A 72,089-nucleotide genomic window follows, 5' to 3' on the forward strand; every position below is an offset into this window, starting at 1 on the left:
TCAAAGCAAAGCTTTATGGATGCAGGAAGGAGATAAAAACACGAAGTTTTTCCATAAATATGCTAATGCAAGGAGAGAAAATAATTTCATATGGAAAATAAAGGACGATAACGGTGGATATGCTGTCTCACAGGAGGATATTACAAAGCAGGCCATTGGTTTCTTCTCGAAACAATATTGCAGGAGTAATGATATTGCTTTCAACGACATCAGATGGAGCATTGACTTGGTGCCAGAAATGTTTGATCAAGAAAAGAATGATGCTCTGTTTAGACCAGTTTCTGAAAATGAACTTCTTGATGTTATGAAATCATTTAAGAAGGATAAATCCCCTGGTCCTGACGGATGGACAATAGATTTCCTAATCCATTTCTTCGACCTCTTCAAAATGGATTTGCTCAGCATGGTGGAAGCATCCATACTATCGGGCAGCATCCACAATCATACCTCGTCCACTCTCATTGCTCTTATTCCCAAGAAGGGAGAGCCTGAATCTTTTTTGGACTTCAGGCCCATCTCCCTATGCAACATAACTTTCAAGATTATTACAAAGATTATAGCAGAAAGAATTAAAGGGACTCTGGCATCCTGTCTCTCTCCTAATCAACATGCTTTTTTAAAGGTCCGTAATATTCTTGATGCCGTAGCCAGTACACAAGAATGCTTACATTCTATGTCTGTGCACAAAACTAATGCAGCTATCATGAAAATTGACCTTCAGAAAGCATATGATGTTTTGCACTGGGGATATATGCAATGTCTTCTCGCAAAAGTTGGTCTGCATTCGGGCCCTATTCAATGGATAATGGCTTGTATCGAAAATGTTAACTATGCTGTTTTGATTAATGGCCTTCCCTCTCCTTTCTTTCGAGCGGAAAGAGGGCTTTGACAGGGCTGTCCACTGTCGCCTCTCCTATTTATATTGGCCATAAATGCTTCGAGTTTGCACATCAATCGCGCAGTGGAGATAAAAGCTTATATTCCGGTCAAGATCTGTAAGCAAATACACATCTCTCATAATCTGTTTGTAGACGACGTATTGCTATTTGCTATGCTATCTAAAGCATCCTGGATGTGCATTAAGTCTATTCTTGACCGCTTTCAAAGGGCCTCTGGGCTTGCCATCAATAAGGCCAAATCGGTCCTGTATCATAATGAAACAGATGAGGTCACGACATCTTGGATCTCCCAGCTCTTTGGAATCGACTCTAGGCCATTGTCTGAAGGTATCAAGTACCTGGGCTTTCGCCTTAAAGCTAAGGCTTATTTAAAGGATGAATGGCGATGGCTTGTTGAAAGATTTTATAGTAAGATCGCGCTGTGGGAATACAGATCTTTATCCTTGGGTGGCAGAGTCGTCCTCGCCCAATCAGTCTTGATGCAGATGTCGGTCTATTGGGCTCACCTTTATTTTCTCCCGGCTAGTATTTTCAGGCCATGAACAGGATCTCTGCCAATTTTATCTGGGGGGCGAAAGCTGAAAGAGGTAAAATCCATCTTTCAAAATTGAATCACTTAACTTTGCCAAAAAAACTTGGAGGATGGGGTCTGATGGATTTAAGGATTTTTGGGAAAGCTCTTGTTTGCAAATCTTTATGGAGAGGCATCTTTGACTCAAATCCCTGGAGTGCAATTATCCACCAAAAGTATCAAAAAGGAAGAAGCTTGGAGTTCTGGTTCAGGTTTGGCTCCATTGGAAAAAAACAGGGGTCTGCTATATGGCTTAGCTTTAGGAGAATTGAGAAATACTTTCTTAACAATCTAAAATGGAGGATGTTCTCTGGTAGGAAGATCTTCATTGGCTTCGACTCTTTTGCTGGCTTCAGGGGTAATCTATAGGTTCCAGATCCTCTTCTTTTTTTCCTTCACAGATCTGGTATCTTTACTTGGAACAGGGTTATCAACGAGTGGAGGGGGCTCTCTCCTTCGCTCAAGAATGCAGCTGATCTTGGTATCCCACAGGCCTTGTCTCTTCTTTGGGATAACCTAAAGAACACACTCGATCAAGGTGGCTTGAAACGGGCTGGGAATGATGACCATGTGGTGTGGTCTTTATCTCTCTCTCACTCTCGAGCTACTGTAAAGGACATATACTCTGATCTCATTTCCAAAAAGATTATTCCTGCTAGACAGATTTTTCCAGCGTTCTGGTGGAAACTCGGCTGCCCCCTCAAAGTGATCATTTTCTCTTGGTTAGTCTTTTACAACAAGAATTTAACTTGGGAAAATTTGAGGAAGCGTTCTTGGCACGGTCCCAGCAGATGCGTGTTATGCAAAATGGAGGAGGAAACAAACTATCATATGTTCTTCAATTGCATGGCCTCCCATCAAATCTGGTATGATCTTGCTTCGTATTTTTCTTTTCCGTACCTTAATTTCTCTTCTATTGATGCAGCTTTTGCCTGGTGGGGAAGTCAAGAAGCTGACAAGCGCCCAATTCTTCCCATCACAATATGGTGCCTTTGGAAGTGGAGGAATTTAAAATTCTTTGAAGACTCAAATATTTCTTTCAAATATGTTCTGTTTTCAGTCTCAGCACTCTATCCTATCCGATGATAGGTCAATGGGTGCAGTATGTATGGCGCTTAAATCTCGGTTTTGTGCCCTTGATTGTTTCTGGGGGCTTTCATCTGGATGCTGTGGACTTCTTTTTTGTTTTTGTGCATATACCTGTAATGCATTATGACAATGTTGGCAATACTGGTGATTCCAATTCTTAATATGCTTCCTATGTGATGCTTCATGTTTTTCCTCTGATAGGCCTCTCAGCGATTTGTCTTCTTATATAGACTCTCTGATGTGGTCTTCTTTCATGAAATCCATCAGAATTATGATGTATATATTGCCTCAATATAATATATTTTGCTTTTCTTTCTGAAAAAAACATTGTGCATATGATCGACACGCCAAAAATAAACATATTAGCCTGCTACCAAGAAGTAGTAGATTGCTATGTATGAGATGACAAAAATATAAAGTTCCAAAATAGAGCACGAGATAAAGTCCGAATGACAAAAATATAAAGTCCTAAAAAAAAAGAAAATGAAAGGTCCTAATGTGAACAAAAATTCAACACCAGTTGATGATTGTAGATCTTATGTATAAACCTTCCTTAGAGACTAAGAATTTGATGTTCCTTGGGTGCATTGTCAAACCATCCTTAGATAATGTGCCAACTACTGAATTGAACTCCCTATGTAGATGATTGAAAGTACCCAGACATAAAGACTCCTTTAACATAAAGATCCATTCCATCCAATTGAACATAAGAGGAGGGGCCAAAGTAGTTCCCTTGTTAATCCAACCAATGGTCAATGGTCCACTGTGAATCCCCAAATATATGAATCACATCTAGCTTTAAAAGCTTTGCACAATAAAGAATACCCATAAAGATAGGATTTTTGCTCTATTGTTTGATCCTTGTCCACCATACCAGCTGAAAAAGTGTATAATAAGAATTATTTTGAACTTTACAAAATAGCTTTAATGGTAGAAGTTTAATTTTGTATGAGATTACTATTTTTGGTGAATTAAAATTTATTTTAATATATAAAAGATTCTACTTGATACCCATTTCGTATAGATTATACACCAAAGATTGAACTGACTACTAAAGTTGACGATAGTCGTTGCTGTGTGAAGTTGCATCCTCCTTGCCGACGAGGGAGGAAGGTCACCAACAACATAAATTATAATGATTTACAACTATGTGATTATTTTAAATATTTGATCCCATTGCCAAGCATTAAAATATACACGTATCGAGTATGATTGTATAACAATTACTGTAACAATACATTTAAAATTTATTTTTAGCTTAGGCTCAACATATATGAGTTCTAATTGGAGTCGTAGTGAGTGTGGGAGTTGCTTCATTTATTTTGAAAAACTATAATAATTTACACTAATTGGAAATTGAACAAATTTTTTATGACAATCATTATAGTATGTAATATAACATAATGAAGTCTTATTATATATAATTTTATCTAAAATTCTTATAATGAGAAAAAAAGACTCGTTAGCAAAGTGGCAATTTTCAAGAAACTAAACAATATCGCAGATCTTTGAGAAAGTAAACTGACACTGAAAGGAATGATGTGAGAGCATAACAATAATAACCATTTCTGTTCTTGATGTTGAACAACACTACATATTTACGACGGAAAGGTAATAAGAGGCTAATAACAAGGAGTTGTTGATTAGCAAACTAATGATTTGATGAACCACATTTATTTTGGGTTTGGTACTTATGTGAACTCTAAACAAATCCACATTGTTAGTGATTTTTCTACGATTGTCCTGAGCTCCAGAAGCTCACTTGGGCATGGGAATAAAGTTGTACAACGAAATGCCACCTCAGCAGTTGGATCAACTTCACATCCGTGGACTCCACTAATTAGGGCATTGCTTCTAGCTAGAATCTGCTAAAGTCATCCCTTGCTATTTGATTCGACACACATGATCCTATGGTTTACAATCGCTTGGGGGTCATGTGCGGAGCCTTCGAAGGTGATTAAAATAAGAGATTAATGCCAATTTACTAATTAAATAACTTGTTGGCCTTTTCCTCCCAAAAAACGAGTTGGTAACTTGCGGCTTTTGCTTTCTGGAAATTAGTATTATAAACTATGTTGAATTTATATAGTTATCAAAATTTTGGAATATTTTGGAATTCTATGCATAATAACAAGTTCAATTGTTACTTTTTGTTATTAGTAAGATTTCAAATTCTACAACTAAAAAATCCACCATATGTGGAGTGAGGAAGAGAAACTTTCCCCTCTATAAAGCTAATAACTCCAAAAAAAGCGCCAGTACAAAATCCAACTATGAATATGTAATAATTACACACTAAGAGTGTAGTCCATCAAAATTAAAATAATATTAAAAAATAATAAAATTTAATTTCTAATATTAAATTATAAACCATTTCTAATTTAATTTTTTTTTTTTAATTTTTAAGTTAATCATAAATAATAATAAATCAAACAAAAACTACAAACACTTAAATGCTTAATACCATACCTAATGACAAATATAATAATTAGAGGTCCTCTGTTATCCTTGGTAATGGTGTATCAATTATTATAATCCATAAAATCTTTATTGCAAAGTAATTACTCTTAAATTTTAATATATTTGGTTCAGAAAATGCCCTTTGAATGAACTTTTCCATTACATTACTTTTCCATATATATTCTTAATGGTCCAAGGAAAATAAAAACGTAATGACCACTTTGTTGTGGGAGAAATTTGTGAGCGTGCATACGTAAGCAACCACTTCGTTAGAAATTTGTGAGAGCGTGCTTACGAAATGTTGCGTCATACGTTTAAGAAAAGTGAATAATATTAAATAAGGTTTAATCAGAGTGGGAATATATTAAATTGTGTGGTTTCATTGCCTTGAAGTTATGAATGATTTAAGCTTCATTTTGTGCATTGTCGGTAGTCTCCTCGGATGCTTTTGCTTCTTTTGGTCATTTAACATTATCAATAGATTCTTTTGCTTCAATTAAATTAAATCCTTATGAGTTTTCTAAAATAAATTTTCGGTTTTTTTAAGTATATATTTATTTTAATTTTGAATTTATTAAGTGTGGATATATATATATATATATATATATATATAATTTTTTTAAAATATGATTTTTTATTTTTATTTATTTATTTATTTTTTGTAAAATTTGAGAAAAAGTTTCTATTTTAAAAGATTTGATTTCTCTTGTCATTTAAATTTTTTTTAATTAAGATGTATCTATGTTGGTTCTTAATAATATTATCATATTATATAAATTTCACATCTATATATAAAAGTATTCTTATTTTTAATTTGATTAAAACTTTGATTTAATTTCTATGACATATCCATGGAATATTTTTAGTAATAGTAAAGATATTGGGTTTAAATATATAGCCCCGATGGTTAGTTCAATTAGTCGAGTCCCTGTCGTGATAACACATCTACTAGTGAGATGTCACGGGTTCAATTCTCTTGATAGTCTTGAGGATGACTTCAATTCTCTCGACACTCTCGGGGTCAGGCTCAGTGGTTGAATTGATAAGAAATGCTCATTTTGGGTAGATTTTCCTGGCACAAATATTTCCGTGGATTTAGTGGTCACTGATCTCTCGGGACCATGAACCATGAACCACAAAAAAGAAAAAAAAGGAAGGTTTAGATATATCTCAAAAGTCATTATAACCTTTAGTCATGTCCAAGACTAACACCTTAATAGGGCAGAGAATTGAACCGATGATTTAAATTAAATTAAAATAAAATATTTTGATTGTGAAATGAGTTATGGTTTTTGGGCATGTGGTATTAATAAGCCATGGTATTGGCCCATAGTATTATAACAAAGCTTATTTACAAATTAATAATATCTATGGTTAAGAATCCTTTTATATTGCAAGTTTATTGTAATTATTAAGGTTTTATGCATTTATCAATTAAAATTAAATATGGTTACGTTATTATTATTATTATTATTATTTTTGTAACTGAGAGGAATTAACAACTGGGCCAGTCTCTACTTGCGTGACACGAGATAGATAACTGGGCTAGTCTCTACTTACGTGACACGAGATAGATTCAACTGGGCCAGTCTCTACTTGCGTGACATGAGATAGATTCTCACCGCTACCACTATACCTTGGGGGCCTACAACCTATCCTCCTCTTCATAGAGTGAGTCATGGCTCGGGGATTGAACCTTGGATTTCTTGGTTTGCACCACTTCACATTACTTTTATCACCAGTTAAGCTGTCCCCTTGGGACTATGTAATCATTATTTTAATTTATATGGTAAAATAAATCTTAATTTATAACTACTATTTATATGTTATATATTTTAATATGACATGTATATTATGGTTTTCTTTTATCTAAAAAGTTGTTGATAATTTTATCAATAAAAACAAAATTACAATATAACAAATTGAATTTTATTATTTTTATTACTTATTATTATTATTATTATTATTAATCTTTTTATTATTAATTTTATAATTATTATTATTAATTGAGTCAACATTTAAATGTTTACACTCATTTACAAACACTACAACATCTTTCCATATTTGGCTCTATGTTACCTTTAACCTTTTATTATTTTTTAATTGATTCGACATGTAAATGTTTAGAAACAAACATTTACACCACTACAACATATCCCCTATACTGGGTTGTAGAGCGCCTCTTGGCACAATGAATTTTAAATAATAGTACATTATAAAATTTATATAAAAACATAACCAACTAGTGAAGTCAAGCATCAACTATGTCAAATTTGGATAGCTAATTGACTGATATGGAAGGAATTGGAAAAAATATTGCATATTTTGATTCTATTAATTTTCTATTTAATTAAAGGTATTAGTAAAACAAAAAACATGTTATAAGAAGATAACCGTGAATACTTATAGTTATTTAAGGAACAATTTTCCACTCAACCATGAAAATAAACCATGGATTTCAACCCCAAGCTAGGCGATGATACTATCAAGGTGAAGGAAGCTTCTACAAAGCTCTAAATTCAATTAACCCAACCCAATACTCTCATTACATAGCTTATCTACTCAATTCAAAGTTCTCTAAGTCCTCATCCAACCATCAAACAACCTTAGTATTCGTTTACATTGCACTACACAACACAAGGAAGATATTCTCCTTCTATGTTCAAAAGTATCTTAGGGATCTTCTTCCCTTTTAGTCCTCTTCAGTACATGCAAAAAGAGTCCAACTACTAGTTGCTTTCTAAAAATACCATAAAACATAAAAGACGACTTTAAAATATTCATTGAGCAATAATAACAAGGTTATAAGTTTCAAGATGTTTGCTTTAACTAGTGTGGGCATTCCAAGCATGGTTTCTATCTCAAACAATCCCATTTCTCTCACATTTTCAACAATAAGTTTTCTCAACTTCTATGAACTTTTACCAACCACAATTACATGGGATTCTCTTAGCATTTGTGGTAACAATGACCATAACAACTATGTAGAGCATCCCCATAAGATGGGAAGGGGAAATTGATGTTAGAAGCATGTCTCCTTCCCATGCCCATGAATGGTTGACTAATAACATGATGAAAGGAAAAGACAATGAAAGGATTTTTTTTGATCTACTCTCTTCCCAAGGATATGACATGGTACACATAATCAAAGATTAATGGGACAACTTGTAAGGAAACATGGGCAAGAAATGGTAGTACTTCTAAAGGATAATAAGTAGGTCAAATCACCTAACAACCACCTTTCCTCTTTCCCTCTTGTGATATCATAGTTCCCTTGTTGTTCACTCAAGCCTATATATATGTATATATATAAGAGATCAATAAGAGAACTCTAATGCCAAAAGAGGATGAGAGGAAAGGGGTTTGTTAGTTGATTTGATCTAGTTATTGTCCTTTAGAGGCACTTCGCTTTCTTGCCCATGCTTCCTTACAAGTTGTCCCATCAGTCTTTGACCTTTTGTATCATACCAAGTACATGCATCATATCTTTGAGAAATTAGTAAATCTCATACAAGAAATAGACACACACATATAAAACTAACTTTTATTCATACTTTTACATAAAAATAACTATATCATAAACACTATATCAACTAGACCATAATGATAACCAACTATTAGAACTCATATGCATTCACTTGATGAGCCTTACTTTGAGATTACCATTATAAATATTTAAATACAAAATAAGGTCATTACAATCAAGCCAACTCAACCCACATGGCTTGACCTTTTTCACCTAACCCATATCATACCATTAATACATAATTTATTACATTATAGTTTAGGGTATATTACATTCCCTTTCCTTTTGAAGTGACATTGTCCTCAATGCACCTTTCTTTCCAACAATGAAATTATTTTTCTGATCTTTCACTACCTCCACCCTGATATCATTTTCATTGTAAATTTGTATTGGTCTACTATCTTGGACAATTAGTTCCAAAAATTCCTTCAATACTTAGTCCGTTTAATTATTTTTTAATAACTATGAAACTAAGATAGCAAGAATTTTAAAGAAAGTAGAAGTACTTACAAGTGAAGTTGTTATGTCTAATCAATTTCAAATGAGATTTCATTTATTTAATAATGATATATCCAAATAGATATAGCAACACATATTTCTAAGTTTGTGTTGATATAGAAATGATGATGAGGAATATGATAAGGAAACACCACAACTAAATGAATAATGATCCATCGTTAATACGCCAAAGAAAAAACTTATTAGGTGAAATTATTCCAAAAATCATGGATCCTAATTTAGACCTTTTCCATAACTTTGAAGATTATTTAAAACAAGTTTACAATTTTCCTACATTTTACTCTTTAAGAAAGACAAACATCATTTATGATATTCTTTATCCATCAAAAAGACCAAACTCCTAAACATCAACACGGTGAATTTAAAATAATGGGAAGACATTAAAGATAAGGATTTCAAACCTTCAACTAACCTAAACCAATCAAAGAGGGATTGACATCAATCATCTATGATGGCAAGTAAATGTTATTAGATTCATAAGTCATTTAAAAATGGTTATTTATTTGGAAGCACTTCTAAAAAAGAGGTGGATGTATGCATAGAAGCAATAAGAACATTTAAACTAAGATCACATAATAACAAAATTGTTTTATTCGCATAGAAGCAATAAGAACATTTAAACTAAGATCACATAATAACAAAATTGTTTTATTCTCACTAGGATCATTTTTAAAAAAAATTGAAAAGTGTACTTACCTAATTCTCATTAATTTCCTTAGATAATGAGGAGCATAATCCACTTGAAAACCATGTAATTGTAGAAGATGAAATAGATCTTTAATGATACTAATATCAAAATTTGGAAAGTGGATGGGCATCGTTTCATTTCACACCGCTTGCATTATACACTTTACAAAAGCATCTGAAGTAAAAACAAAAACCTCTTTCAATTACCATCACATTTGAAAAAGTATATACTAATCTTTTTGAGGTTGCTTTAAATATTAAATGATAGTCAAAATTATTGGACGATCTGAACGAGTAAAAATTAAGGTTTTTTTAAATAAGGGTTACATAGTAGTTAGTGTTGTGTTGGTTGTTTAGTTTAATTGTAACTAAATTAAAATTAAAATATTAAATTCAAATTAGCGTTAAAGTTTAGAATTAGATTAATTTAGATTCTATTGATTAGTAAATGTCCATAACAAGAAGCTTGACATAATTTTAATATTTATATGTTAAATAACAAACTACAGAAGTTATCAAGATTTAAAATATTAATAATACAATAATTGAATATATATGCACTAGCTACTATGTTGCTCTTGTTTGATTTCTAAAGTATTGGATGTCATTATTATTAGAGCTAAAACAATAATATTGTTTATTAATTTATATTCCTTTCACTAATTCCTGGTAACCGATCTTATAAAGAGAATGAAGAGAATAACACGATATTAGTGGCTATTAATTTAGTTACAATAAAGTCATGACAGAGAAATTCTTCTACTGATCAATTTATTCCATTGAACAATGAAGATTCAATATCTTCATACTCTCGAACCATTGCTTCCTGACGGAGAGGAACGAAATTAGGTATTGAGGGAGAGCTCTGAGGAACTAGGGTTTTGAACAGGGGGTGACAAACGCGAGCAGGTAACGATGGAAGGGCTTGGAGGAGGGAGCTCCACTCCCTCCTACAGTAATGTGGTTTCGAACAGAAGCAAAGAGGCGAGTCTGAACAATTTCCGGAATCCACCTGAGGCAGAAACAAAGACAACTGACACTCATAAGCCAGGAAGCAACATTTCCCAAGAAAAGGAAGGGACCCACAAGGAAGCTAGGCAGGAAAAGATTCCTGGTGACACCAGTCAGAGAACTGAGAAAATGTCTGCAACGGGACCATGTAAGCCCAAGGCTAACATTAAACCTCGGGTGGTCTTAAATGATCCAGCCCTACAGGTGCACAAAGAACATATGGCGACTTATGCGGTTATTTGCAAGTTCATGGGCATATGGCCGACAGAAAAAGCACTGTATACTTGGATAAGAAATAACTGGAACCGAAGGGAGAAATAAATCTACACCTTGGCTCCAAGGGTTTCTTCACAGTGGTTTCCACTAACCTAGAAGACAAAGACAGAGTTTTCGAAGGAGGACCCTACTTCTATGCTACTGCAGGACTTTACATGTGACCCTAGGTGATGAAATTTGTTCCGGAGTGAGAAACGTTTACTTCGGTCCCGATATGGATTAGATTATACTCCTTACCTTTAGACTACGGGCTGCCAAAATCTTTAAAAGCTATAGGTAACAAATTAGGGCATTTCATAAAGATATCAGAGGCGACTATGCGGAGGAAATATACCTCCTTTGCCCACATATGTGTTGATATGGACTTATCAGGAGCACTCCCAGATGAAGTCATCCTGGAAGTTTATGACGAGGAATGGATCCAGGTAGTCGACTATGAACACATCCCATTCAGATGCCGTAAATGTCATGAACATGGGCATCTCTTTAGAGACTGCCCACTCAACAAAAGGGAGGAATTCTTAAAAACCAACAAAGGAAAAGACCCTAAAGGCTTCACCAAAGTGGGAGGTAGAGGAAAAGGAGGGGGAAAAATGTCCCAAAAGAAATCTAGTGAAAGCAAGATACCAAGTTATAATAGTTTCGAAATCTTAGAAGAAGAAGGAGGAGAAAATGGAACGCACAAGAAAACTGAAGACTATCAAATAGAAAAGGAAACAGAGGATAACATGGAAATCATACAGGAGCATAATGGACAAAAGGAGGACATACGAAGCACAATGGAACCTGGAAAGGACCTTGGGATGACCCCAAGCGATAGTGGTACGGAGGACCAAGACATACAGGAGATCCTAGAGAGGGAGAACCTGGAACTAGAAAAGTTTCTGGAGCAGGGAATCAACACAGGAATAGACTCTCTACAACAAGAGGAGTTTGAAAGAGTACAAAAGCTATTCCTTCAATGGTCTCACACAAAGGCAGCAGGAGTTAAAAGGAATCACGATATCCAGGAGAACCAAGGGGTTAAATCAAAGGAGAAAATAACAGGACACTCCACCAAGAACCCAGGCAAGAAAAGAGGATGTAAGAGACAGATTGAACTACTGACAGAGTGTCGAAAACTCATGATTAATTTAGGTAATATGAAAGACCTCACCAGTTACTCTTTTACAAACCCATCATTATGAAGCTTACAACCTGGAACATTAGAGGACTAGGGATTAAAAGGAAACAAAGAAATCTCAGTAACAGAATAAAATATGAAAAACCAGATATGGTGTTTATTCAGGAAACAAAATGCTCAGTAGACAAAATAAGAGAACTGCACAGCAAATGGCTTATTAAGTACGATTATCTAGAAGTCAAAGAAAATAATTCAGTTGGAGGAATTATTACTCTATGGAATCCTCAGAAATTTTGAATCTTGGATGCTGAGGCATCAAGAAACCACCTTTCAATGGTTATCCAACCGTTGGGGGACAAGGATAGCTACTTGATCACAAATGTATATGGTCCTCAACTTCTGGAAGACAAACTCAGGCTCCTCACCTCTCTGGAACATATGAGAAAGAGACATCCAGTAGTGCCTGGATTCTGGGAGGGGACTTCAATATGATCAAATCTCTCACAGAGAAAAAAGGAGGAACCAAATCACTTGGTAGAGACTCAATAGCCTTCCAGAACTTCCTTAACAATATGATACTGGTGGATATGGACACAATAAATGGCATCTTCACATGCAACAACAAGAGAGGAGGAACTTCCCAAGTATCCTCGAGATTAGACAGATTCAAAATCTCGGAGGATTTCCTTCTCACCGGCCGTAGCATGACTGCTTTCATCCTCCCTTTCGGAGGTTTGGACCACTGGCCCATCCAGCTGGAAGCCTCCTTTATTGGAACCCCGAGGAACAAACCTTTCAGGTTCGAAAATGTCTGGCTTACTCACCCTGATTTCATCACTAACATTGGAAAGTGGTGGGCTGAAGAAATACCCACCCAAGGCACAAAAATGTTCCTCCTACATCAGAGACTCAAACACATCAAGAGAAAGCTCAAAGAATGGAATAACAATGAGTTTGGAAATATATTCAAAGCCAAGGGAGAAGTGGAAAGAAAACTGCAGGAAATTAATCAAATTCTCATCACAGAAGGCTTCACAGAGGAAAAGAAAATGCAAGCAGACTCACTTCAACAAGAATGGGACAAAAGATGCCAGCAGGAGGAAATCTTCTGGAGACAAAAATCCAGAGTGCAATGGATTAAGGAAGGGGAGAGAAACACCAGATTCTTTCACAAATCCACCATGGAACACAGAGCTCATAATAGAATCAAAAAACTTATAGATCCTTAGGGTACAGAGAAAAACACCCACAAGGAAATGGAAGCGGTTCTGGTCCAACATTTCCAAAGTATAGCAGAGGAGACCATGGAAGACAGATCTCTATTTACTAAAAGTTTTACTCAGCACATTCCAAAACTGGTAACCAGAGAAGACAATTATAATCTTAACAGGCCAGTAACGGAGGAAGAGGTCAATGAAGCAATCAAAGAGATGCACAATGGGAAAGCGCCAGGCCCTGATGGTTTCAATGTAGACTTCTTCAAAACTTGCTGGGAAATAGTAAAAAACGACATCTTGGAGGTGGTGGAGGACTTGAGAAAATCAAAATCAGTTCTGAGAGTGCTTAATGAATCCTTCATAGCCTTAATCCCCAAACAGGAAAAAGCCATGACTCCAGATAGATTCAGACCCATAACTTTATGCAATGTGGTGTACAAAATCATTTCCAAAGTAATTGCTAACAGACTCAAACCCCTTCTTCCAACACTTGTGTCAGAAGAGCAAACTGGTTATGTGGAAGGTAGAAAAATTCTTAATAACATCGTTCAAGCTCACGAAGTGGTGCATTCCCTCAGGACCAATAAGCAAGTAGGTATGATAATACATCTGGACATAGCGAAAGCTTATGATAAGCTAAGCTGGTCTTATATAAGGGAAGTTCTTAAAGCATATGGCTTCAACCACAACTGGATAAGATGGGTCATGGATCTCGTCACCACTGCCAGTTGCTCAATTCTTCTTAATGGCTCTCCTTCCAGAACCTTCAAGCCATCAAGAGGCCTCAGACAAGGAGATCCTCTCTCCCCCTTCCTCTTCATTCTCATGATGGAAGGATTGGGCAGAGCGATCATTTCAGCCAAGGAGGAAGGAAGAATCCAAGGACTTAGACTCACTCTGAATGGGGACACATTGACCCATCAACAATTTGTGGACGACACTATGCTGCAGGGCACACCAATAGTCAAGGAAGCCAAAGCTTTCAAACAAATCCTGCATGAGTTCACAATGGCCGCGGGTACTGAGGTAAGCCTCACAAAATCTAAAGTTTTCTTTTTCAATACAAAGAAATCTCTCCAGAATTCTAGGATTTCAAAGAGATCATCTTCCCTCGAAATATCTGGGAATTCCCCTCACTGATAAACCACTGAGCAAGGAAATCTGGGAGTCTGTAATCAATAAACTGAAGGATAAAGTTAGCAAATGGACAAACAGATCCTTGAATTTAGCTGGGAGGTTAGTTCTCACAAAAGCTGTGCTACAAACCATTCCAATCTTCATGTTATCAGCCCTTCCGGCACCAACAGGAGTATTACAACAAATCCGAGACATTCAAAGAGATTTTCTTTGGGGTAAAGGGGAAGAGAAAAGGAAATGGGCTATGGTAGCATGGGACAAGCTTTGTAAACCCAAAACCCATGGTGGTTTGGGTCTCCATGACCCAGACATTTTAAACAAAGTTTTGGGGGAAAAACTTTGGTGGAGATGGCTAAAGGAAATAAGAAACCCTTGGGCTAAACTCTGGAAACAAAAATATGCAAGGGATTGGCAAGAAACGGACCACATCAGAATGACAGGCCACATCAAAGGTTCCCACATTTGGAACAAGGCGTGGGAAAATAGAGCCTTAGTTCAGAAACACAGTTTTTGTGAGATCAAAAATGGGAAGCTTGCATGGTTTTCGGAGGAAAACTGGTTGCAGGAACATAACCTCAGTAGGGAAGGACTGGATATTATCAAAATCGATACCATTAACAAAGGACAGGGAAAAGTAAGTGACTACTAGGATCAGTCAAGGGACACTGGCAAATGGAGGTTTTGGAAGGTACTAGACTACAATGAAGAAAACCCCTTGAAGACCCAAGCTAAAGTGCTGAAAGATATTCTGGAGAAAAGAAAAATTTTGACCTCTACCTTGAATGATCTTCTAAGATGGGGTAAAAACAACGAGGGCATCTTCAACCTCAAAGAAGCCAAAAGAATAGCCATGGGGCTTAACTACCCAAGCCCTGATAAGACATGGAAAGACCTATGGAACAACCCACACTGGACGAAGATCAAACTATTCAGGTGGCTGGTCCAGCACAAAAAGATTTTAACTTGGGAAAATCTCAGAAAGAGAGGTTTTGCTGGGCCATCAAGATGCCAATTATGTGGACAACAGGAAGAAACTATAGATCACCTTCTCAACCTTTGCTCTTTCACCTCCACCTTATGGAATTGGGTAGCCGGTATCTTCAAGCAGACAGACAGGAACGAAAATGACATCACTGACACTTTAAAGAATTGGAGGAAGGACTTCTCGGACAATGAGATAGTAAACACAACCTGGGCTCTGATTCCAGGATTCTTGATCTGGGACGTTTGGAAAGAACGTAACAACAGGATCTTCAAAGATAAATCTGGCTCAACTCAAAGCATCATAGCTCAAATCCTAAAACAGCTCAAAGAAATTGTCAATGTCCATCGGAAGCAACCTCCTGAGAAACCCCCGGGTCATCGGGACGCTCACATCCTGGAACTGTTGGGACTCCAGTCTCTCGTCCCTCAGGGAACAAGCAAGACAACAAAGAGAATATCAGTTGGAAAGGCTTTCTGGCAACCCCCTCCCAAAGGATTTTTAAAATTCAATATTGATGGAGCCTCAAAAGGTAACCCTGGGGACGTTGGCTATGGAGGAGTCATAAGAGATGAAGAGGGCAACATAAAAGTCATCTTTCACAGTCATCTGGGGAGGGCCACTAATAATATGGCTGAACTCATGGCCATTGAACAATGCTTAGAGATTCTGATAGAGTTCAATTTACATAATACAATCATCGAGGCTGACTCAGAATTAATAATTAAGTCGGTTAAGCGGCTAGGCATGGGTACTGCACCTGACAAAGTCTCGAGACACTAGAGACTTTTTCAGGTCTATTATCGTATTCAATCGCACCTAAAAATTCTCAGAACTCTTAGTTTTGTGCATGTGCGTAGAGATGCCAATAAAGTAGCGGACTAGCTTGCTAATGAAGGGGTGAGATGCACAAAAGACAACAAGTGCTGCTTGTGGGAATCGGTACCCGCAGGACAACTGCGTGAGAGCTGCCACACTCTAGCCCTCACAAACAAGGAGCATTATCAGCACATGCAGGGGAATCCACCAGTTGACCTATAAACAATATACGATAAGGGTTTTATTGTTAGTCAACTTGAGCTTTGGCATAGTCGAGCCTCGCAGTGGAATACCATAGGCTGCCTACTCGTGGGTTCTACAGGCGAGCAAGCAATCAGAAAAATGGTGATGATTTGCTCTAAACTGCGATGCACAGGTCCAATTGGGTGGCTCAGTTGATTGGATGGAAGCAATGCAGAGTTATCAGGCGTCAAGTGGTTATCTGGCGTCAAGCGGTTATCTGGCGACGAGCGGTTATCAGGTGTCAAGTGGTTTTCGGGTTATCAGGCATCAAGCGGTTTCCGGGTTATCGAGCGTCCTCAAAACTTGAAGTGGTTTATTAGAAATGTCTCCGATGCCACTCAGTGATCAACACGTGGCTTCCGAAGGAGAGAGAATACCGCCTTCATCGGGCGGGTATTCCTCCGGCTTCTTCTCCGCTCGATATCTCCCTCGGCCGTTGGATCTTGCAGATGTAGATCAAGGGCTCTGATTTGTCGAGCTGGTCAGTGGGTCTGGGTACTCCCTCGCGGACCCGAAATCTTTATTTTATAGTCACTATTCACCTCCTCGGATCCGCGCAAAGTTTGTCGGGTTAAGTTGTTTTTGTTCCGTTCTGCCCCTTGACCACTTGACCTTGGTCCAAGGTTCGTGTGGTGGTGGCAGACTGTTTTGTTCACGAGTAGTTGACTCTTTCCCCAAAGATTGAAGTGATTGCTAAGTCTTTAGCCCTCTTCCTCTTTGGGTGCGATGTATTTTATGTATCATATTTTGAGTGACAAGATAATAGAAGGACCGACTCTTGCTTTAGCAAAAATTTTTTTATCTTCATACTCTCTTTGGAGCAGAAGTTACAGTAAAGTTATCACCGAAGATAAGTGTCGTCAATGTAGAATAAATGCATTCGTCACAATCTCATCATCGCTGCACACATTTAAAGGCAAAGGAAAAAAGAAGCTACAAATCTTCCACCAAGAAACCTATCGAAATAGCGTTTAACCAACTATTCCACTCCTTATTTTCTTTTTTCCTATCCCTATCTTCCCAACAATCAATCAATCATTTCCGTTGTTCCTTCTTCCCTATTAATTAATGGAGTTTTAATTCCATCTAAGTCTAAGTCTGAATCTTCGTCTCTATTAGTTAAATTTGTGTGAATTACAGCTGGACCCAGTATAATTGCATTCACATAGCTCACGGGACGGTTGTAGAGACACACTCCACAATGTTTGAACAACAACACTTTATCATCATATGGAACCCTGGCAATCATGTCATTGCAGTACACTGTTCTCAAGTACCTCGTCACAGGTTCATTAGTGTATTTTACGTGCAATGCATGATAGCAGGCGTTAAATTTGGTTACCACTAATTACGAAGCATCCTTCAATAAGATCTTCAAATTTATAACTAATAGCATTACAAATAAATACTAATTAAAAAATTTGTAATACATAAAAATATAATTGATAAAGTTCAACATCGTGAATTGAAAATTATGTAATATATTTGACCAAAATAATACATGGTCATCATGAAACCTAATGTGTAATACCTGCTACGACAGGCATAATAAGATTCACATTGGATAAATATCTCTTGATCCTTTCTATGTTGAGAAAAATCTTGAAATCTTGTCAAAATCATTAGCTAAGCAAGATGAAGTGAATTATATCTTAATGTAAGGATATCCCCTTTTCATAAATAGGTTTCCCATTGGGATGGGAAATGAAACCTTAATCCATGGAAAAAAAATTACTTAGCATTATTCCTTCCTTTTATTATTTACTCTTTCTAACAATTCGGTTTCACAATATCACAATAGTATGTTGTCTTTATCTTTGTTATTACGTAGGTTGTATTCATCTATATCTCTTTAAATTCTCTTATGGGTAGGATATTTCAGAAACTCATAGATTAGTATTGACTAGAAATTGCCCCTAAAGGTGCAAAGGTAGATCGAAGGAATAGGATATTTGGGAAGATCATCTTGCCACTCACTCCAATGAAATGAAAGTACCATTAATCATTTCTATGAGTGGAGAAAAATTGCTTCTCAATAAAATGTAAGAATCATTAATCATTTCTTTGAGTGGAAAAAATTGCTTCTTGATAAAAATATGTAGATGACGGATATCTAAAACCACTCATATACGTTAGAAATGGGCATACAAATCTATGAAGAGGACTCCACCTATTAGATTTTAACGACTGATGAGTAGAAATAAGTTGCATAGTCGGCCAGTTTGAAGAAAACCAATTGCGACAACCTTGAAGTTGCTATGTAAGACAAAACTGAAGGTGAATTCTATAACCTGAACTTGCTGACACCATTACCAAATCACTTCCAATCATCAAATCAGAATAGAGGAAAGAGTTATGCGAACACCTGGACAATGGTGATGAAGGTGAAAGAGATTATTAGCAGTATCTTACTTATCGTGTGTGTTTGTATGCTTACACCCCTCTTAGTCACCGATTCATGCACTAATTACCGCGTTGTGGTGTTTTGTGAGAATAACAAATATACAAATGCTAGTGCCTTCCACAAAAATTTAAACCAGGTTTTGGATTCTTTGGTAGGGAATTTTTCTATGATGGGATTCGATACATCTATTTTTGGTGAGGGGAAAAATAGCCCCAATACGGTTTATGGGGGTGCCCAATGCAGGGGAGATTTAAACTCCTTCGATTGCAAACAATGCGTGGAGACTGCAACTACTTATATTATATTCGACACTGATGGATGCAACAAAATTTCTGCATTTGTTATGTTGGATGGCTGCTTTTTATGATATGACACTCAACCATTATGTATATTACACAACTCAAATTCTTAAATACTTTTTAATTTGAAAAATTATCAACCAAATTTAGTTGTAAAAATTATACGGTTCAGATAGTAATATAAAGCTTCCTAAGTATGAGAATTGAAAATCCTTACAAATGAGTATGAGAATTGAAAATCCATTCCATTTATTGTGTGTTTTATGTGTCCAAATTATGAGAACTGAAAATTCCATCTATTTATATAGTGTGTCCAAATTACGAGAATTGAAAATCCCATCCATTCTAGTGTTCAAATTTACAAAATTTTGTCATCAAAATTCCACCTTTTCATCAAACAAATTTCCATTAAGAAACCCTCTAGAATTAAAAAATGCCCAGAATGATTCAATTTTAATAAATTTTGCAAAATATTCATCGGCTTTACCAAAAAATGTTTAATTTCAAGACACAATTTGTTTAATACTTCAAAGCTTTCACAAAAAAAATTGAATTTGAAAAACAATCTATAATTTCTTAAGAATTGTTGAAAATAAAAATATAATGGAATTTGAAGAAATAAGAATTCCATTAGGGAAAAATATTCAAGTAACAATGTTTTTCATTCTGTATCACTAATCATATAGTATGACTGCAATCCCGAACCTAAGTTTTTAATTGATATCTTGGAGATTGAGCACTGCACGAAACAATTAATCAAAAATCTAATCCAGTCAGAAGATTTGATGTGAGATTAATTACCTTAATGGGTTTCACCTACTCCCAAAATGTGTTTGCAGGCTTTGGCCATTCACAATAAGTTACCCTATATGTCACCTTTAAGTGCCCAGGATCTGCTAAGCCTCCTTCAGGCTCTTACAATAATGAATTTAAAAGGATACCATTTGAATATTCTATAGAATGAGGGTTTCTCTGAATATTAAAAGAATAAACAATATTATGATAGGATTTCCTTGTGTTGACAGTGCTGGACCTACCAACATGTCAGGGGATCTCCCCGGTAAGAAGTCCTAATTATACCTCAGACCGTTTGGTGTAGGAGTCCTAGCAGTGGGTTGTATAGTAATGCCTTGACCGCGATTTCGCACAGAGGCAAGTAAGATAACTCTGTTGGTAGCAAGGGTGTGACATATGCAGTGAGCCAAGGAAGGTGCATGAGAGGTTCTAACACATGGGGGTTGAGATGAGTGCACCCCTTGGAAACCTATGATAGCACAGAGTTAAGAAGGGAACACACGAGCAAAGATGCATCATAACATGGAAGGCAAGTTAGCTAGCAATCCAAAGTGATGGTTAAACCAACGACACATTTCAAAAAGATTCCTACATACATACATAGAAAGCTATACATGCATGTGTAAGTAAACAGATACATATATCATTTAGAGTAAACCAGATAGCATAGAATACAATACAACATATGCATGAAACGTGCTGGCTCTTGTTATAGTAAGAAGTGTAAGTTCTAGTCATACAATACATCCGTGTCCAACCACTAGTTCCGACAACAGAACGTTACAGCCACAACCGCCTGCTCCTCCAAAGAGATGTACTAGCTCTATGCAGTCGAGAAGCCAAGGCTCATTACAATACTGTCCAAACTCTCTCCAAGATAGTCTTATCGGAAGCTTGGTTGACCAAAAGCCTATACAATGAGTTATGAGGGACTATTTATAGTAAAGGGTGGGGTGACCCTTGACATTCCCCTTTGTGATAGCTCATATATCCTCATGACTCTTCGTCTACACTATGATTGTTACATCCAACTATCGACACTTGAACTTACAATTGACAAGACGTTACATTACAATGCACATGTACCCATGTGAGACAAAATAGCTTGAGCAAGCCATGCTAGACATCACTATGACTCGAACAACTGTTGGAAGTTCAATTCTTCAACATCTTCATTTTGGTTGATAGTAGCGTACTAATGCCAAGGCCAGTATTCCGCGATGGTGTCCGTGTGCTCTAAGGTGACATCTTTCTGGAACCTGACTCTTGCCTCCATAGCATCTGGGTACACTGCCCGAGCTCCTTTGTTAAACTCGTTTGGAAGCATGCACATCATTGTCTTCAATGTGGCTGGACCAACAACAGACTTGTGCATGATGTATGCACTAATGGGCAAGTCTGGGCTGGTAGCAATGCGCATCAACTCGTCAAAGTACGAGTCAAGCTCTAGTTGGACCCGTGCCTTTGTCTTCGCCAGGGTAAGAGTCCAAATAGATGGGATCGCATGTGCACGCACCACAACATCCATACTCTTGAATACATGTGCATGGGAAGCCTGTATACTAGTGATGAGCTGCGAGAGCTCTTCATAGTTTTAGATCTGACTCCAGATACGTGCCTTCAGCTCAACTGCTCTGGGCTTCATCATCTTAGGCAAGTGAAGTGGGGATCCCTTGTATCTCATCATCCATGTTTGCATGTAATCAATAGCAGCATGCACGTTCGCCAAGATACGTGCTCTTCTAACACATCACTGCTGCCATCCGTTGAGATGGATGACTGCCTTGTGCATGGTACCAAACTTGGAATACAACGCCCGCATGACTATGTCAAGGGACAACACTTCATCTAGTATTGCCTTCTTCAGTTCTGCTTGGGAAGATGTTGTAACCAACTCTCCTCCTTGCTTGGTTGTCTATAGTTCCTTAGCCATTCGCTCATTCTCAGCTATCAGAAAGTGAACGCTTGAGCTAGTGGCTTTGACATACACTTTGGTAGTGTCGGCCAAGGTTGATGGATGTTTGCGCATGTCAGACACGATCACTCGTTCCTCAACTTGCGTAGGGGATGTATGATCATCCAGAGTTGACACTCTGTGAGACTGCATAACTCTATGTTGAGACTCGTCGAATGAGATGTTGTGCATCTCTCCTTCTGGCTGATCTCCAAGGATCTCAGTGCTTCCTTGGTCGCTTGAGAATTGCTCATCTTATGGATGCGGTGAAGCAGGTAAATCGACCTCTTGGTGATGAGGCATGAGGTTGATGTCTTATTCCAATTCCTGTTGCTCCATATTCGTATCCAACTGTTGAAGTGCTTGCTCTATCTCATGAGCGAAGTCTTGCTCCTGTGATGGTTCACCTATTTGCCTGATGCCAAATGTTCTGATGAGTCCACTACCTATACGGGTGCTGTTTCATTTGTCTTCACATGTTGCGCCCCATGCTATACCTGTTGCTTCTGCACTTCCCTCTCTTGTTTGCGTAGATCTTGTTCCTTTCGGAGTTGCTCCTTCAACTCGTGCAACTCCTTCTTTGTTTCCTCCATTCCCCTTTTCTCCCTTTGCCTTTGCATGATTCACTTATTACGCTGTTGCCTCTTCACCTCTATAGCCATAACTGCCTTCTCTTCAAGTGGATATGCTTGGAACTTGTAGCTTTGCTCTTCCTCCATGCGATCAACAATCTTCCTCTTGCCCTTGTCGTGCACTAGTATGTTCACCTCTACTGCTTCTAGTGCTCTCCACGATGCTACTTCACGTTGCTTCGCTAAATAATCCACAGCGAAGCCGACCTGTTCATTGGGCCAGGAGAAACTGAAGCAATATCTCCATGGGTCCTCCTTCGCCCAATGAAATGCCCCGTGGATCCAGTTGAACTGTACTCTCATGCAGTGATATTTCACAAGACAGTGTGGGTCATACAGATTTTAACTTCGAAGGTCGAATGGATACTTCGTCATCCGCATGCTTGAAACTCCGAATCTCGTATAACCCAATCCACAACGGAAGAGCGGGCCAAGGTGTCTTCTTCTTCCGGTGCAGTCTAGTTGTCAATCCTGCCCAGATGTGATATGCTACTTCCTGCATGACAAGTATGTCCAAGGCAAACTTTGGTAGAACATGTAGAGGCTTCTACACACTGTACATTCGTATGAAGGTGCAGATGGTGAGGCATACCAATCAACAATGTATATCAGTGCCTCCATTGCTGCCTTCGACCGGGGTGACAAAATGATTAGACAATCATGTGATAACCCCTCTGAAGCTACATTCGGACAAAAACTTACAATAAGTGTTCACAACAATTTCCGTCGGTGACCATGCCCACTTCAAGCCTGGGAACTCCTGTCGGGCACATATTTCATCCAGGATATATGCAGACATGTAGATTTCTGCTTGCATACCTTTGGGTGGATGTCGAGCCCACATTACCTATTCCTTAAGCTGATGAGCTAACATACTGGACCAGTTGCATGGTTTTCCCCCTCTGGCCAGTTAGTCCAGTGCGATCACCCAACTTTGTGGTAAGGTTTCCATGCTTTCTTGGCCATATATTCGACATGCTAAAATGACCAAGTATTGATACTCCTTTTGCAGTATCTTCGTCTTGTAGATCTAGTTGGGTGTCATCTTGAATCTAGCCGACTCCTTTACCCAGTTCTTCAGAATGTCTTTGGAGTTGGCATTGTTGCTGGGTAAGTTGAAGGGAGTCTCATGATAGTCACGGGATTTGACATCTGAGACATCTCATCATAATCCTCTGCCCTGAAGGTTGCAATCTTCGTCCTGCTGACACTTCTCAAGGTCATCGTCTCGGAGTCAATGTGTGAGTTGATCCAGTGTATCATGTCCGGGCATGGGAACACAGGGTATCTGCATGAAATCCAGTACAAGCCAGACTTGTGAATGTTCAGGTATACCTGGTAGTCTTCAAGGTTGATCTGAAATGGGGGTTTGATAACTTGTTATGCTTACAAGAACCTCCCACTCAAAGCTTGACAAATAAATGATCTAGCTTATGTATGACATTTGCGAAATTAAATACTTGAGACAGGTGTATGTTATTTGTTTTTAGTTGTTAAAGTGCTTTAAGTCCATTTGTTTCTACTGATATTAAACACATATAATATTCATATAATGAAGCAAATAATCAACCACACATAACAACAAATTTAATCTAGGAGTTCACCCAAATATTGTGGGCTACGTCTCCTTGAGCTTTTGTCATCTTGACTTGGCTGTTTGGGATTATGGCAAAGTTTATTTTACAAGTTCCACACTTAAATCCAAAGGTTACTGAACTGAACCAATGGGTTTAAAATACCATCGATATCCCTGTCATGGTTGTTATCACTCTGCAAACAGATCTAAGCTCCCTTAGACTTGATTCCTTCAATCAGTGCTCTAAGCTACCCTGAGTTTCTTGATGGCACTAACTCCTTTAGAATTCTTCAATTGTCACTAAAACCTCATCTACTATCTCCAGCACATATCAGACACAACAAATAGACTGATCATTTGCTCAAAATGAGCATTGCATCCCCAAACTAGGCCTTACTCCACTGTTGACACTGGGCTGCCTGAAACTTCCCTGTAGCATCTCGGCCTTTAGAAGTCTCCAAATGCTTCTGAAAATACTTGCAATGGATTCAGAAGGCTCATTACAGTCAGGAATGACTATTGGTTTGTTGAGAACGAGCATTGGTAGCTTCTACAACTGCCTCCAACCCCTGGTGGCCCTGAGCTCCAAAATATCCTTGGATGAAAATTTCTATGAAGATGACTTCCTCAACTTCTCTAAACTATTCCATTGGCTTTAGAAGGCTCCAATTAGCGTAGGTAGCCTCTTGTTTCACTCTCTTTGGTCAAAAACTGCTCCTGGAGTGCATTTAGTCAATATCCCCTAGGGATACTCCAGAAAATTTGGTGAACTGCACTTAACTCCAGTTAAATTTAGCATATTCGCCTTTTTTTCCACTTCGCCAAGCCGGACCATCGGAGGTAACTATTAACATAACTATTTGGGCTTGCATATGAGGCGGTATAATCCCGACGGTTAGGGATAATCCTTTGTAGAGCTGGCGGTCATGCAACTTCGTGTCAACCATTTGCAACCGGTGGTTACGTATACATCGGAAGAATTTCAAGTAATAGAATCTCCACCATCGATCTATCCCGCTCGATCCAATGGATGTCGCGTCATCTGCTCACAAACTAACCCGGACAATCTCCACCATCAATTTGACCTGTCCAATCGAAGGCTGTTGCGCATATTCTTGCATGACTGATATCAGGTCGAGAGTGCGTGGGAAAAGTAGTTTTCCTGTGCTACATGTCAACTGCTAAGGTTAATTGCGTGAAATCATAGAATACCATTTACAACTTCTTGTCCGCGCGAGATACCATTTCCCACTTCCGAATGCTATCCACGTGCTCAATACGGAACTTAAAGAAAAATGTTTAAGGAAAGGTTTAGCACTTACCCCAAAAGGGAATATTCTAGGGAATATTCTAAGGTATATTCCTTGGAATATACTTTTTTTAATATTTTCAAAAACCAAATTAATCTTGGTCAAATGTCCAAAAATTGCAGTTTACTGGACTTTTCAAATTGCGATAACTCCTTCATATGGTATCGGTTTTTCGAACCGTTTGTAGTGCGGAATCAGGAAGGCGAGATCTATCCGGCCGCTCAGGTTCGACACTCTTTTGAACACTTATGAAATTTGAGCTATCATTAAGGTCCTTGATAAATATCTGATCAGAGGTCTTCCCCAAATGTGCCTGTAAATGCACCATTGACCTCTTTCCATTTCAGTTTGATGTCCTTGTCTAGAATCAACTTGATATCTTCATAGATCGATAGACGTGAGGACACTCGCTGTTGGGACAGGGTCCCCTAGGGTCAGTTTTGGGGCAAGAAACCCAAGTTTTGTTGTATAGAATGTAAAGTCTCTGCAAGTTGTGGTCGTGGAGCGCATAGATAGTAAAGTTTCATAAAGGGTTTTACCCTTATTTTATGTAAGTTGAGTAAGCTTTTGAAGATCTATGTCTAAGGCAAGAAGTAGTATCGATGATGAAGAGGAATGTCATGGATCAATAGAGAAAAGGGTGAAGAAGTCTTAGAGTAGAAGAGAGGCTTTGCAGCTGTGTGCGCAGAGGCCTAGAGTGGAGTCCGTAGCAGAGTGTGCAAATCCTTGCAGCTGAGTGCACACGGAAGTATTGAGTCTGTAAGCATAACTAAAGTATTAATAAAGAGATTATTCTAGAAATTCCTCCGTTTTGTCTATTATTTCTGTTATGAATGAATGTGCTTTTATGCTGTAATGAATGATGGGTTTATGAAGTAATACTGTATTGATGCGCAACTTTACATAATTGATGTTGTTATATGAGCGCACTTAATATTAACTGTTTACGCAAAACATATCTTATTGCATGTTAAAGTTCTCAATGCTTAGACCGATCCGGGTAAATACATGATTAAGAGTAATCACAGAGGCGCGTAAGTAGTTGATTCACCTGTCTAGGGTTTGTGAAAGACAGTCGTAGAACTTTGCGAAGGTCTATAGGTTGATTAGAGGGAGTTATATTGATAACCCCTAAAGGATTATCGATCTGCGCGAAGGAAGATTTAGGGCATAAAACGACATTACACTTATCTCTGGGTGTGGAAACTTGGTTCCAACATCCCCCCATACTGCTTCGGGTGAGACTTCAGTCCACGCTCCACGGACTGATGCTGAAAGGGAAAATAGTGTAGGGATTTGTTTGGAAAAAATAACTATGAACCTGGGTCAGGACCCACTAAACCAACAAATGGTTCTGGTCCCAGGACCGGGATCTATGTAAGGAGATGTGTGATGTCGCATCACTGGAATCCAACTAAGAAGGAAATTGAGGAGTGGTTGGATAGAAAGATCCACTAATTCACGACACAAGAAAACATAAATCCGTGCTTGAAAAAAGAGCAATGGTTGGATAGATATCTGTACATAGAGATAAACGGGATTTTCTTCTATTCCTTCCTGATCGAACTCTACGACTGGATCACTAAATTGGCAGATGACCAAGGAAGGTGGAGGCTTGACATTCCAATAGTGTGGATCTTGGAGCTAGTGCAGAGATTGGAAGCCTTTGAAGATAAGATCGTTCGCATTGTCGATCAGTGGCTTGATCATGTCATAGGAGGATTTGTGACAAGAATTCGTGGTCAATACCTCAATTAGCTACAACGAAGTAGAGTGACGCTTCTTCAAGGGATCGCGAGGTAAGTATATAAGATCTTTGAATACCTAGATTAAGATGCTCTTATGTGAAAAGCGGGTTATGCCATTACCTTGATGTTTGGAGCTACGCGAAGTGGAAAGTTATTTAGGGATAGAGGGAGGACAGGCCCTGAATATAGCCCACTGATTGAACCTCCTCTGAGTGACGATGAAGGAGTAGCACAAGATTCACCACAGAGCACTGTCTAGTTAATAAGGCAAGGGTTTCTGTGAATACCTCATCCATCCACACCACCTCCACCTTCACCTCCACAACATACACCTTCACCCACACCGCCACCACCTCCGCCACCGTTCAATATGTCGAATACAATGAAGTTTCCCGTTTTCAAGGGCTTGGGAAATGAGGACCCGGACTAGTTTTGGTTCATTGTGAAGGCCGTATGGACAACCCAGAATATTACAGATGATCATATGAAGAAAGCGCAGTTGGTTACTGCTCTACAGGATCACGTGCTAACATGGTACATTAAGTACTACACTGATAACCTGATGGCTTCATTAGCGGACACTCAGACTGCACTGAATAAGGAATTCAGTAGGCCCAAATTTGAATCGCAATCAGTCATTGGATTCAAGGAAATCATGATGAGGCCTAGCGAAACACCCTGGGAGCTAGATTAGAGACTGAAGTGCCAGATCCGCAAAGCTAACATGAATCTCACAGATGGGCAGCACCGCGAATGGTTTGTAGCTTTGCTCTTACCCCATCTAAGGGTTGCTTTATCATAACAAAATATTGGGACCTAGGTGGAAGCCCTGGAAATTGCGATGAGATTGCATGAGACATTGATTCAAGATGCTGCTTTGGGAGTTCAACAGATTCACGCGGAGTTGCAAAATATTTTCCTAGAGTTTCAAAGCCTGAAGAAGGATAGAGCGACTCGGCCAGAGGTGCACAAAGAAGTTTGGTGTCTGAAATGTAAGAGCCAGGGGCATGATAAAGATCACTTCCCTGTCTTCGCAAATTATGTTGCAGGAGGAGGGCCAATGCCTCTAAGGCTAGAAGCTCAAGTAGGGCCAAGTACATGGCCCACGCTGTGGTGTTCTATCTGTCAAGTAGCTACAAAACATGTAACAGACAATTGTCACTCACTACAAGAATTTGTGCAGACACCGCAACAACTCTTCTGCAACTTCTGCAAATCGGTGGGCCACGATGAGCATAACTACTGTAGCTATGAGCTGATGATGGAAAGAATGCTCACATATCGAATGAAAATAGAGACTCAGCCTTCGGATCAAGGTACTAGGGGAGCGCGTGGGGGATATCAGGGGCGCGGACGAGGCCGAGGAGGAGGAGGACCTGGTAGAGGTCGGGGACAAGTCATTTGTTACAATTATGGAGTGCTAGGACACTACACATGGGAGTGTACGAGCCTGACACACCTATCATGCCGATACTGTACTCAGTTTGATCACGCGATAGAAGACTACCCTGTATTGATAGCTAAGATACAGGAGAAGAGGGTGCAACCTCAACAACCTACCCAGAACCTGCAGATGATGAGGGCTGAACCTCACGAAAAAGATCCTAATGTGAATATTGTGCTGTGAAGTGGAATGAAGATTGGTGAGGATAAAGGAAAACAACCTACGGAAAGTGAATGGGTCTGTAAGGCTCCAGAAAAAGAGGTTGGGTTTGATTTGGAGCACACAAAAGAAATGTTCATGGAAGCGAAGAAAAGCTTCGCTGAGGCCTCTACCTCAGGAAGTTAGGATAAGTTGTCTGAAGAAATGGACCCCTCCATGCTTACTACGTTCTTGGAGACTTGTATGAAGCTGCTACGTGATAGCAAGGCCGTGAAAGGATTACAGGAGTTGATAAATAAATGTGTCAGTAAAGAAAATGCTCCTGAAGGACCTCGTGTAGTCAGAAAAATTGGTAAGCATAAGGCAAGAACTGGGCGTGAGATGAGGCTCACTGTGCAAATAGGAGAATATGAAATGGACCAAGTTATTTTGGATCTTGGGTCAGATGCAAATGTTTTTCCTAAACAGACATGGGAGAGAATGGGGAGACCTGTGCTACAATGGTCTTTGATTCAATTGAGGATGGAAAATCAATAGAAGATTATCCCCATGGGAAGATTACAGGGAGTGACGGTAGACATTGAAGGCATGAGCACATTGGATGATTTTGAAGTGATAGAGATCGTGGATGACAACAATCCATACCCCGCGCTCCTTGGGGTTTATTGTGCTATCAACATGAATGGAGTAATCAATATGAAGAAGCAGATGATGTCATTTGAAAGAAAATCGCTCCGCATGGTAGTACCTTTGGACCTTGCAGAAGGACCGTGCTATATTGAACCAGTCCGCGACTATGAGGAAAGCGATGATGATCTGGACCAGATCTATAAAAAAACAACGCAAGATGAGGATTGAGTTAATCCGACAGCTGATGGATGCATTGCATGGGATTGCAAAAGTTCCTGTACATCAAATTTAGATGAAGAGTTGAAGCAATGGAAGAATAGGTTGCATGAAGTATCTACGCTGCACTGTAACATGATGACTAAATCGCTGCGCTTTGTATCATTAGAGGTAAGAAGTTTTCCTTATTATTATGGTCTAACTGATGTCGATAAATTTTTGGATGCTTTTGAAAGGGAAGTGCCTGAGAAACATCGCTTCCCAACACTTGATTTGGCGCTGTGCACTATGCTCGCAAGGTGGTGGGGTACGCATAAAGACAATTTTGATGGATGGCATGAATACAAAAGAATGATGAGGTTGCGGTTTGGTTGCCCAAAAGTGCGACTAACAGAGAAATATGATGGGAGGAATGATCCGTGCGATCACTTAGCAAAATGGACTGACGCTTATGGAACGAAGCTGCAACCAGAGTGGGTGCATTTATTCTATCACACTTTGGATGTAATACCAATGAATTGGTACCTGGAAATAGAGCTCCACCATGGCACTGAAGAATGGGATGTTTTGAGACAAGGATTCTTGATGACATTCAACTTTGAAGATGGGTTCAAATGTATTGACGAGGCATTACAGGAGGTCAAGGTAGCGATCTTCAGAATACCACAAGATCCCTTGGACTTGTTTCAACCAGATTAGAGAACTTAGCTGTGCCATGCGTTGGAGTGCTATAATGTGACTTCTGAAGAAGAAGAGGAGGATCCAAGGAACATTAACATCCCAGAGGCAGAAGGCCAACGTGAAGTTGAGGGGCTGCAGATAGAGAATCCAGATATCACCACGATCGAGTATTTGACCAGATGGGTGGAGGCACAGCCCGTGAAGGACTGTACAGGGGCAACAACAACAAAGTTCTTATTTGAATATGTGTTGACTAGGTTTGGTTGTCCGAAGATTTTGATGAGTGATCACGGTACGCATTTCCTCAATGAAACGATCAGCGTGCTGACAGAAGAATTCCAAGTTTATCATCAGAAGAGTATGCCATATCATCCTCAAGCCAATGGGACGGTTGAGGCATTTAATAAAATATTGGAGGGTGCGTTGACAAAGGTTTGCAATGCGCAGAGGAATGATTGGGATGTGCGCATTATGGGCTTACAGAACTACTTGTAAGAATCTTACTAGTCAGACACCTTTTAGGCTGGTCTATGGCATAGAGGCTATGATGCCTATGGAGTACATTGTGCCTAGTCTATGCATAGCGGCTTTTACAGGAATGGCAGACCGTGGAGCCTTAGAAGAAAGGCTCGTGCAGCTAGTAGAGCTCTAGGAAGATAAATTTTTGGCTGGATTCCATCAGCAGGTTCAAAAGGAATGCAAAAAGGCATGACACGATCAACATATCAAACTGTGCACCTTCAAGGTAAATGATTTAGTTTTATTATATGACAGTAAGTTTGATAAGTTTCTAGGAAAATTTTAGATGCATTGACTGGGGCCATATGTCATCAAAGAGATTATCGATGGTGGAGCAGTTCAGCTCGTGAAATTGAATGGAGATCCATTTCCAAGAAAGATAAATGGAAGCTGATTGAAGTCATACATCGGGGATCCGACCCAATGACTACATGAGGATAGCACAATCTTAGCGCTTGAGGCAGCTGCAAAGAGGCGCAAGACTATAAACTACACTGCCCGGTTTGTAGAGATGTGCGATAGGGGGTCTGTGCGAAATAGAAGGGTGTCACAGTACCAGATGAAGCACAAAGGAAGCTGCACTATAGAGGGGGAGAGCACACAACACAACTAGAAAGTGATGGTTACTGTCACTGTTCATGATTTGACAGTAAGGAGATGATTAAGAGGAGCAACCAGTGGATGCCACGGTGGTGGATTGCACCGCGCTCTTCGAGTAATCCATGGAGGTAGTCACAAATCTTTAGGAAGATCCTAACCTGCAAAGGTTAAATATAGAAGCCCGTCAATTGTAGCAACAATATGATGAAGCAAAAGTGACAATGCACACCGTCTCTATAACACGACGACTGGCCAAGCTATAGGAGGCGAAATATCTGCTTGAACAGATGGAAGCCGCGCAAAGGAAAGAGGTAATCCGCAAGGCCAGATTGGGGCCTTGGCTGGATGAGGCCTACATTATCTCTGCCAACATCAAGGAGAAGTTGGCGATCCTACAAAGCACACACAAAAAAATCAAGGCAGATACTACGGGACCAGGAACAAAGCAGTTGGTGGAGCAGATGAAACAGGCAGCCATGTAGAGCGTGACTGAGGTAGCACTGGCACAAGTAGAGTTGGGAGGTATCTGAAGTAATATCTCCACACTAGTAAAGTGACTCGAGGGCCAGTCATGATCTTGTGTTGGGGGCCTGTTGGGATAGGGTCCCCTAGGGTTAGTTTTGGGGCAAAAATCCCAAGTTTTGTTGTATAAAATGTAAAGTCTCCACAAGTTATGGTCGCGGAGTGTGTAGATAGTAAAGTGTCATAAAGTATTTTACCCTTCTTTTATGTAAGTTGAGTCTGATTTTGAAGATCTACACATGGTCCGCAGACCATGGGATTGTATAAAAATGTGTGTCCTAGGATGTCTAAGGCAAGAAGTAGTATCAATGATGAAGGGGAATGTAATGGGTCAGTAGAGAAAAGAGCAAAGAAGTTTTAGAGTAGAAGAGAGGCTCTATAGTTGTGTGCGCAGAGGCCTAGAGTGGAGTTCACAAATGAGTACGCGGACCCTTGCAGCTGAGTGCGCAGGGAAGTCTTGAGTCTATAAGCAGAACTGAAGTATTAATAAAGAGATTATTTGAGAAATTCTTGTGTTTTATCTATTTACTTATGTTATGAATGAATGCGCTTTTATGCTATAATGAATGATGGGTTTATGAAGTAATATTGTATTGATGCGCGACTTTACATAATTGATGTTGTTATATGAACACACTTAATATTAACTATTTACGTGAAGCATATCTTATTGCATGTTAAATTTCTCAATGCTTAGGCTAATCTGGGTAAATACAGGATTAAGAGTAATCACAGAGGCGCGTAAGTAGTTGATTCACCTGTCTAGTGTTCGCGAAAGATAGTCATAGACCTTCATGAAGGTCTAGAGGTTGATTAAAGGGAGTTATATCAATAAGCCCTAAAGGCTTATCGATCTGCACGAAGGCAGATTTAGGGAATAAAACAACATTACACTAATCTATGGGTGCATAAACTTGGTTCCAGCATCCCCCCATATTGCTTCGGGTGAGACTTCAGTCTGCGCTCCACAGATTGATGCCAAAAGGGTCAATAGTGTAGGGATTTGTTTGGCAAAACTAACTCTGAACCTGGGTCAGGACACATTAAGCCAACACTCACTCAACTGCTGCTCTAGTTGCACTTTTGTTAGTGTCCTTTGATCTTGCTCCCTTGGAGGCCATTGATCCTAAACTGCTAAGAGGCGAGTGAACAACTAAAAGATCTGGAGACAAATTGACATTCATGGCAAGAAATCTGTTAGTGAAAACCAAAGAAAATTCAGGGAATGACATAACACATACCTGGGGATTGATAGGAAAAGGTTGTGCAATTTCTTCAGGGAGGCTGGGTGACTGGCTTCCAAAACTGTGCAAAAGGCAGTCTAGGCTATCTAGGGAGGTTGACTAGCTGCTGGAATTTAGCAATGCACAATCTAGGCTGACTGCTGACTACTGGAATTGTGTAATGCGCAATTCCAGCTGGCAATGGATGCAGGCTTAGTGACTACATTGCACAATTTTCTGGGCCAACAATCACTGTCCCTTAGGATTGCACAAAGTAGGCCTAGGGAAAAACTGTTGGGAAGAAATGTGCATTTCTGGAGAGGAAGGCAGAGCCTTCCCTCTCAGGATTGCACAATGATTTCTTGGTGAGGTAGAGTTCGGGCCAAGGCTGCCCAGACCCATCGACGGGCAACTGAAAGCAAATGTGAAAGCAATTGCATGGCGATACTGAGTGTAAGCAAAAGAAAATGATCGTGCATGCAAAAAATGAATGAAAGATTCAAAAAACGAAACAACATGCATGTGGGTGAAGCGAGTTGTTAAATCGACGACTGTTCGTGCAAAACAGTTTCATGCATGCAAAAGCAGTGAGATAGAAACGAAAAATGAAATGGTGCTAGTACAAGCTATTATGCATGTAAACGAAAAAAAGCATTCAAATAAATCAAGCGAACATCACACACACAAGTGAAAACACCAAAAAACGACATAAATGCTGAAAAAGACAAGTTGAGACCACTTACTCGTGAATAGCTGAGCCAGATGTGTTGAAGAGTCCTGGATGTGCTGTGGGATGTCAAAGCTCCAAGGTTGATGTGAAAGAATGAGCTCTGATGTGTCTAATAAATAATTTTGGGCTCGTGACGCGCATGCCACAAATCTTGGAAAAACCGACACTTGGAGGAGAAATTATAAAACGATTTTTGCATGAAACCTCCAGCTGCTAAAAATAGCTCCTTGAATCAAGGGATGCTTTTTGCATGTTGCCTTTTGCTATTTCGGGAAAGCAAGCCATGTATGCAAGTCAAGTTTTCTTGGTCCCAGGTGGAACTGGTCAACCCAATTGCACATGCAAGAGTTTTCTCAACTTCTAGGAGAAAATGAGCATTCCTAGATGGGAGCTAGGCTAGCTGCTGCCCAGGATTGCTCAATTCCTGGGCTGAGTAGCCCCGCTGGGAAGAAATGCACAATTTTCTATATGAATCCTGACTGACAGAATTGCGCAATTTTGGAGCCCAACAGGTTGCCAAACTGAATTGCGCAATTTCTAGAGGGAATGCTGGTTTCCCTCTAGAATTGTGCAATTTCTTGAAGGAGCTGCTCAGCTTGCAGCTAGACCAAGTCCGGAGAAACATCTTGTGAGGGGAATGCATCAAGCTCTGATAGACAGACTACCTTTTTGCAAGAAAATCACTGAAGCTTGTGTACTTGACGAAGCAAGACATGCTACTGTGAAAGGTTGGTAGGGAGGCTCCAAAATGAAGCTAAGGCAAAATTTTGGAGGGTGGTTGTAGCCGCTACAACACTTGGCGACACACTGGTAGAACTCCAACTCTCTGAATGGACCTTGTTCATGAAAAACAAGTCTAACACCTCTGGAAGTATTGTTCAGTTCTTAGTTCGTCTTGGTTTCACACTAGCCTGATTGTAAGATGTAGCATCTGCCAAACTCTTGGTCGATTAACACACATTCCAAGCCAAGGCAACACAGTTCTTTCGATTGGGGTTTAGGGGTATATTGGTGAATAAGCAATATAATCGTCAGAGTCTTAGTTTCATCTTTGGTGTTGCTCTGCTGCCAACAGGCCTGGACAGTACCTCGGCGGAGTCATGCAGGAACAAAAGCATCGCTCCACTACAAGTTGGTCAATACGCCGACAGAGTTACTTGCATCATCTCTCTACGCAAGAAGCCTTTCTCTTCTTTCGCCTTATTCATTTTTCATTTTTTGAAATTTTCACTTTTCATTCTTTTTATTTTTTCATTTTCACAACTGTGCATAACACTAATTCATTTTAGAGGCGGAAGAGGGATCCTGACTTATTGAGAGCAGAAGAGGTTGTTCCTTCAGATAATTAGTTTATTATATACCTCTGACGTTCTTGTTAATGTTCCCCCCCTCACCTTACTCTACTTGACTGAGCTGACAAGGGTTAACCCAAGAACAACCAACTAGAGTAGGTGACACTAGTTAGCATGCATGCGTTATGTTTTCACCAAGGTTCACCTCGAAAAATATGTATTTTCCTTCGACATATCACAAACTAAAAGTAACAAGTTCTTCATACAGAGGCAGGACGATAGATAACCAAGTAGTGATAGAAGTACAAAGCCTCTTGTACTTTACCCAACTTGTTTCAAGAGTCACACATGGTTTCATGCGAAACTAACCTACGACCAAAAAAAGTGAACAAACAACAAAGCAAAGCAGAAGCAGAAGTGAATGCAAAAGAAAAGTGAGTAAGAAAACAAGAAAGCAGAAAAACAAACAAACAAAACAAGTAAGAAAACAAGCATGCAAGCAAATGAACTGAAAGAAAACACTACTCCTACTCCTAAGCCAACGGTGCATGGGCCTGATCACGTGAAATGATATTTCCAATGCAATCACCAACGCATTGGTTGACCCATGTTGGTGAAGGCTTGGTCCACGAGCAACCCAGTTGTGCAGACCAGCAAGCAAGAAAGATATAACAATGAAACACACTTTATGTTTAAAAGTGTCCACGGGACATAAGTGAGTGCAAGTGCATGACGAGAAGTCTGTGGAATTATCACGATGCTGTGCGACACTGCGTGCAACTTTGAAGCATACACATACTCTTGACTGTGACATGCAAGCAAACGAAAGAAACAAAGACAACTTGCGTCGTGCATGTGTGCTTTTGATGTAAGATTCCTCCAATGCATGAGCGATGGGATTGTGCAGTTCAAGTGAAGGAAGTATGATTTGTGTGTGAGATTGATCTTCAATGCATATAAATGAGTGATGAGGAGCCTTGGCTGAAGTGCTTCGACAGTCTTGGGTTTCATCGTCAGATAGATCATCAGAACCGGTGGCTTTGAAAAATAAACTGTGATAGAAATATGATCGTGATCGAATATGGGAGTAAATGGATCACGATAGCCACAATCAAAAAAATCAACGATTTCATCGACATCCTCATGATATGATGAATTAAACAGAGGGGTGGATGAGAAGTGAACAAATTCATCCTCTTTGTTTTCGGAAAAGGTAGATGAAAAATCAAGTGGATTTTTGATGAATAACTTATCCTCTCCATTGTCGGATGATGGACTGACATCCATGTATCCTACAAGTGATCAACAATGGGTGCATCTGTGGATGAAGATACACATGCGAAATCATGGATGGCAGGTTCACCAAAGATTTCAGGAAAGAATGGAGGAGGCTCAGACGGAAAGGAGTCATCCTTCGTCGAGTGTTGATGCTCAAGCTCCCAGTCATACTCTTCATGAATGACAACGCATGTTGGTTGTGCAACACCAGCCCCGTTAGTGGATTGATCCTCGTTCACAACAAGTGTAGAGTCCAGAATGGAAGAACACAAGACAATATCCGAAGGATTAGCCGAGTACGAAGACAGAGGTTGTGAAACAAAATTCATGTGACAACTCGATGGACTCACAACCAAATTTGCGCGAAAATTAAGCGAAGTGATGTTGGGAGAATGTGACAACTGAACAGGTGTGTGAGCATGATCTTCAACATCATTCTGCAGTGGTGGATTTGTTTGATGAGGGGATGATGGAAAATCACTTGTGACAGTGATGACATCCGTCTGTGATTGCGCAACTCCATCACTGAAGAATACTGAGCGAGGTTTGATTTCGAACTTCTTCTTGGGACGAGAATATTTATTAACACAGTACTTGAATCAGTCCCAAAGATAGAAAAATTTCATCTAGCTCTTCGGAGCTTGAAACTGAAAATCATGGAAGTGTTGCCAAAAATCTATAGTCCATTCATGCGGAGCCTTTCATTGTTGTAACAGTTTTTGGTCAAGATGGTCTAGATCAAAATGATAGAAAGTGTCTTCAATGAGATCAAAAAAGTGCTCAAGTGAGTGCACACTGTCAGCCGGTAGGTTGCACAACCACTGATGTGGAGATTCACGAAGTGTGTATGCAAGCAACAAACTGGTCTGTTCGTCAAAACATCCATCTTCCTCATGAAGCATGGAAAGAAAGTCATGTAAGAACTCAGGCTAGACCACTTCGCCTTCACCATCATATGTGTAAGTGGACAAGAGATCAAAGAACTCCCTCGTGATGGTGACATCTTCGTGATTCAAAAAACATCATGGAGGGAGAAGAGTGAAAGAATCCATGATAGATATGCAAAGGTTCAAAACAGGATGAGAGGACAGAACTTGTCATCTCGCCCTCCTTCTAGCGCTAGAAATTTTGACAGTGTTGGACCCGCCAACATGTTAGGGGATATCCCCGGTAGGAAGTCCCAATTAGACCTCAGATTGTTTGGTGTAGGAGTCCTAGAAGTGGGTCGTATAGTAATGCCTTAATAGTGATTTCACACAGAGGCAAGTAAGATAACTCTGTTGGTAGCAAGGGTGTGACATATAGAGTGAGCCAAGGAAGGTGCATGATAGGTTCTACCACATGGGGGTTGAGATGAGTGCACCCCTTGGAAACCTATGATAGCACAGAGTTAAGAAGGGAACACATGAGCAAAGATGCCTTACAACATGGAAGGCAAGTTAGCTAGCAATCCAAAGTGATGGTTAAACCAACATCACATTTCAAAAATATTCCTACATACATACATAGAAAGCTATACATGCATGCATAAGAAAACATATACATATATCATTTAGAGTAAACTAGATAGCATAGAATACAATACAACATATGCATGAAACGTGCTAGCTCTTGTTATCTTAAGAAGTGTAAGTTACAATCATACAATACATCCATGTCCAACTGCTAGTTCTGACAACAGAACGTTACAATGACAACCACCTGCTCCTCCAAAGAGATGTATTAGCTCTGCGCAGTGGAGAACCCAAGGCTCGTTACAATACTGTCCAAGATCTCTCCAAGATAGTCTTATCAAAAGCTTGGCTGACCAAAAGCCTATACAATGATATATGAGGGACTATTTATAACAAAGGGTGGGGTGACCCTTGACATTCCCCTTTATGACAGTTCATCTATCCTCTTGACTCTTCATCTACTCTATGACTGTTACATCCAATTATCGACACTTGAACTTACACTTGACAAGATGTTACATTACAATGCACATGTACCCATGTGAGACAAAATGGCTTGAGAAAGCCATGCTAGACATCACTATGAATTAGACAACTGTTGGAAGATCAATTCTTCGACATCTTCATTGTGGTTGACAGTAGTGTACTGATGCCAAGACTGATAGTCCACGATGGTGTCCATGTGCTCCAAGGTGACATCTTTCTGGAACATGACTCTTGCCTCCATATCATACATGTACACTGCTCGGGCTCCTCTATCTTACTTATCTGAAAGCATGTGCATCATTGTCTTCAATGCGACTTGACCAGCAACATACTTTTGCATGATGTCTGTATTGATGGGCAAGTCTGGATTGGTAGCAATGCACATCAACTCGTCAAAGTACGAGTCAAGCTCTAATCAGACCTGTGCCTTTGTCTTCGCCAAGGTGAGAGTCCCAATAGATGGGATCGCATGTGCGGGGACCACAACATCCATACTCTTGAATACACGTACATGGGAAGCCTGTATATTAGTGATGAGCTACGGGTGCTCTTCATAGTTCTGGATCTTACTCTAGATACATGCCTTCAGCTCAGCCGCTCTAGACTTCATCATCTTAGGCAAGTGAAGCAGGGCTCCCATGTATCTGATTGTCCATGTTTACATGTAATCAACAACAACATGCACATTCACCAAGATACATGCTCTTCTTACACATCGCTGTTGCCATCCATTGAAATGGATGACTGCCTTGTGCACAGTACCAAACTTGTAATACAATGCCCGCATGACTATGTCAAGGGACAATACTTCATCTAATATTGCCTTCTTTAGTTCTACTCAGGCGGATGTTGTAACCAAATCTCCTCCTTGCTTGGCCGTCTGTAGTTCCTTAGCCATTAGCTCATTCTTAGCTATCAGAAAGCAAACACTTGATCTAGTGGTTTCGGTATACACTATGGTAGCGTCAGCTAAGGCTGTTAGATGTTTGTGCATGTCAGACACGATCACTCATTCCTCAACTTGCGCATGAGATGTATGATCATCTGGAGTCGACACTCTGCGATACTGCACAACTCTATGTTGAGATTCCTTGAATGAGATGTTGTGCATCTCTCCTTCCGGTTGATCTCCAAGGATCTCAGTGCCTCCTTGGTCACTTGAGACTTGCTCATCTTCTAGATGTGGTGAAGTGGGTAAGTCAACCTCTTGGTGATGAGGCATGAGGTCAATGTCTTGTTCCAATTCATGTTCCTCCATATCCGTATCCAACTGTTGAAGTGCTTGCTCCATCTCACGAGCGAAGTCTTGCTCCTGCAATGGTTCACCCTGTCTACCTGATGTCAGCTGTTCTGATGAGTGCACTACCTGTATGGGTGCTGTTTCATCCATCTTCACATGTTGCATCCCCTGCTGTACCTGTTACTGCTGCGCTTCCCTCTCCTGTTTGTGCAACTCTTGTTCCTTTCGGAGTTGCTCCTTCAACTCATGCAACTGCTTCTCTGTTTCCTCCATTCTTTGTTTCTCCCTCTACCTTTGCGTGATTCACTTATCGCGCTATTGCCTCTTCACCTCTATAACCATAGATACCTTCTCTATAAGTGGATTTTCTCGGAACTTGCAGCTTTGCTCTTCCTCCATGCGATCAATAATCTTCCTCTTGCCCTTGTTGCGCACTGGTATGTTCACCTCTACTGCTTCTGGTGCTCTTTGGGATGCTGCTTCACGTTTCTTCACTAACCCCTCCACAACAAATCTAACCTGTTCATTGGGTCTGGAGAAACTGTAGCAATATCTCCATGGGTCCTCCTCTGCCCAATGAAATGCCCCGTGGATCCAGTTGAACTGTACTCTCGTGCAATGATCTTTCACAAGACAATGTGGGTCATACGGATTGTAACTTTGGAGGTCAAATGGATACTTATTCATCTGCTCTGCTTCAACATCTGCATTCTTGAAACTCCGGATCTCATATAACCCAATTTGCAATGGAAGAGCAGGCCAAGGTGCCTTCTTCTTTCGGTGCAGTCTAGCTGTCAATCCTGCCAAGATGTGATATGCTACTTCCTGCATGACGAGTATGTCCAAGGAAAACTTCGATAGAACATGCAGAGGCTTCTCTGCACTGTACATTCGTATGAAGGTGCCAGACAGTGAGGCATACCAATCAACAATGTCTATCAATGCCTCCATTGCTACCTTCGACATGCAGGGTGGATCCTGTTCGAATATTGTCTTGTAGATCGGGGTGACAAAATGATCAGACAATCATGTGATAACTCCTCTGAAGCTGCATTCAGACAACAACTTACAATAAGTGTTCACAGCAGTCTCTGCTACTGACCATGCCCACTTCAAGCCCAGGAACTCCTGTCAGGCACATATTGCATCTAGGATATAGGTGGACATGTAGATTTCTGCTTGCATACCTTTGGGCGGATGTCGAACCCTCATTACCTTTTCCTTCACTTGATGAGCCAACATACCATACCAGTTGCATGGTTTGCCCTCTCTGGCCAGTTGGACCAGCGCGATCACCCAACTGAGTGGGAAGGTTTTTGTGCTTTCTTGGCCATACAGTCGACATGCAAAAATGACCAAGTATTGATATGCCTTCCGCAGTATCTTCATCTTGTAGATTTGGTTGGGTGTCATCCTGAATCTAGCTGGCTCCTTTACCCAATTCTTCAGAATGTCTCTGGAGTTGGCATTGTTGCTGGGTAAGCTGAAGGGAGTCTCCATGATAGTCACAAGCTCCGACATATGATACATCTCATCATAATCCTCTGCCCTGAAGGTTGCAATATTTGTCCCGCTGACACTGCTCAAGGTTATCGTCTCGGGGTTAGTGTGTGAGACGATCCAATGTATCATGTCTGCTCATGGGAACATGGGGTATCTGCATGCAATCTAGTACAAGCGAGACTTGTGAATGTTCACGTATACCTGGCGGTCTTCGAGGTATTCCCCAAATGTGCCTGTAAATGCGTCATTGGCCTCTTGCCATTTCAGTTTGATGTCCTTGTCTAGAATCAACATGGTATCTTCATAGATCGGTAGACTTGAGGACACTCACTCAGCTGCTACTCCAATTGCACTTCCATCCGTGTTCTTTGATCCTTCTCCCTTGGAGGCCATTGATCTTGAACTGCAAAGAGGCAGGTGAACACCTGAAAGATCTAGAGACAAAGCAACATGCATGGCAAGAAATCTGTTAGCGAAAACTAAAGCATATTTGGGGAATGACATAACACAAACTTGGGGATTGATAGGCAAAGATTGCACAATTTCTTCTTGGAGGCTGGGTGACTGGCTATCAGAACTGCACAAAAGGCAGTATGGGATGTCTAAGGAGGCTAACTTGCTGCTGGAATTGTGCAATGCGCAATCCAGGTTGACTGGCTACTGGAATTTCACAATGCACAATCCAGGCTGACTGCTGACTACTGGAATTGTGCAATGCGCAATTCCAGCTGGCAATGATTGCAGGCTCAGTCACTACATTGCGTAATTTTCTGGGACAACAGTCACTGTCCTTCAGGATTGCACAAAGCAGGTCTAGGGAACAACTGCTAGGTAGAAATGCGCATTTCTAGAGAGGAAGGCAAAGCCTTCCCTCTCAGGATTGCGTAACGCTGTCTTGGTGAGGCAGAGTCCAGAACAAGGTTGCCTAGACCCACCGACGGGCAACTAAAAGCAAATGTGAAAGAGATTGCATGGCGATACTGAGTGTAAGCAGAAGAAAATGATCATGCATGCAAACAGTGAATGAAAGAATCAGAAAATAGAACAACATGCGTGTGGGTGAAGTGAGTCACCGAATCGATGACCATTCATGCAAAACAGTTTCATGCATGTGACAATAGTGAGATAGAAACGAAAATTGAAATGGTGCTAGTACAAGCTAGTATGCATGTAAATGACAACAAGCATTCAAATGAATCAAGCAAACAACACTCACACAAGCGAAAACACAAAAAGCGACAAAAATGCTGAAAAAGACAAGTTGAGACCACTTACCTGTGAATAACTGAGTCAGATGTGTCGAAGAGTCTTGGATGTGTTGTGGGATTTCAGAGCTCCAAGGTCGATGTGAAAGAATGAGCTTTGATCTGTCGAATAAATAAGTTTGGGCTCATGACGTGCATGCCACAAATCTAGGAAAAAGCGACACTTGGAGGAAAGATTCTAAAACGATCTTTGCATGAAACCTTTAGCTACTAAAAATAGATCCCTGAATTAAGGGATGCTTTTTTCATGTTGCCTTTTGCTATTCCAGGAAAAGCAAGCCATGCATGCAAGTCAAGTTTCCTTGGTCCTAGGTGGAATTGGTCAACCCAACTGCACATGTAAGAGGTTGCTCAAGTGCTGGGAGAAAATGCGCATTTCTGGATGGGAGCTGGGTTGGCTACCTAGGAGATTTGCGCAATTTCTGGGAAGAGCAGATGACTGCTGGCCAGGATCGCATAATTCCTAGGCTGAGCAAACCTGCTGGAAATAATTGCACAATTTTATGGATGAAGCATGACTGGGAGAATTGCGCAATTCGTGAGCCGAGTAGGCTGCCAGAATGAATTGCATAATTTTTGGAGGGAAGGCTGGTTTCCTTCCAGAATTGTGCAATTTCTTGAAGGAGTTGCTCAGCCTGCAGCTGGACCAAGTTCGGAGAAACAACCTGTGAGGGGAATGTATCAAGATCTGATAGACAGACTGCCTTTCTGCAAGAAAATCACTGAAGCTTGTGTACTTGACGAAGAAAGACATGTTGCTGTGAAAGGTTGGTAGGGAGGCTCCAAAACGAAGTTAAGGAAAATTTTTGGAGGGTGGTTGTAGCCGCTACAACACCTTGTTTAATGTATATATTTTGGAACAAATAGGGGAAGAAAAATCACATGCCAATGTGTAACATAGAGGCCTTTAGGAGGCAAATCCATATTACTGGACAATCCACCAGGTTTACTGTAAAGTATACCCAACGTTACAATTCTATTCACTCGATCTGGATGGCAGAGATCAATATAATATGCAATAATTCCTCGAACAACCTCCCCCACAATAGACGTGTGCTCTATGAAACTTAGTTTCATATATATGACTGGAAGATATAAATAAGAATTTCCTAAACAATGTTATTTGAATTAGCATAGGGTCATCTTCGTCTCAAACTTAAAAGATATAGAAATGTTAAACCAACATACACTTTGAATAAAATTAAAAGATTATAAAAACACTAGCTGAAAACCTCTAATTATTTAAAAGATTAAAAATAAGATAAATCTATATGAAATAGTATTGAAGAACATTGAAATTGTATGAGAAGAAACTAGAATTTTAAAACCACATAAACCTTCTTAACTTAACCTTTATCTATAGAGAAAGTCATCTGCTAATATTAAACCAACATAACTTTTATATTTAAAACCCAAAAAAAACCTGATGTGCAAAGTCTCAATTTAAACTAACATAGATTAATTCTAATCCACATCATAGTAAAAAACATTCTGAATGTTCAAACCTCAATTTATTTGCAAACTCCGTTGGAATTATGATGCATGTGTTGTCCTTGATGGCAACTCACTTGTAACAGAACTAGTATATGGTAACTAGATGAATCTATAGGTCAGATCAAAGGTGACAGAATGATGGAACAAAATAATGGTTCAAAGGTTTATGGATCAGAATCATAAGCTTGATACAGGAGATTGTTGGCATTATGGTACATGTGTTGTCCTTGATGGAAACTCACATATAAGATAACCAGATGTATCCATAGGTCAGTTCAAAAATGATAAAGGGATGTATGATGACAACTCACATTGTAACAAGTCAATTCAGAGGTAACAAAGTAATGAACAGAAGAACAGGATAATGGGACAAAGGATTATAGATCAGAATCAAGAAATTGAGGAAAGAGAATGTTTTATGTTGTATACGTTGTTTAACCTAGTCCAAGACACGTATACACGTGGGTACACATAATAAAAGGCGCGTACACATATGCACGTAGTTTCATAGGAGGAAAAATGTGTATGGGATGGAAAATTAAGGTTAAAGAATACCAAGGGTCCATACCATGGTATTGGCCCATAGTAATGAGCGCGACAAAGAATATTGATCTTGTCAAAGAATACCATCAACATAACTATGGTTTTGACCCAAGGTATTGAAAAATGCTAAAACTATATAAGGAGGTGAAGATCAAAGTGTGAGTGATGAAAATCTTATGAAGAGTTAGATCAAAAGCAAATATGCATGTTATGGGTTTTTGATGCTTTGCTTCATCTAAAATAAGTGTGCACTTGAGTGTTTGATGATGGATGAGATCTAATAGATCTCAAATAATTATGCGCTAATGATGGATTAGGATCATGAGACTTGAAATGACTTATCATTGTATGATCTGATAATGGATAGGTTAGATCTGAGTGCTAATGCATGTTTTATCCTTTAAATACTATGATCTGGGTATATCTGAAGTTTTGAAAAGCTATGAAGTTATAACTCATTATTTGCAGATCTATACGTAGGTTCGCCTTCATGAAGATGTGTATACACATGGATTCGACACTTCCAAGTAGCATATGTAGAGGAAGGGCTTGTTATTTAGAAATGACTGATCTATCTGACCAGTGTTGCTGTTTTACTGCGGCTTGTCAATGATGTCTTCATTAGATCTGAAGTTAAACTAATTGTATAACGAGATTGAGTCTGGTTGACTGTCTGATTGAGTAAGAAGGGTGATCTTTGTTGTTATCTATTTAGAACTCTATAATATGATAGTAGATCTTCAGAATGTCTTTTGTTGGTACAATTTTTGGTTCAGAAGATTTATGATTCAATATATTTAGAGGTATATTTAGGTTGAGTTACAAAAAGTGGCGTATACACACAGGTTTCCTCATTAAATTAGCGTATATATTCTGACATATGATTTTTGAGGTTGCAGTTGGGTTTGGTTGTTGATACAATGTTCTGGGTTCAGCTCTGTGTAACGGTTACCATGATCTGACTGTTCCAGTTGATTAGTTGAATTTTGATTAAGTGTCTGTTGATTGGGTTTTGAGTGAATGATTTAGTTGTATCAAAAATTGATGATTGAGGGTTTCGGTAATGCCAGAGATTGATGATTGAGTTTCAATGATTGTTGATTGGGTTTCAGTGATTGATTGATTTAGTTGTGTCAGAGATAAATGTCAGTGTTATAGTGATGCGTTATAGTTTGATTTTTGATATTAATCTTAAATGTTGATAATGGGTCCAGTATGAAAATTTGATGAAACATGGCCTAAAAGCTATGATGTATTGAAGCAGGTGGATACAGTCTGAAAATTTGATTAAACGTGGTCCATGGAGGATGCTGAGGGTTGGATCCTTTAGTGAGGAAGTCGAAACTTCCTACTAGTAATAGCTGGTGATTAGATAAGGGGGTTGGAGCTCCCTTCCGGTAGCAGGTGGAGAACAAGTGAAGGTTATAGCCTTCTGTAGGCCGACACCTACGTACTAGTAATCATATTAGCTAGTACAAGAGCTAGGGGGTTGTAGCTCCCTTCCAATAGAAGCTGGAGAATGAGTGAAGGTATTAGCCTTTTGTAGGTGGGTGCCTACTTACTGGTATGAGTCTGCGCCAATACAAGATTGTAAACAACTTTTTCTTTATATTAAAAAGAAGACAGAGACGACAACAATAGGTGGTTTTCTCTCGCATTGGGTTTCCACCTTAAATCTTGGTGTTCATGTGTGTTTCTTATGTGTGATGGTTTATTTATTATAGCACATGGTTACTGTTTATCTAATGTTTAATAAAGTACTAATGCACTGGATGAAGACAAACATATGATGAATTAACTGAATCATAAGTTCATTGGATATATGCTAATTGTATTAAGAACAGTTGCGTACACATGCAGGTTCCTTTCACTAAAGTCGCGCACATAAATCCAAATATGAAATGTAAAAAGTTATTGATTTGAAAATATTGATTCACCCCCCCTTAGTATTTTTCCCAACAATTGGTATCAGAGCAGGTCCTTTGGCAGAAGCTTGATCACTTGAAGGAGATCTGTTGTAACAATGGGAAAGAAGCAAAAGAAGAAAGCACCTCAAAAGAAGAAGACATCTCAAAGGAACAGTGACAACGGGAGAGACAATCACCTCAGAATGAAGATGAACAAGAAAAAGAATTATCAGGTACTAATTTTTGGTCCTCTGGTGATACATTTCTCTGTTCATGCAATATTGAAGATAATGAATGTGATAGTGAAACAACTGAATTTGATCTTATGGGTGAAAGTGAAAGAAATCTAATAGAGGCAGAAGTTAAAAGGCTCACAGATAAAATTAGAGATCAACAAGATCTATTTGACAAAAGGGATTGTACCTACAAAGAAGAGGTTACCAGGTTAAAAACTTAGTTGGAGGAAGGAAACAAAATAAGGAAGCAGTACAAAGAAAAGGAAGATCAATGTCAAAGGCTGCAGGATGAAGTGACATCATTGAGAAATGAAGTGAATGAAAAGGATACAACAACCAAGGAACTTAAAGAAAGAACCAGTTACTATGAAGGTCTTGAAGCTGAGGTCGTCTCTCTAAAGGAAGATCTTGAAAATTAAAATAAGTAGAATGAAGAACTACTTCAAGAATTTGAAGAACAAGAAAATGAGGTTCTCAAATTAAGACAACAAGTGGAAGAAGGAAGAAAAGTTGAAGAAATTATGAAGAAGCAGTATCTAGAAAAGGAAGAGCAATATTAGGTTGAGGTAAATATCCTAAAAGGTAAATTAGAAGAAAAGGATAAAATTTTATGATTTCAAGGTAGTACTAATATTTTAGATAATATTCTTAGTAGTCAAAGGTTTCCTGCCATTAAATATGGTCTTGCTTTTCATGAAACTGTTAAAGGTGAATCTAGCTTACAAACTGAGGCAAGGAATTCTAATGCAAAATCTGAAAAGCTCAACAAGGAGATAAGAGGTCAACCCCATCAACAACCAAGGAAAGAAAGTCTTCAAAGAAAATTATTTACTCCTAACTATGGAAGTGTTAACCAATTATTTCCTCTAATGAATAATGTTGAATGTTCTATCTGTCATAATTTTGGACATGTTGCAACTAAGTGTAGAATTCGAATGTTTCAAGCTAATAAATGTCTCACCAAAAAATCATCAACTTCCAGGTATTTCAAGGGATATTATTTTTCTTGCAATATGTTTGGTCACAGAGCCATTGATTTCTATAGAAGGAATATGAAACGTATAAGATGTTATGCTTGTAACAAGTTTGGGCATATAGTGAAAGAATGCAGGGACAAGTCTATGGATTGCCGTAGAAAATATGGTAAGCAATCAAATAAGCACGTTTATATCGGAAAATATGAAAAAGATGAATCCACCAAGAATCAAGAAAATGAAGATCAGCTAAGGTGTGGTCTTGCTATCTTCTCATTCAAAGAAAAAGATAAATGTTCTCATCACATGACTGGAGACAAGAGTAAAATGGAGTCTTTGATGAAGAACCATCATGATAATGATATTCTTGGAACTGATGTTTCAACAAAAGTTCTAGGACCAGGTATAGTTAGAACAGACTCAGGAGGAACTAAAAGTATGAAATTTCAGTGTTCCAATTTTCATATGTAGATATTATGAAGACAAGTTGCGTATATACGTGAGTTCGAAATTGCACAATCACGTATATGTTGGTTTGATGAAGAAGCAGTGGGACAGACTCAGAAAAAGGGTTTGATATGGTTCAAACAATTATCAATTGTCTTTTCTGTTTTGATGGTTGATGATTACAGTCTGTGGATGTTATTTAGAAGTGCTTTTTACCCTCATAAGTTGTTGATGACTTGATGTATAACTGGTTGATGATGATTCCTTGATGATTCTTATTGACATATGAAATAATCAGATCTGACAGTGAATAGTTGGCACAAGTTTAGGGGGAGAATATGCTATGCTTCTAATAATGCATTGTTGGCATTATGTTTAGAAGTCTTTGGTACATAATGATTCTTATCAATGGTGAGGATGCTTATGTTGTTGAAGTGTTTAAATGATGCATCATGCTATGTTGTGGTCATGAATTGCCTATGATGAAATCACAGATGATACTTTGCTTGAGCCACTTAGTTGTTTTGATGCTTCTGATCAGATTTGTGGATGACTCTTTTGATAATGCATATAGTTATGTTTCTTACATGGTAATCCTCATAAGTTCAAGAACAAAGCTTGAGTACACATCTTCATTATTTGATGATGTTAAGTGTCACTCATTTCTGTTATGCTTCTGCCATCATGCCTTCAAAGATGCATAAATTTCATATGGTGCAATTATGGATGAGGATTCCTATACTTCTTGGCTCTCACATGGTTGAGGATTGTTGCACTTGATGGTATCAAAAAAGTTTGACAAAAGAACTGTGAGCTCATGGTTTGCCTTTCACATTAATGAGAAGCTAGATACATATTTCTATCTTTATGCTGGATACATGGATGATTACTTAAGTTTCATATTGGTAAATATTGCTGGTTGGTAAAGAGAATGGTGTTATTGCAGGTTTCATGAAGACATAACTATTTGAAGACATGGCTATTTGGAGACATGGCTTACTTAGTCACATAATGATGATGACTTCTTACTTTATGATGATAGGTTTGATACTCACATATGTTGATTATCATGGTTGATGATTATTAGATGTGGGATGTTAGAAAACTCCCTAGTGATGATACATGGTTGATATATTGAGGGTTCTTGTGAAAAGAACATGAAGTTCCTGATACGATGATTTGAAGATGATGTTGTGGTCATGAATGATGACTATGGTACTTTCACATACATATGATATGATGTGAATGGATTTTGTATTACTACTTGGAGATATGACATATGCTTAGTTGATTCATGGAAGGCTATGTTAAGGCTTTTTCTACTAAGGAAACAAAGCAAGTTGATCTTGATAAGATCAAGAGGATGAGTTGATATCTATATACGACATACTTTGTCACAGGTTGATGATATTAAAGTTACATTGTCTTATCTTGCGAATTGATGATGGACATATACAGGTTGTTACTCTTGATGCTGCTGACAGATGTTTATGGTGCAGATCATATATGGTGTATGATAGTTGCTGATAATTATCATGATCTTGTTTAGGTCTTTGGTCTTTGTTATAAATGTCATGTATATCATTTGATGTAAAGGTCATGTAAAGACCTATGATGTAATAATTGTCATATTCAATCATGTATGGACTTTTAAGATCATGTCAAATATGTAATCCCACTTGGTTGGGTGGATGAGTCAAATATGTATCCCCACTTGGTTGGGAGATTGATGTATGTATGAGTCATTGGTGATAGGAAGGTCATACTCACATAGTTGAGTTATAGAGTCATGTTATTCTTTTGAAAAATATTTCTGCAGACTCTGCATGTGCTCAGGGGGAGCATGGACAATATAGTGCATCTCAGCATGTACTAAGGGGGAGTTTGATCAGAGTTCAGCATGTGCCTAGGGGGAGCACGACCAATGTTCATACTCAATAGTTAAGATATGGAAGTCTTCATTTAACATTGGTCAACCCTTTGACCTTGATGTCAAAGGGGGAGAGTAGCTTGGTGTTTGGAGAGTATCTTGACGTTTATAAAAGCTTGGTGCTTGTCTTGATGTTATTTACAGGTTGTGGTGACCAAACACCAAAGTTGTTTCCATTAAGTCCAAAGGGGGAGATTGTTGGCATTATGATGCATGTGTTGTCCTTGATGGCAAATCACTTGTAATAGAACAAGTATATGGTAATTAGATGAATCTATAGGTCAGATCAGAGGTGACAGAATGAAGGAACATAATAATGGGTCAAAGGTTTATAGATCAGAATCAGAAGCTTGATAAAGGAGATTGTCGGCATTATGGTACATGTGTTGTCCTTGATGGAAAATCACATATAAGATAACCAGATGTATCCACAGGTCAGTTCAGAAATGATAAAGTGATGTATGCTGGCAACTCACATTGTAACAGGTCAATTCAGAGGTAACAAAGTAATGACATAGAAGAACAGGATGATGGGACAAAAGATTACAAATTAGAATCAAGAAATTGAGGAAAGAAAATGTTTTCTGTTGTATACGCTATTTAACCTAGTCCAAGTCGCATATACACGCATGTACACATAATAAAAGGCGCATACACGTATGCACACAATTTCACAGAAGGAAAAGTGTGTATGGGATGGAAAATTAAGGTTAAAGAATACCAAGGGTCCATACCATGGTATTGGTCCATAGTAATGAGCGCGAAAAATAATATTGATCCCTTCAAAGAATACCATTGGCATAACTATGGTTTTGACCCGAGGTATTCAAAAATGCTAAAAATTTATAAGGAGGTGAAGATCAAAGTGTGAAAAAGTGAGAGTGATGAAAATCTTATGAAGAGTTAGATCAAAAGCAAATATGCATGTTATAGGTTTTTGATGCTTTGCTTGATCTGAACTAAGTATGCACCTAAGTGTTTGATGATGGATGAGATCTAATAGATCTGAAATAATTATGCACTAATGATGGATTAGGATCTTGAGACTTGAAATGACTTATCATTGTATGATCTGATAATGGATAGGCTAGATCTGAGTGCTAATGCATATTTTATCCTTTAAATACTATGATGTGGGTATATCTGAAATCTTGAAAAGTTGCGAAGTTATAATTCATTATTTGCATATCTATACATAGGTTCACCTCGGTGAAGGTGTGTATACATGTGGATTCGACACTTCCAAGTAGTGGATGCAAAGGAAGGGCTTGTTTTTCAGAAATCACTGATCTATTTGATCAATGCTGCTATTTTACTGTTATTTTTCAATGATGTCTTCATTAGATCTGAAGTTAAACTAACTGTATAAGGAGATTGAGTCTGGCTGACTGATTGATTGAGTAAGAAGGGTGATCTTTTCTGTTATCTATTTAGAACTCTGTAATACGACATTAAATATTCATAATGTCTTTGGTTAGGACAATTTTTGGTTCAAAAGATTTATGATTCAGTATATTTAGAGGTATACGCAGGTTGAGTTATAGAATGTGGCGTATACACACAAGTTGTCCTCATTGAAGTAGCGTATACATTCTGACATGTGATTTTTAAGGTTGCTATTGGGTCTGGTTGTTGATACAGTGTTTTGGGTTCAACGCTGTGTACTAGTTACAGTGATTTGACTGTTCTAGTTGATTAGTTGAATTTTGATTAAGTGTCGGTTGATTGGGTTTTGAGTGAATGATTAAGTTGTATCAAAAATTGATGATTAAGGGTTTCAGTAATGTCAGAGATTGATGATTGAGTTTCAGTGATTGATGATTGGGTTTCAGTGATTGATTGATTTAGTTGTGTCAGAGATAAATGTCAGTGTTATAGTGATGAGTTACAGTTTGAGTTTTGATATTAAGCTTAAGTGTTGATAATGGATCCTGTATGAAAATTTGATGAAACGTGGCCTACAAGTTATGATGTATTGAAGTAGGTGGATCCAGTCTGAAAATTTGATGAAACGTGGTCCATGGAGGATGCTGAGGGTTGGAGCCTTCAATGAGGAAGTCGAAGCTTCCTGTCGGTAGTAGCTGGTGATTATATTAGGGGGTTGGAGCTCCCTTCTAGCAGCAGTTGGAGAACGAGTGAAGGTTGTATCCTTCTATATGCCGGTGCCTATGTACTGGTAATCATATCAGCTAGTACGAGAGCTAGGGGGTTGTAGCTCCCTTCCAGTAGAAGCTGGAGAACGAGTGAAGGTTGTAGCCTTCTACAAGTGGGTGCCTATGTATTGGTATGAGTTTGCACTAGTACAAGATTGCAAATAACTTTTTCTTTATATTAAAAAGAAGACAGAGATGACGACAACAGGTGGCTTTCTCCCACATTGGGTTTCTACCTTAAATCTTAATGTTCATGTGTGTTTCTTATGTGTTATGGTTTATTTATTACAACACATGGTTACTGTTTATCGAATGTTTAATAAAGTATTGATGCACTGGCTGAAGACAAACATACGATGAATTAATTGAATCATAAGTTCACTGGATATATGCTAATTGTCTTAAGAACAATTGCGTACACAAGCATGTTCCTTTCAGTAAAGTCGCGTATAGAAATATGAATATGAAGTGTAAAAAGTTATTGATTTGAAAATACTGATTCACCACCCCCCACCTCCACCCCCAGTATTTTTCCCAACACCTCCATGGATTTAGAAAATCTAATAGTATCATATATGGGCATCTCCCCCAAATAGGGTAGTCGATCTTCTCTAGATTTCATCAGAAAGCCAACTAAAACTTACTTTCTCAATACCCAAGGCATCAAGCAGGCTAACGTTGTCTTCAAAAAGGTCATAATATGCAACTTTCTCTATTTTAGAGGGTTGATCAGACAATCCATAGCCTTGAAAGTCGGGAGAAATTGCATGAGACCCTGCCTCTGCCAATGCTATCATTGATAACGCCATGCATACCATATCTCTGGTAATCCATATCGTAACAACACAACATGACCTACACATTAGGCTAATAACAAAAGTGGTTTAATTTTGTTATTCAAAATAGGAAAAAAATTACAAAATCCATTATCTTAGATTTATCTGAATTAGTTTTAAAGAATGGTTGACTATCCAACTAAAAAAAAATAAAATATATATATATATATATATATATATATATATATATATATATATATATATATATATATATATATATATATATATATATAGACACACACACACACACAAACTATACCCCAGTTTCATTCCAAGAAGATACATAGTAGTGAAAAACATCTTCCCTCTATGACTGTAGCTGTAAAGTACTTGGCTTTCTCAGGGATACAAAGGAAAATACTTAAGATAATAGTTTGTTTGGGATGAGAATTACCACCTGATCTAATATCTGTAACGTGTAAATTGAGCTCTCCAACTTGAACTCGTTTGTGTTGTATTTTGTCCATCACTGAATGTTTGAAGATACTGCGTAAAGGGGTTAGGAGAACAGATAAATAACTTTATTCCAGAATAGGTTATATAATTTTGCACTACCATCTATGCACTCAGAGAAGGGGACTTTACATTTAGTTTAGTATGACCTTAGCTAAAATTCAATTAGCAAATAAACATCCAATTCAACTTTGGAATTTATAAAGTGATTTTAATTGTTATTCTGACATTTGAAGGGGACTTTACATTTAGTTTAGTATGACCTTAGCTAAAATTCGATTAACAAATAAACATCCAATTCAACTTTGGAATTTATAGAGTGATTTTAATTGTTATTCTGACATTTTTCACCGTGATATATATATATGTATATATATCACGGTGAAAAATGTCAAAATAACAATTAAAATCACTTTATATATATATAACTACATATATATATAGATAGATAGATATAGATATGTGGAAGGGGGTTATTTTCTGTTTTCGTATTTTTGAAGATCCAAATGTCTCGAATTTAAAACTCAAATTCCAACCCTGAGTTCATTTAAATAGGTTTGATTTCATTTCAAAATAGTTAATGAAGACGTACAAGTAATAAAGAGAAAGTTAGAGGGTGTTAACAATAGTAAATGTGGAACTTGATGGTCCTATTCAAGTTTTTACTTGGACTTTTGGATTATGATTCTATTTCAAAGGATTAAAAATTTCAAATAAATCCTAAATCTCTTGAAAACTAATCATTGTTATATCGAAAATTAATCTTAGTTGTGATTCTTCAGAGTATCAACGAGTTTAACGATTTCTACACATTATTTCCCATCGAATTTTTAGGAGTACATGAATCTAAAGATATTGTGCTAGGTGTCACAAGATGCATTGAATCTACACCCCATATTTTTCTATCCTCAACGAAGTGACAGGGCCTCCACTTCCCCTAACAGTATCTTGACCATGTCAGTCATGGCAGGTCTATCCTCAACGAAGTGACAGGGCCTCCACTTCCCCTAACAGTATCTTGACCATGTCAGTCATGGCAGGTCTCGTTGCTGGAAATCTTTGCAGGCAGAGAGGAGAAACGGTGATGCAAAGCAGAGCCTGGCTTTTATCGCAGTCCTCACCAAGTGTGGCGTCCACGAGGTCCAAGACATTGCCCGAACAATCTTGGCTTGTTCGGGCCCACGATATGAGATTTTCCCTCTCGAATTCTATCATGGGAGACGCCATCACCTGTAGAGGCCTCCGGCCGAAGATAATTACCAACAGAAAAACCCCAAAATTGTAAACATTGCCCTTCTCCGAGAGAAGGGCACCATCGCCATATTTACACCGAGGTAAGCCTACAAACCATAAGGCCTTTGGGAAGGCACTGTTCTTCTTGCAGTAGATTCACTTTAGAAACATTTACACGATGAGGAAACAACGACGCAGGTGAAACACTTCCACGACAAAAACAATGGCACACTTCTTAGCGATTTCCATGACATCATCGATAGGGCAACCTGCCAAATTTTATTTGGAGGATAAATACACGGATCTTATTCGCCAAATCTGCCTGGCCAAACCCATCATAGGAACACATTTGGTGTAATTAGTTGCATTTGAAAAATTAACTTAATTTGAAATAAATATTATTTATGAAAGTTGTTTTTGATTCTCACTTGACTCCAATATCATTGTCTACACCTAGAATCATCCAAGTGCTGCCAATGGGGTGATTAAGCTATTGATTTGGAATGCTGCTACTAATATGGAAAATTCTTTGATAGAGTTGATAGTACTAGGTAATCTCGTATTGGCTAGGCACCCACCACCAAAATTCTAGTTAGATTATTAGATAATCTCAAGAAGCAAAAATGAGACCTCTTTTACAATCACTTTAGAGAAGTGTCTCTTGATCCTTTTGATATCCAATTCAATCTTGAATTCTTATCAAAATTATTAGAGGAGTTAAAAGAAGTTAGTGATGTTAATTTAATTATTTGTTTATGCACAAGGACAAACTTTCAAATGGGTTGTTGCAAAAGAAGGGGCAAAATTGCTAGTGCATTGAAGAAAGAATCTTTATGTGAAGTAATAGTTGACCATGAACAGGAATTGAAAAATAAAATGAAGATTTTTAAAACAAAGAATAAGTCAATAGAATTTGAAAGAAAATAATGACAATGTCCATAATTTGGAAAATTTAAGAAAATGGAGGGTGGCATCGAGATTGCACACATTGGTATTCCATTCAATATTTCAATAATTGGTTGTAAATTTGGTTTTATAATTGTATGTTTCATTATTTGAATGCAAATATACATATAACTAATATTTTTTCCCTGGTTGAATGGTTTTTTTTAAGCTAGTGGATCCTTTCATTAATAAGAAAAAAGTTACATATAGACGAGATTTCCAAAAGAGGACCAAAATCTAGGAGATTCTTTTATCAAGCTTGGCTGAGACTAGAAACGTACCCACCAGTAATTGACAATTAGAAACTAACTATGAAAATCATTACTACATATAAAAATCCTAGAAGGTTTGAGAATTCAAGAGAGGAAATGCCTTTGACATTGGCATGATTTTCCTTGAGTTGACTAAATTTTCACCGTATACTTAGATCAATGCCTTCTTGCTCTTGCGACCTCTTTTTTGGCTTCTTTGTCTTTTCTAGATACCACCTTGAAATCCTTTGTGTGAACCCCATGATAGGACTTTGAAGAACTCGAGCTCGACTAGTCTTCTTCCTTGTACCAGAGATAGGCCTTGTAAAAAAACCTAATGTAGTGAACACACATGTTATTTATATCTTTTTCATGCCATTCTTTTGCAAGGGTAGTCATCCCTAGATCATCCAGATCCATATCTTCTAGTAGGGATTTTTCTTCATCTTGTATTTCAAATTATTTTGATAGGGAGTGAACCATTTCCTATAGTAATGGATTTTGTTGGTACTCTTCTAGAAATTTCACACGAGCTCTAGAGGATTTAGTAAGGGCTTATGGGTGTTTCATTCTTCTAGTTGCAGAATTGATTAAATATTATCTTTATTTGGAGACTCCTTCGGAGAGGAGAGAGACTCAAACCTATTTCCAGATCTAGGGATCTGGAAAGGATTTGAGGCAACCGGAGGACTTGAATTTCTTCTTCTTTGAGGAAATTCCCTAATCATCTTGCTTTTTTTTTGGGAGGGGTGTTCTTCGGGTGATTCCTTTGCATTAATTTGGAAGTCCCTAATAACATGCCCATATTATGTTGGAAATATAACTAGTGTTGGTCTTCATAATGTAATTCAAATGTATTATTAATGTATTTATTATATTCATTATAATTATTTTCTTTTTAGTCAAATAATGTTCTCCATGATTGTAGGGTCAATTGAGTCAAAAATATAATTTATTTTGAGTCAAAGAAATGTAATTGAGTCAAAGTCCCATTTGGACTCATTGTAAGAAAAGGAAAAATATTTTATTTTGAGTCAAAGAGTCAAAATGTCACCCACAAGACCAAGTTGGACTAAATAGGTAGCTACTCAACCTCCTGGACAACTATACATATGAGTTAACTTGACCACTTGAGGTGCAATTCATTCACTCATCCATACACATCGATTTCTGTGCAAGGAAAGGAAGAAAATCAATGAAAGTCAAAGGAGAGAGAGAGAGAGAATGAAGTCAAAGGAGAGAGAAATATGAGTTTTATGCCCTAATTCTATCGACACATGTGAGTTTTTCTAAAGCTATTATAGGGCCAAAATTTTGCCTTCATTGCAAGACCAAAATTTTCTGCAATTTGACTAGAATTTCAGAGGTTTAACTAATGTTTACTTTGACTTGTTGGAGAAGACTTGGAGGAGGGTTGACCTGGGGTCTTTGTAGCAGTCTTGGTATTGGTCTTGGGTATTGGATATCTCACTTTGATCTAATTCTATAAGAAGATGATTTCTCTGGGTTTTCCCTTCATGGTGTTTTGCCCTAGCTTAGAGCCTAATTTCTTGTGTTCTTTATCTCCTTGTGATCTTAATGTTTTGCACATTTTTGGTAATTTCTTGATGAAGAGAATATAAATTTGATAAGAAGCCAACAAACTTTCAAAAGTAATTATCAAGTTAAGAGAAATCAATCCTAATTCACTAACATCTTGGTTTCTCAACATGGTACCAGAGAAATGGTGAAAGGAAGGCAGTTTGAAGATCACATTTTTTTGGTAGCTTGAAGACTATATTGCAACAATTATCTCTCCCTCTATCAAAGCAAAGGATAAAGGATTTGTAGGTCATCATTGTAGCAATCATCTATCATTATTGAAGAAGTCACTATAGCAGCTTGAAGATGTTATTATAACAGTCATTCCTAAAGACACCACTATAGCAGCCACCACTCAAGAACATCTTTGGAAATTCTTGGAAGCATCATCAATATTCTTGGAAGCACTCTCATAACAACCTTTGCTCCTTTTACAAGTAAGTAATCCTACATACTCTATGTTTGCAATCTAAAAGTCTATATTCAAGTTCGAGACTTTGGTCCAGAGAATTTCTCCAAGAGGACTAAAAACTTTATAATATATTCGTTAAGAGTTCGAAGTTACTTCAAGAGGTCAGTGAGAATGAAAACTACGTCAAAACCTAAAGGAATCTAGACTAAGATTGAAAGGATAATCCAAGAAGCAAATTTTTTCGGTGAAACTCTAAGACCAAAATGATGACATATAAACAAAATACTCTCTAATATTCTAATCTGGAAAAAATTTCAAATAACGAAGTTTGAAGCAATATGTAAGCAAGATGAGGCACCTTCTTCTGTGGAATGCAAGAAAGTTAAGACACCTATTTTTGTGTTAATAATGCAAGTCTGTGTGGTACATATAATGATGTGAGTTACTATGACATATCTCTCTGGGTTAATATGAGTTCTTGTGGCACATTTCACTACATTGAAGCAAGTTTCCTATGAGACCTATATCAGTGTGTTACCCCAGTTCACTATAACAACCTATCTCTGCAATATCCAAGATTTATTATGCGAAGAAGTATATCTTTGAAGAGGTATCCAAACCTTCTATGGAAGCATCCAAACTATTAGTTTTATCCCTTTGAAAATGTAGATTTTAACCCCGTACAAAAATTACCTGCATACGAATTCTAAAACACAGAAAATAAACAATGTGAGAGCATAATACATAAAACACATATACACAGAGATTTTCCCCTAGATCCCAAAACCAGGACTACTAGCTTGATTTTTCATTATGTTCATTTCAATGTTACAATACATATTTATACATGTCGAAGCATCCAATACCATGGACCGAAAACCATCGTGTCCAAAACCATGGACCAGAAACCGTCGCGTCCAAAACCATGTGCGAAAATCATGCACAAAACCATATGTAGGTCTGCCCAACCTAATATAGGGTCCAAAAAAAAAATTCCCCAGGGCACTGCCCCGGACCCTGTAGAGGAGGGCTACCCGCCCCCCCTCAAACCCCCTGGGACAGGGGGGGTTGCCGCCCCCCCTGTGACCCCCCCGCTATGTAATTGGCGCAACAAAGGGGGGGCTCCACCCCCCCTCTAACCCCCCGGTTCACTACATGGGCTAGTCGTGGAAAGAATAACACAACCCAACAGAAAAGGTATCCATTCGCTTATGAACAAAGACTAATAACAATCACTTAAGCAACTTGAAGCAAATATATCCTAAGCATATGCATCCATTTCTTAAGCGATTGAAAATTTGTTGAGGCAGGCAACAAAGAACAATATGAATAATTTGAGAAGTATAGAAGCTGTATGAGGAAGTCTATTATCTCTACTATGCTGCAAGCCAAAGGAGGAATATTACAAGGAGACTAATATTTTGTAATGCAAGATATAAGAATAAGCATACATTATGGCATCAAATAACAAACACTGTACATGACATCCAAGCCCTCTCCAACACTATAGTTCACAAAATTCTCTGTGACATCACTTATCTAAGGAAACTGAAATGATGAAGAATATGAACTTTGAGGCACTGTATATGAGGACCGGAGGGACATTTATTTTGATAGAAAATAGACCTATGAAATTCTGTTTTGGCTCATTAGAAGGAAGAAACGAAATTATATGATAAGGCTTTGAGAACTCTATGGAAGAAAGCATATTCTATGACATCATATTAGGCACTATATTTTGTGATATACGTAGTCCTGAGGTACATAGTTATGTGGTTATACAAGAAGATTTAAGGGATGTGACAAAGTTTGAAATATCAATGAACATAATTTATGTGAGAAGAACTATATTTTAAGACATGTATAAAGGTTTAATTCCCATTAAAGACAGAATCGTGACATCTTGAAGGCCGAGAATGGAGAAACTAGGAGTAGATATCCGAGGATTTATGAAGAAACCATAACTTCCTTCCTATACATAGAAGAAGGAACAATCACATCAATGAAGTCAACCTGTATATGAAGTTTGGAAGAAACCAAAAAAAATCTAGCAACCTAAAGAAACTTTTTGGCTCGTACCCTAGTACAATGGTTCAAGGATTGAGGGACCTTTTTTGGAGCAAGGTTGTACATGAAAACTGAAGAAAAATGAAAGGAACAAATCTTTTCAAGGATGAGGTAATATTGAAAAAGGTACGTATAAACCTTGTTCATTGGTAGTGCATATAATATAATAATGATCTCTTAGCAATGCATCATAAAAGTGCCTATGTAGAGATCATTGACATGCTAGAATTTGAAGCATATCCTTGCATATGTAGACTAGGTTTCATGATCAAGGAATGAAATCTCATGTGTAATAAGCATCACTAGGGTTTTATAACTAACTCTATAACATGCTTGTAGAATTAACAATTCTTAAATGAGATCTTGAAGATTGTTGAGAATCTAGTGTTTGTAAAGCCTAGCAAAAGTTTGAGTTAGGAAACCCTAGGAATAAAAACCCTAACTAATCATTTCCCCTATAAAAAGAAATCCTAGCTCTTGAGAATGACATGATTGACATTATGGGAACAAGGGTGGTGAGAAAGTACATGATTAAGAGGGAGCTAACCTTCAAAAAGCTAAGTACCCTACATCTCCTTGATTACTACTATTGCTATTTTATCTTTGTACTTTTCCTTTTGTTCTTTCATAGTCTTCTAATAAAGGTTGTAGGTCAAGACAAGATCTATCTAAGCTTGATTAGCAGATGGAAGAATTGGAAGAACATGGTAAAGCATGAAGATTAAGAAGGAAGAAGAACAACTTGATTAGAGGGCAGTACAAAAGAAGAAGTTCACCTACTTCAGTCGGAAAGAGGGAGCTCTGATTGGTTTGATTCAGGAACACATTGATTGGGTTGATAGTACTGGTGCTGATAGAGATACTATTGATAATTGGGAGATGATATGATTTCTTGGAAGAGCGTGAAACATAATTCTGTTACAATACGAAAAAAGAATATGTGAAGGCTTGTATAAATCAACTATGAAGAAGTTTGGCCTCATAAGGCATTTGATGAACTATTTGATGATACGTTGGATTCAATATCAATATTGTCAGAAAACTAAGAAGGTCAAAGCTTGTTATGGTGTGGTGCAGATAGAAGTTGAGAAGCTACAAACAAATCTCCATGAAAGAACAAATAGTCGATGCATTGATGAATATTTTTGAGACAAGCTTAGGCTTGTGGTTATTTCTCCCTATTTGAGAGGGAGTGAGGATCTCCTCCATGGTTGAGATGGAATGAGGGTGGATACCGTATTCTCCATGTGTCATGACCTATGGCCATGAATAACATCTGTAAGCCTAGTGAAGGCACTGGTAAGGAGAATGGTGGATTGGATAAGCATCTAGGAGAAATTTTATTTTAGGATTTGTATCCAAGATAAGAATAGTCCCGAGGACTGATATTCTTTGACGATGTGTATCCAAGATAAGAATAGTCCTGTGATCTCATACTTGGTGAACATCTGGATGGCGTATATTCTTTGAGAGGTGGTGGTGTCCAAATTTATGCCTCTCAGCATTGTGCTTTGATCTAGTGGAGAGATAGAGATTGTTAGTTAAGGACTTGATATTTTTTGACAATGCTTGTTATGTTGATGCCTATCAATTTGAATCCCTTTTTATGAGAATATTTCAACTTCAGAGTATCCTATTGTGTCATTATGAATACCTCCTTAGTTAAGAGGGAGTGTTGGAAATGTAACTAGTGTCAGTCTTCATAATGTAATTCAAATGTACTATTAATGTATTTATTATATTCATTATTATTATTTTATTTTTAGTCAAAGCATGTTCTTCATGCTTATAGGGTCAATTGAGTCAAAAAGAAAATTTATTATGAGTCAAAGAAATGTAATTGAGTCAAAGTCCCATTTGGACTTGTTGTAAGAAAAGGAAAAAATATTTTATTTTGAGTCAAAATGTCATCCACAAGACCAAGTTGGCCCTCCTTGGTCAAGTCAACCTAAAGAGGCAACTACCCGACCTCTTGGACAATTATAAATATGAGTCAACTCAACCACTTGAGGTGAAATTCATTCACTCATCCATACACATCAATTTCCGTGAAAGAGAAGGAAGAAAATTAATGAAATCCAAAGGAGAGAGAGAGTGAAGTCAAAAGGGAGAGAAATACGAGTTTTCTGCCCTAATTTTGTCCACTCGTTTGATATTTTCTAAGGTTTTCTAAGTCTATTACATGGCCGAAATTCGACCTTCATTGCAAGACCAAAATTTTCTATAGTTTGACTAGTATTTCAAAGGTTTGACTAGCATTGAATTTATTGACTTTGACTTATTGGAGAAGAGTTGGAGGAGGGACGACTTGGGGTCTTTGTGGAAATCTTGGTCTTGGATATGTCACTTTGATCTGATTATATAAGAAGAGGATTTCTTTGGGTTTTCCCATTTATGGGGTTTTTCCTTAGCTTGGAGCTGAACTTATTGTGTCCTTTATCTCTTTGTGATCTTCATGTTTTGTACATTTCCCGTAATTTCTTGTTGAAGAGAATATAAATTTAATAAGAAGCCAACAAAAATTCATAAGTTATTATCAAGTTAAGAGAAATCAATCCTATTAATCCACTAGCATCTTGGTTTGTAATCTCCATAATCCTAATTCAAGATCACAAATGGCTCAATCTTAATTTTGTAACCTTTATTGTAGCTCATATGTTGTTTGCATCCTTGAAAATGGTTGTATAATTTAGCCATGACATCTGATATCAATTAGGGTTCTATTATTTTCTTGGAGGCTTTCAATTTTTAACTTGATGCATTCTCAACTTTAAAAGTAAATATAAGTTTCACCCAATCTATGGATTTTTCTTAGACTTTTCTATTTCTAGGTAATATACTTAAGAGGTAGGTTGCATAAGTTTCCCATACTTCTCTTGGCGACGACTACAATGCTTGGTCCCTGAACTCATGTGAGCCCATCTTATGGCTCATCTCATCAACCCTCACATGCATGTGGTTCCTATTTAGTGTGAGATTGAAGTCTTCATCACGTCTGTCTACCTTGGCCCATGATATCTCTGGCTCATCTATAGTTCAACCCCTGTAGAGTTACACAACTGTAACCCTCAAGTTTGGAATATAGGCTAGCCTTTCTTCTATTGCAACTATAACCATTTTTATATGAGGTTACATGATTCCTCTCAACTATGATTGCAACCATTAACCCATGATCTCATGTGATCCTATATTGTGGCTTCTCCCCTCGACCCCCATGTGCACATGACTCCTACCCAATGTGAGATTAAAGAATTTACCATTCACTTGCTGCTTGGAACACGATCTCTCTAACTCACCCCTCTATACCTTGACCCTTATGAAATTATTTGATTGTAACCGTTTACCCTCAATATCTAGAACCGATGTATGGCTGGACTCTTTATTTGTAATAATTAGGTTTTTGGCTTGAAGTCCACCCATTTCTCTCCTTCTTACACCCCTCCCTCCTCTTCTATGCCCTTTACTTAGCCTCTTTGTGTCACCTCCCTCCTATTCCATGCCCCTTACTTAGCCTCTTTATGTAACCCCCATCCTCACCATTTCCTCCTCACCTCTCCACTTAAAACCCCCTACTAGATATCCCATTCTTCCACACCATTATCTTCACCCCCTTCAATCCATCCTATTTTGGATTAGAAAGCACACAACCTCTTCCTATGTTGATTGTTGCAAAATTATCGAGTGAGGGGCAAAGGAATATGTCTACAAAGTGGGGGGGAGGCATATAAAACTTACACCATAGTCACCCTTTCTACATACATTGATATATTAGTACCTTAGATTTGCAGGTTTATGAAACTTTTTAAGCAACTACAAGAAAAAGTGAGAACTCTATCATTTTGAGTCACAAAGATGGAATTAGAGAACCTATCTCTAAGGAAATTAATAAAAGAAAACCAAGTGCAAGACAACATAAAAATCAACAAGAAGAATATGGATTTAGCAAGCCACTCTTAAAGAAGAAACATAGAGACATGTTAAATTATGGGCATAGGTGGTTAGGGGTAAGGAATAAATACCCTCTTACTAAGGTTGAGGAAGTTATTCAGGGCGAGCTAATGGAAGAGCGCAATGAGATAGTTCAAGAACTAAATTTAAAGGTTAGTGGCTTCCCTTACCCTCTCCTTCCTTAGACCTTTTAAGGGTGGGCACCTTGATCCTTTGAGGCAACCTTGGTATTTGAGGCCTAACTCTTAAGAGTTCTTGGTATGCATTTGACTCTACACTATTCATTTGGTTAGTTTTGAGTGCTTCATGCTAAGTGTATATTATTCTACCTTCCAAAAAAGATATTTTTAGATGAGGATCTCATTCAATCCCAAGTTGTAGAGATGAAACATCCTAGGGAATTGGTTGTAGTAGCACAAAAGGCAAGGAAATGGTTAGTCATTCATAACCTTCTAGCCATCTTTTAGGATTCCTCTCCCCAAGGCTACTCCCAACCCATGGTTTCTAAATAATGGTCTCATTAAAGGATGCAAGAAGGTTTACATATCTCATAGTTTAATGGAATGGAAATATATATTTCTAGTCATCTTTGAACATTATCTTCAATGCTCTGGGTACATTTTCTATCCTATTTATCACTGAAACTGACACAAGTATTTTCTAGCCACTCCCAAACATAGCAAATTATCATTGGATTTTAGCTTATTAGTAGGAGATTAGATTTTTAGGTGGTGTTAAAGGTTCAGACATAGTTGCATGTTTGACTAAAAACTCCATTGGGGATTTGGTTTCTTTAATGGTCTCAAATGATTTTGCTAATTTCATATGGATCAAACTCAATTGGTTTATTGCTTTACCTAGAAACATCTATGTGGAAATTTTTTACTTCTGTCCATTTCATCTCAGTGAGTACTTGAATATGGGGGATGCCATTTTACTAGGTGATTTCAATGCTCATACCTGCTCTTTTTAGATTCCTCTATCTGATTATTAAATGGACATGTTTTGAATTTAGGCAATAGGTCCAAATTCAATAATACTCCACTGATTATCTCAAGATGTTCTCGAGGCTCTGATGGGTTATGGAAAACACATCTTGTAACTCAGTGAATCCCATGAGTTATCAATCCTAAACAACATCCCTACTTATGTGAGCCTTATTTCTTCACTTATCAACCTCAATTTGGAGATGTCTTGTCTAGTCAGGATCTTCTCCCTTTTATCCACCATTTATTAATAACTCCCATCACCTTAGCTGGTCACACTCTTCCCTCTTTCTTTCTTTAGGTTGATAACCCTACTCCCCTAAACCCCCCCACCTAGACCCACCTTATACCATCTTTTTATTTGATGAAGGTGATACTGATATCTTTACTTCCCATGTAAACTACAAGCTCCCATCAGATTCTTAGTTCCATTTCCTCACTTCTGTGGATTCCAAATACACTTGCCTTTCATTCATAATTTTGGAAGTTACTCTTCAATCCTGTCTCCACCAGACTAGATCCACCTCTCCTTCCCTTAAAACTGGACCCTATACCATGAATAACAATATGAAAATGAATGTAAAAATGTCCACAATTAGATTTTGCACACCTTCACTGACCCTCACCCTTCCTAACCCTATCTTAAGGCTTCTTATCACCATCTTCTCCACCATAAGAAACACCTATTCATTTCCTGAAGGAGATGTAAGTTGTATGCTTCCCTTATCTACTTCCCTAAAAATTTCTTATGCGCATTCTACCCTCACCACTCTCCTCTTCCTCCTAATCCAAATTCGATATTCACCCATACATCCTCCCTTTATGATGTCCTTGGGAAACCCCTAATATGGGTTACCTCTCTCCTCCCTCCTTTCCACCTATTCTCATATTATGTTATTTGAGAGACTGTTTGGATGATGAACACTAGAAAAGTAGTGGATGAGGAATGGTTCCAGATAGAACTCTTTAAGCAAGGTCTTCATGATTTAGAGAACCATTCAATCAACTTGTTTAATGAGGTGGTTGGTATGAGGTTCCTAAAGTCTTGGCCACATCACATTATTCATTTGATCCACAAATTTGTATGTATTATAAATTCCAATAACAATGTGATGATTGTGGTCAACCACACATTTTCTAAACTCTATGCTATAGTATTCCATTTGAAGCTCTCTAGGGAGCTTGAGTAAATCTAACTTCGAGCTAGAGGACAAGCTGTATTCTAGCCTGAAAACTAGACTATTGATCACATCCTCACACTTAGGGCCATCATTGAGGAGGCATGACATCTCTCTTTGAAATTTTATTGCTATTTTGTAGTCTTTTAGGAATATTTTGATTCCATCTCCATGGAGAATTGTTCCATATGCTCAATATGTTGGCATCTTAGAGACCTTACTATTAGCCATCACGCATTCATGTGAGTTAGTCCTTGGTCATATACATATAACACATGAGATATCAAATTTTATCAAGAATAGCATTAGGGTCAAACAATGTTTCCCATGTCTCCCACATTGTTTAGGATCTACATTGACAAACTAGAGTTCTTGTTGCATGAGTACATCTAGCACATAGATGTTTACCTTCTACACTAGGCCCTAATTTCTATCCTAATGTTGTTGGTTTGTTATATTATTTACATGGCTAGCCCCATTCATGATTGGTATGTGTTAGGCACGACGAGGAGGGTCACAGTGGGGATGAAGCTCCTGAATGTTTTTTTCTGGGTGGTTTCTTGCATTCATTTTTGGTGTTTTTTGACAATGATTTTCACTTTTGGTGGTTTTCTATCACATAGTGGTTTAGTTGATGGCTATCTAAATATGGTTAAAGAATTAAGATTGTAGTCTAATCCAGGTTAATGGAATAGGGTTTTTTCGATACAATGGGATCATATATATTGTATTGTAAACAATGAAGTTGATTGATGATTAAAATTATAGGTGCAACTCTAAATGGTTTACTCACTTTCCCAATTTGGGTTTTTAGGATAAATCTTCGTGTAATATGTGACTTCCATTGTTTTACTTTTCTTTTTATTAAGAATTTGTGTATGCAATGCATTATTGTATAAGGTTTAAAGTTTACATTTGTATCAAAGCAATTATTGGCTTGAAAGGGATGCCTTTATGGCTAAATATTTGGTTATATTGGGTGTGTGATAAAACTTGTTGTAATGGGAGATCTGCAGTGTTGATTCATATGCTAGAAAATAAAGGCTAGCAATTTGAAAAAAAGAGTTTGAGAAGTTTAATTGGCAAAGTTTTGAGTTGTGGAATCAAGATGGAATATATTTTGGTAGACAAAGATCAATGGGTTACTATGGATCTAGGTATTGACCTATGGGAATATCAAAAAAATATTGGACAAAGTTGGGTCATAATCTAAAAATCTCAATTTGGTTGTGTCTATAGATTGGTATAACTAAATGCTTCAAGAGAAGTGATAGCCAAGGCATTATGGAATAAGTTAGGGGCTTTGTATTAGTCTAATCCCTGGTAAACAAACTTATCTTGTGGAAGAAGCTATACAACCTAAGGATGAATGATGGATACTCAATGACAAAGCATTTAAATGCTTTCAATATTGTGGCAAGTTAATTAATGTCATATTTATGATGAAGATAAATGTATCAGTTTATTGTGCTCTTTACTAGACGTACGAGATCATCGGCCCTAGCCATAGATAGTAATGCAATTGTTTTAGGTTTTGATGATGTGGATTCATCCCTACTGTCAAAGGAGATGAAGAAGAAAAAACATGGAAGTTAAAGTATAGAAGCATTATTTGTAAGAGGATGTTCATAAGATAGAAATAAGAGTAAGTCTCCAAGTAGGAAATCTAAATCTAGACTTAGATCTAAATCTCCAGTAAAATTTGTAAGGATATGTTGTAAATGTGAAAAAGAAGGGAATTTTAGGAATAATTGTAGATCTAAAAGTGTTGAGGGACTAATGGATATAATAATGGTCCCTCCAAAGAAGAGAAGATCTCGTTAGAGGAAGGAGGGGATGTGTACTTGACTTCTTCAAGCTCACATGTACTTCATGACAATGGTTGATTAAATCAATTACCTCTTTTCAGATGACTCTTAACAGGGAGAGTTTTTACAAATATGAAAGATATTATGGAGGTGGCATTTTACTTGGAGATGAAATGATAACCAAGATCAACAGATGATGACAAGTCAAATTGATATTCAAGGATGGAAGGCTTAGAACAATCCCTGGTGTTCTACACATTCTAGGTCTGGCTAGAAACCTAATAAATGTAAGCAAGATGAGTGATGCAGTTGTAACTACCGTGTTTTGAAAAGGAAGCCTACATGATGGTTCAAGGAGAAATAATATTGCTAGGGGTAGTTTGGACTATAACTCTGTACAAGCTATTGGGAAGCACTTTCAATGATCCATGTTCCTAAGGGTGGACATGAAGAATTCAAAACCCATCTTCTGTCTAGATAAAAGATGATGTTATGGCATAAAATACTATGGAATATTGGAGATAAGGTCCTTCGAGCACTACTTAATAAAGGTATGGTTAGAGTTATGTATAACTGCACCATATATCTTGATTTATATGAAAATTATATTTATGGTAAAAAAAAATTGGGTAAGATTCTTAACATGTGTTATAAAGGTAACATTATTTTAGCATTAGTACATAGTGATGTGTTTGGACTTGTTCCTGTTCCACCACTAGGAGAATATGTGTACTATGTCTTGTTCATAAATGACACCCCAAGAAATACATGGATTTATTTCCTCTAAAAGAAAACTGATGTCTTTGGAAAATTTAAAGAATTCAAGGTCATTGTGGAGAATCAATTAGAGAGGAAAACCAAGATGTTTAGGACAAATTATGGTGAATTCTATGGGAATAAGTCCAATAAATATTGTAACCAGTGCAATATAGCGAGGTAGAAGACTACACCATACACATGAATATAATAACATTGTAGAAAGGATGAATACGAAATTGATGAAAAATGAAGGAGCATGCTCAATGGTGCTAGTTAAGGATTGGAATTATAGGCATAGGTAGTGGGTAATGCATGTTACTTGGCGAAGAGATCACTCTCATCAAGATTAGTTGACAAGACTCTACATGATGCATGACTAGTAAGAAACCCTCTCTTAAACATCTCAAAGTGTCTGGCTGAGATACTTATGTACACATTCCAATGGAAAATATAAGTAAGATAGACATTAAAGCTGAAAATTGCATATTTATTAGTTGTAAATATGGTTTAAAAGGTTATAATATTTGGAATATCGAAACTAGGAAGGTTGTTTACAATCAAGATGTAGTTTTTAGAGAGGTCAAGGTTATTGTCAAGTAAGAAGTCTCACTAAGGGAAAAGGCGCTAGAGGTAGCAGAGTTCAAGTTGTAGGATGAAGAATGACTTAACAAAGGAACATGATTAAGAAGAAGAAGAACCATGTACTCCAATATTAAGGATATTAGTTCGAGAAAGAAGGAACTAGGAAGTTATACTCCAAATGATTTTCATTTTAGTCACTGCTTTTCCTATTACTGATGTTGATCCTAGAATTGTTAATGAGGTAGTGAATTTAAAGGATGGTAAACTCTAGAAAAAGGTGATGGTAAAGGAAATGGTAGCCTTAGACAAGAATAGGTTTGGGATTTATTTGAATTTCTTGTTGGAAGAGGGTGTTTAAGAATAAGTTAACTGTTAAAGGTAAAGTGTAGACATGCAAAGTTTGGTTAATAGAAATCCCAAGTAGAGGGAATTGAATTTGGTGAATTTTTTTCTCCTATTGCTAAGTTAACTTCTATTATAATTATTTTATCTATTGTTGCTACTTTTGATCTTGAAGTAGAACATATGGTTGTGAAGACATCATTCTTGCACGAGGATCTAGCAGAATAAATCTATGTGAAATGATGATAAGGTTTTATAGTGAAACATAAGAAAGAGCTAGTTTTTAAGCTAAAAATTCATTGTATGGGTTAAATGGGTTAAAGAAATATCCAAGGATGTGCTATCAAAAATTTGATACTTATATATTGGGGCTTGGTTTTGCAAGGAGAAAATTTTATCACAATGTATATTTCAAATTGATAGGTGAGTATTTTATTTATGTAGTATTTTATGTGGATGATATGTCACTAATCGAAAACAACAAGGAAATCATCATGGGAGTGAAAACTCATTTTTCCTTTAAATTTGACATTAAATATCTTGATGTTGAAAATTTTAGTTTGGGCATGGAAATTAAAAGAGGTTGGGTTAATGGGAAAATATGGTTGAATCAAAGGAAATATGTTGAGACAATATTGTAGATGTTTAATATGCAAGAATGTAGACAAATCAAGGTCCCTATTCCTATAGGTGTAAATCTATATGCAAATTAGTGTCATATGACACATGAAGAGGAAGAGGAAGAGGACATGTTCCATGTTCCATATGCCAATGCTTTTGGCAGTTTTATGTATGTAATGGTTTGTACTAGACTAGACATTGCACACACAATAGGAGTTTTGAGAAGACATATGTCAAAACTAGGAAAGGAGCATTAGACAACTATAAAGAGGGTTTTAAGATATTTGGTGGCACTATAGATTATGAAATTTGATAACAAGGAAGACCTGGAGAAGACATAGTTTTGGAAATACATGGATTTGTTGATGTACATAGAGATAGAGATCTAGATTGCAAAAGATCTACAATTTGTTATGTGTTTATTTTATTTGGAGGAGAAATCAATTAGATAAGAAAGAGATAATCTATAGTGTCACTATCAAACACTAAAGCTGAATACATGGAAGTAACTCATGCAAGTATTGGGTCGTCGATTTGTCATTTTTCTTGCCATTTACAATATCTTTTCTTGCTCATGTCATCGCATATGGTCACCTAGTCATTCCCCTTTTTATCAGGTTTTCCCATGAATGTGTTTTAATGAACCTAAGAAAGCCGAAGTAGCTGATTTTATAATTTCCTTTGTTTTTGAGGAATTAGAGAGGATAATGTTTGATTTTACTGATGATGGTTTTGCCTAGTTCTTGTAACTCCTATGTAGTTCCAGTAGCAAGCCTTCGTGGTTGGCGTATATACACAACTCCAAGGAAAATTCTTGAACATGGATTTTGTTCCTAACATTGGTGACATAGTTTCATGTTGGTCACATTGCACCCAAGTCGATTCTAGAAGGCTCCAGGTTACGATCAATAGTTTGGACAACTTGTGTGAGGAAAAAATGAGTAACTAACTTTGTGTGTGGTTTTAGCCAAACAAAACAAAATATGAAATATCCAAGACATGGGTTTTGTATAGAACATCCCAAATTAGGTTACTCTTAATAATTTCCTTAATAAATGGGCAAATCATGAGACACCCATGGTTCTTTCATGGGTATATTTCTAGCTACGACCATTGCCTAACTATACCCCAAATTGAACAACCAATTAGAAAAATGAACCAAATCAAGCTATTCTTAGAATATTTCATGCGAAATCAATCTTATATAATCATATATTCAACCAAGAATGCATCAAAGACAATATTTTGTAAATTTTGACAAGTCATTTTAGGGGAAAATAATTTCAACTCGCCCTACTCTTTCTTGTATAAATGTAGGGGCACATAATAGGTTGGGGGGTTGCAAAAGGGAGGTTCTCTCTCTCTCTCTCTCTCTCTCTCTCTCTCTCTATATATATATATATATATATATATATAATGTTTGCAAGATGATCCCATGTGGTGACCACTAGGGATCAAGCTCTTTTATGTTATTATTGATGTAAATTGTGGTTTCCTTAAATCCAAGACTTCTAATTCTTAGGGTTTATTTGTTGTGCTTAATATTATTGTTATTTAGTTTTTTTTTCAAGAGGAAACACTGTTGGTTGGCAAGGGCCTACCAACCCAGTGTGTTTCCCCTTCATTTTGTGTGATCTAATATGATAGGTACTAATGCTTTAATTAAATAGACTCATTTGTATAAAATAAAGATCACATGGTTTATTGGTGAATTCCTGCGTTATTTTCATACACATTGCATCAGTTTTATCAAAGACAATAGATTAACAATTGATTGTATGTAACAACTAAATGATATACAAGATTCGATGTCAAAACTGAGACAAGGGTGTAAATATGCTCTAGATCCAAACCATGGTTTAGATCTAGAGCATATTTACACCC

At 38.0% G+C, this 72,089-nt stretch overlaps 2 protein-coding genes across 2 annotated transcripts in view; one reads left to right on the forward strand and one right to left on the reverse strand.

Annotated features, from left to right (window-relative positions):
* LOC149261649 (uncharacterized) overlaps nt 1-2,720 on the forward strand; it is a 3,771-nt gene extending 1,051 nt beyond the window's left edge. Inside the window, exons 2-5 of the mRNA XM_089370188.1 lie at nt 134-776; nt 1,032-1,386; nt 1,896-2,405; nt 2,531-2,720. Of these exons, the coding sequence (XP_089226314.1) occupies nt 134-776; nt 1,032-1,386; nt 1,896-2,405; nt 2,531-2,720 (1,698 nt within the window). The remainder of the gene's footprint in view (nt 1-133; nt 777-1,031; nt 1,387-1,895; nt 2,406-2,530) is intronic.
* A 10,097-nt stretch (nt 2,721-12,817) lies between these two features.
* Nucleotides 12,818-53,012, reverse strand: LOC149261650 (uncharacterized). Its single transcript, XM_089370193.1, has 2 exons — nt 52,848-53,012; nt 12,818-13,057 (listed from the first exon to the last, which is right to left on the reverse strand). The coding sequence occupies exons 1-2, from the start codon at nt 53,010-53,012 to the stop codon at nt 12,818-12,820; spliced, it is 405 nt and encodes a 134-aa protein (XP_089226319.1).
* Between the last annotated feature and the right edge of the window lie 19,077 nt (nt 53,013-72,089).

The sequence above is a fragment of the Pinus tabuliformis genome, chromosome 6, assembly GCF_031772625.1.
Source record: "Pinus tabuliformis cultivar Carrire ecotype Pingquan chromosome 6, CPIR1, whole genome shotgun sequence".
Classification (NCBI taxonomy): domain Eukaryota; kingdom Viridiplantae; phylum Streptophyta; class Pinopsida; order Pinales; family Pinaceae; genus Pinus; species Pinus tabuliformis.

Bases quoted from the DNA above. Each gene is read 5' to 3' on its own strand.
- LOC149261650 (XM_089370193.1), bottom strand. From the start codon at position 53,012: ATGGCGTTATCAATGATAGCATTGGCAGAGGCAGGGTCTCATGCAATT. The intron at 13,058-52,847 runs GTAAGTTTTAGT...TCTCTGATGTAG, and splicing joins ATGCCTTGGGTATTGAGAAA to GAGGAACATTTTTGTGCCTT.